Source organism: Agelaius phoeniceus, chromosome 1, assembly GCF_051311805.1.
Source record: "Agelaius phoeniceus isolate bAgePho1 chromosome 1, bAgePho1.hap1, whole genome shotgun sequence".
Classification (NCBI taxonomy): domain Eukaryota; kingdom Metazoa; phylum Chordata; class Aves; order Passeriformes; family Icteridae; genus Agelaius; species Agelaius phoeniceus.
In genome coordinates, this window is record NC_135265.1 from 153210129 (window position 1) to 153280541 (window position 70413).

The 70413-nt window shown below is 46.3% G+C and overlaps 1 protein-coding gene, 2 long non-coding RNA genes and 6 other non-coding genes across 9 annotated transcripts; 5 read left to right on the forward strand and 4 right to left on the reverse strand.

The window, feature by feature from the left end:
• Positions 1 to 344: 344 nt before the first annotated feature.
• Positions 345 to 6479, reverse strand: LOC129128450 (activity-regulated cytoskeleton-associated protein). The gene is made up of 3 exons (XM_077189601.1): positions 3199 to 6479; positions 2490 to 2657; positions 345 to 2102 (listed from the first exon to the last, which is right to left on the reverse strand). Exon 1 carries the CDS (start codon positions 5958 to 5960, stop codon positions 4746 to 4748), a length of 1215 nt encoding a protein of 404 aa, XP_077045716.1. The 5' UTR covers positions 5961 to 6479; the 3' UTR covers positions 345 to 2102; positions 2490 to 2657; positions 3199 to 4745.
• An 8227-nt stretch (positions 6480 to 14706) lies between these two features.
• On the forward strand, positions 14707 to 22673 carry LOC143695603 (uncharacterized). Its single transcript, XR_013184997.1, has 2 exons — positions 14707 to 14792; positions 21479 to 22673. It is a non-coding gene; the product is annotated as an uncharacterized LOC143695603 (long non-coding RNA).
• A 563-nt stretch (positions 22674 to 23236) lies between these two features.
• On the forward strand, positions 23237 to 23309 carry TRNAF-GAA (transfer RNA phenylalanine (anticodon GAA)). The gene has a single exon. It is a non-coding gene; the product is annotated as a tRNA-Phe (tRNA).
• Positions 23310 to 24455: 1146 nt separating this feature from the next.
• Positions 24456 to 24528, forward strand: TRNAF-GAA (transfer RNA phenylalanine (anticodon GAA)). Its single transcript has one exon. It is a non-coding gene; the product is annotated as a tRNA-Phe (tRNA).
• Positions 24529 to 25459: 931 nt separating this feature from the next.
• Positions 25460 to 25532, forward strand: TRNAF-GAA (transfer RNA phenylalanine (anticodon GAA)). The gene has a single exon. It is a non-coding gene; the product is annotated as a tRNA-Phe (tRNA).
• Positions 25533 to 37847: 12315 nt separating this feature from the next.
• On the reverse strand, positions 37848 to 37920 carry TRNAF-GAA (transfer RNA phenylalanine (anticodon GAA)). The gene has a single exon. It is a non-coding gene; the product is annotated as a tRNA-Phe (tRNA).
• A 4943-nt stretch (positions 37921 to 42863) lies between these two features.
• On the reverse strand, positions 42864 to 42936 carry TRNAF-GAA (transfer RNA phenylalanine (anticodon GAA)). The gene has a single exon. It is a non-coding gene; the product is annotated as a tRNA-Phe (tRNA).
• A 1425-nt stretch (positions 42937 to 44361) lies between these two features.
• On the reverse strand, positions 44362 to 44434 carry TRNAF-GAA (transfer RNA phenylalanine (anticodon GAA)). The gene has a single exon. It is a non-coding gene; the product is annotated as a tRNA-Phe (tRNA).
• A 16173-nt stretch (positions 44435 to 60607) lies between these two features.
• LOC143695604 (uncharacterized) lies at positions 60608 to 69220 on the forward strand. Its single transcript, XR_013184999.1, has 3 exons — positions 60608 to 60642; positions 64682 to 64998; positions 68795 to 69220. It is a non-coding gene; the product is annotated as an uncharacterized LOC143695604 (long non-coding RNA).
• The last annotated feature ends 1193 nt before the right edge of the window (positions 69221 to 70413 follow it).

Genomic DNA, 70413 nt, shown 5'->3' on the forward strand with positions numbered 1-70413 from the left:
ATCCTGTCTTGCCTCAGTTCTTCTGTGAATTTCTCTAACATGGGTAGGAATGCGATTGTCCTCATTTCAAAGATTCTTGTCTCAGCTGTACCCAACCAGAGCCCTGCAGGATCCACAGTCCCACAAAGGGCAGCTTCTCCCAACCTCACGGGCTACACCTGACTCAGTTTTAAGGTCTGAACAACTCAGCGCATTTCATTTTTATGTCAACCACATGCTTTTGCTGAGAAAAAAGATTTCCATAAGCCAGGTAACCCCAATAAACCCGGATTTTCAGAGGGTAGTAGATACTTGAGTCAGCCATGAACCAAGGAAGAAAGGGCAGAAAATGAGGCAGGAAGCAATTGAAGCAGATATTTCAAAGTTTTATTGTATAAATCTACAAAAGGCTTTGCTACAATAGCAAATCGAGTGTAGCACTATTCTACTGGCAGGCTCTAGTGGCTTGGTGTGATCTTGTAACTCCAACATGACACATGAGGAATAAACTGCCTGATCCAGCCAGATCCAGGGCAGGTGATGTCGGCTTACAAAGACCTTTTGGCTTCAACCCCTACAACCTGCAGCGATTCAACGAGTTTGCCTTTTGCACAAGGTTGCTTGAATTAATAATATCTCTAGTAAAAATAAAACCTCTAAAGTAGTTTCATCAGTAAATGCAAAATCGCCTAAGGAGGAAAAAAAAAAATGCAGTGGTTGAAATCTGCTAAAATTCCAGAGGTACAACACATCCACACACTTCTCATTCACGTGACTCTGCCCCAGGAGAATAAACTACCAGTCCTTCCTGGAGAGACTGGTAATAAAAACCAGGGTGCTACAAGTAAAGCTCCAATTTGCTGGGAGCAACAATTTAAATCAAATCAGTCCAGGAAATTCAGTTCTGCACACTCCAAAAAGCCAGCTGAAAATGTAAAAAAACTCAGGACCAAATGACCAAGTAGCACAGACAGGCTTAATTCCCTAAAAAAGCAGAAAAAATAAAATGCCTATTGAGGCAGTCTAGTCCCTTGGAAGAGACTGTGAAAATAAGCACCTCAAAATTAAATATAATTTAGACCTTAAGATGATGCCCGGGAATCTGCCTTTACATGGTTTTATGGAATTTTCCAGTCCTGGACATTTTTGCTGAGCCTTGTTGGAATGTGCCTTAGGTCCCTCTGGCTTGATTCAAATGCAACAAAACACCACAGAATTTAAGTAATGTGGATTTTTTTGCTCAACACACACACCCACCCCCCACACCCACACGCACACCCACACCCACACCCACACCCACACACAGGACAGTTGGCTCTGGAAGAGAGAGGAACCAACTGGACCTCTTCGGCTGAGAGATGAACCAAAACTGTCTTGTCCAGCTGACTCGAGCTCTTTTTGGGCTCCCTGGGTCTGGATGGAAACAGTCACTCCAAAGCCAGCACAAGAACCCCGGTTCTTGCAGTAACTCTGGCCCATGCAGACCCAGAGAGCGCCTGCTGTCTCACAAGGCTCCTTGCTGGCAAGACAGCTGGCCCAGATGTGCAGGCTCCAACAGTTCAGACAAGCATCTGGACCGTGGGATGCTTCTCCAAACTCCGGGAGCCCTTTGAGGTTTGGAACTGATACCCGCATGAAAGGACTCAGGAGAGGTGAGTTACAGCACGGCCAGCAGGGAGGGTTCGTAGCCAAGGCAGGATCAGCCCCCTGGCAAAGTTAATCAGGAAAGTTTGTTTGTTTGTTTTTTTCAGTGAGGATCATTTTCTAGTGAAGATTTCTTTAGGTGAGTCCCAGCGGCCCCAGACTGCAGAGGTGTGCAGAATCCTCTCCACAGACAGTCAGCATCCCTGCTGTCCCCAAAGCCTGGACTTGGTTCTTCTGTTCTGGCCTCTCTTTCCATTCTCAGCACTTGGAGTACCTGGACCAGCTCAGGCTTTTCTTTGTCCTGCTGGAAGCAGCTTCCCAGTTTCATTCTGGCTCTCAGCACCTTGAATGTTTGCATTGCACTGCATGGGAGGCTCTTTGGTGCATGGTTTGCCCTCTGTCTTCCTGCAGCACTTTCTTCTCCCCTGGGAGAGCTCTTGGACACAGAGAAGGAATCTCAGCAACAGCAGCAGGGATTGCTGGAAAAGAAAAAAAAAAATGCACCAACTCCCATTAGATTTTTGAAGTGGGGAGAAAGGGGAAATTCTCAGGAGCTGGGATTAAATTTTGCTGTGCTTGCAGCCTGGAGGACCCACTGGGTGTTGGGGTTTAAGGATTTGCCTATGGTCCAGCTATGGGAAAGCCACAATGTGCAGACCCTGGAGCATCAATTACTGGGGCTGGTGCTTGGGTTCTGACACCAAGGAGCTGAAATCCCACCTCTCAGGTGGTGCCAGGATGCTGCAGCCCCTGGGACTGAGGTTTCAACACCAGCACAGCTATTTGCACTTGGGCTGTTCAATATCTCAGGTCAGAGCTCTGGGGGGATTAAGGCAGACCCACAAGGCAATATGGGATGTAATTACCTGTGCCAGTCTTTCCTTCAGGTGGTGGATCTGGCTGTTGGTGGCTGAGGGTCCTGAGAGCAGGTCTGATGTTGAGGCCTTCGTTTTGCAGCTTTTTTCTGTGGCTTTCCTCCCAAATGCTGCATGATGTGAAGTGATTCCTTCTCAGAGGAGGATCTGAGTGAGTCACTGGAAGCAAGAGGAGACAAAGCTTGTAATACACGGCCAGCTCATCCTCAGCACAGTGACTCCCACTCCCCCATCACTCAGCCCGGGTCATTAGTGAGAAATGCTCCCTTTCTCTGCACACAGAGCTGTTGACAAACTGGGAACGAGTGAGAGGAGAGCTCCCACCATTCCTGAGACCAGCTCCCAGCAAGGATGCAGAGCAGACCTGCAGCTCCTCTGGGCTGTGCATGGACCTGGGATGTGCTGCCTCAGGTGGGGACTCAAGCCCAGAGGCTCTCCATGAAGGACAAGGCAGGTTCTGGGCCTGGGCTAATTAAGAAGCTTCCCATTCTTTTGCCATATTAATCAGAAAGTGCAGGATACTGCCCTCTTTTGAAACTTTTCCCATTCCTGCATTTCCCTTTGGCTGGCTCTCCCTTCTCCTTTCTCCCAACCCCAATGCTTCATATCCCATTTCTGCTGAGTTTTTATCCCACTTTCTACTGGACATTCTATATGACCAGTTTAGCCCTGAGGAGAGAATGCCAGAGAGCTTCCTTACCTTCAGCCTCTTGGAAGGAGTCACAGCAAAGGCCTTCCGAGCCACCAGGGCCACATGTCACTGCTGCGGCGGTGCCAGGAGCATCCCAGGGTCACTCCTGCTGCTGCATCCCCGCTGTTTATTTGGTCTGGAGGTGGATGCAGATGATGCCCAAGATGTGTCCAGCCTCGGGAAGCTTTGGAGAGCCAAACTTCAGGAATGTCTTGCTTCTCTCAGTCCTGTCATCAAGCACTGGCCAAAGGTGAGTGCTGAGCGTTTCCTGTCTCAACATGGAAGAAGTCACAAAGTCCAAGTCCATCTCCATCTGTGGCGAGATGTTGCAGGAATTCCTCTGTGAGCAGACAACACTCTATCCTCAGGTGCTCCAGGACAGGGGTGCCAGGCTTTCCAGGAGCATTTGGAGTCTGTCTGTGTGAGCAGAAACTCCCTGCAGCGATGCACAGGCTAAAACTGTGCTGGGGCACACAGATCCTCTCTTCACTTCTTTTGGCTTTTACATGGCAAAAGCTCCTGTTGTCTCCACACATCAGCATGGACTCGATTTGCTGCTCTGGGGATATTTTGCTCTGAATTTAGGGTGTGTTTGTTTGTTTCATTCAAAGAATAAGGGTTTTTTCCCTTCCCTCCTCCCCCAGTCTGTCTCGAAAGAGCTCTGGTGTCTCTTCTCTCTACCTTAAACACCCTCTTTTCTCTGAAAGGAAGGAGACTGCTCCTTCAATAAATGAGCTCAGAATTTAATTAGAAAATCTGTTTCCTGCTGAATGCACAGGATAATGTGCAGAGAAAGGATGAAATCTGCCTCTGCACTGCAGTGGCCTTGAACTAGAGTGAGCAGAAACTAAGACAAGAAGTAAACCAGTAAGAGCCTCTTGAGAGGAAACACATTAAAGCAGGTATTAGGTGCAGTGAAATGAAAACCACAGAAAATAATCCAGATTCTTAAAGCTTTCAGTTCCTGAAATAATAGGATTTTTTTTTTTTCTTCTTAAACCAAAAAATAATCAAAAAAATTACTTTAATCCTTTGGAGCAAGTAAGAGCAGGAGATTGCCAAAACAGAAACCCAGAGGTTAATCAAAAACAGGCAAGGGTCAAAAAGAAAGCTGTCTCCCCAGGACAGGGCCACCCTCTCAGAGGAGGGAGGAGAGAAGGAAAAAGAGAGATCCAGATGGGTAGGAACCCTCCACCAACTGCTGCACTCGTGTGAAGTCCTTGAGAGCTGCCAGTGCCGAGCGGCCGCTTCACAAGTTGGGGATTGTCTCTAGTTTCTTGTCAGGGAATTCTCATAAAATTGGCTGTTCCCCGCAGTGGTGCCAGCGGGGTCCCCAGCACCACAGCATGGCACGGCCTGGGCAAGGGGGGCAGCCCCATCCTGGGGCGCCTGTCCCCCACCACCTCCCTCCCCCCAGGAGCAAAGCCAATCCCTCTGCTCTGGGCTGTTGGACTGAGCGCTCCTCAGGTCTCAGCCAGAACTTCCCTCCAAGGAGAAGCTTCCTAAATAAGCCCCCTTTCTCCCTTCCACTGAACCCAGACCCCCCTGAGGGGAGCTCATATGACAGTGGCTGGGGGGCTGGGGGGCTCTGGTTGAGTCCCATTGCTCGGCACGGGACTGGCGGTGGTTGAGGGGGGCACGGTCTCCACGGAGTCTCCTGGCTGAACCTCAGGGGTCCTCTGTGGGCTGGGCTCCTCAGAGTGCTCCATGTTGCCTTGGACTTCCTTCCCCCTCTGGATCAGCTGCTCTAAGGTCTTGGGCAGGGGGTAGCTCAGGAAACGCTTCAGTTTGGGCTGGAGGGTGCCTACCACGTACTGGATGATCTCCTCCTCATCTGCATCCACATAGAGGGTCTGGTACAGGTCTCTCTTGCGCCAGAGGAACTGATCCAGGGGCTCCCCCTCTTTCTGGGGCAAATCCAGCTCCCTTTTGATGGCATCCCTAGTCAGAGTTCCCTCGCTGTACTGCAGGAACTCCTTCTTGAACTCGACCCAGTTTTTGACGGAGTCCTGCTTGTACTCCCACCACTTTTTAGCTGGGCCGTTCATGTGGTTTTGGATCTGAGACAGCCAATACTCCTCCGTTCCACCCACCTGCTTTAAGTATTCCTCCAAGTGGCTCAAGAACTCCCGGGGATCCTCAAACACCTGGGTCTCCACCGGGGAGGCTGGAGCATCCTCTGACACGGAGACCCACTGGTAGGAATCGTGGCCCTGGGGGATGCTAGGCACCTCCCCAGGAGGAGGGGTCAGGGCATACATCTGGCTCATGTCCAGGGCATAATCATAAATCTCCCCCTCACTTGGCCTTATCTCCGGGCCTCCCACCCCGACGGACACCGTCTGCTTGCCCTGCTCCCCAGGGCAGTATTTGCCTCCCATGGACTCCAGGCGGTCAGCCCACTTTTCCAGGCGGAAAAAGACCTCCTTCCAAACATTCATCTCCCTCTTGACCCACCTCTCCAGGTGGGCAATTGTCTCCTGGCATCTGATCAGGCAGGCCTTGATGGACTTCTTCCACCTCTGGTTTTCGGTTGGGACATGGTCCTCTAAGTTGTTCTCCAACTTCCCCACGGATTTCTGCAACCCCTTCAGCTCCCGCTCCACCTGCTTGGAGACCTCTGTCAGGAGGTGCCGGTGGGTCCTCCGGACATGCTCCAGCATTTCTGCCCTGCACTTCCCTATCTGCAGGATCACATTGGGCTTGTTGGCAACTCCACGGTGCCCCTGGAAGGAGTGGACGCCCGCGCTGGTGACATTGTCCAGCTGCATGGCTCCGACCGTGCGAGTGGCAAACACAGAAAGAACTGGGTTATAAGCCCCTGGCACTAAAGCTGGATCCCGAAAAACCCCAACACAACACTTCCTGAGAGACACACAGAGACTTCTAAACCCCCCTCCAAGGACTTTTGGACACAAACACAACCCAATCAGATATCACCGCAGAGCGAGCTGGTCGGTCCACGTGGATCCCAGAGAGAGTTGTAGGCAAATTTCTCCCGGTGCCAAGCTGGAAACGCCGGTCTCACGTGTTCAGGGGAGTCCCAGAGAGAACCAGGATCCTCCAGGAACAGAGAGAGAGAGAGGAGTTGGATAGGATGTCCAATCCCGCTGGGAATCTGGAACGCCGCAAAGTCCCCGCCGGAGAAAAATCACAAGAGATGCACAAAGAAGCTGCAGCAAAAATCCGGGTGATTTCTCCTCGGGCAAACTAGGTGAGTCGAAAACCGCTTTCACTGGAGATGCAAAGAGCTGCTTCTCCTCCCTGTCTGAACTGCCACTAGTCCAGGCTCCTCCATCTACTTATACTCCACGCAGCTCAACATGTGGGTGGTGCCCAGCCTCCTCCCGCACTCTCAGCGCGGCGTTCATTGGAGGAAAAGCGAAGCCGGTGTCTGTGGCAACCCAGATTTTGGCAGCCTCCCCTCGCTTGCCACCCCCTCGCTCACGCCCCCAGACTCGACGCGAGAAGCGCTTGAAAGGTGCTGGAGAGACAGTTGGAGAGATGGATGAGTAATCGCACCTTCCGCCTCTCGGAGCGCAGGAAAAACACTTATTCCTTCCACAACTCTTTACTCAGCAAGGTCATCATTAACATGCGTCCCCTGGCAGGGCTCGGGGAGGGCGGGATGAGGAGGAATCCGGTGTGTCAGACGCCCCCGCACACCCCCTGAGCTCACACACACACACACAGGGTGAGCTCACTCCTCATGCAAATGCCTGGGAATGGTGGTAAATCAGCAGCAGGAAAAAAAAGAAAAAAAAAAAAAAAGAAAAAAAAAAAGGGAGAGAAGAGAAAGGAAAAGCAAAGGAGGGGGGGGGGGGGATGCAGAGGGGGAAACACTCAAAGGAGCCACTTCAGCACAAATTGGAGCGCTCTGGACTTTCTCAGGCTTTGGTAGGTGGGAGTCATCCCCGCGGCTTAATTGCACCAGACCATCCACTATCTTGGGAATTTTGGGTGAGGGAGGGGGACGACATCCTGGCTTTTTTACACCGAATTAAATCCGCCCATCAAAAGCCTGTTCTGTACTTAGCTTTGAATCAGATGCTTAATCAGTGAGCCGGCCCACCAGCGCAGATGAAGCTGCATTTGTTCTTCGCTCTTGACAAGGCAGGAAAAGCCAACCATAAAAGGAGTCTCCGGGTCTTACATAAACCAGAGATAAAGGATTCCCTAATCCGAGAGAGTTTCCCTGCCGGAACACCCTCGGGGAGGTGCTGAGGACATCTGGGGCCTTCTCGTCCCTTCCCAGTGCCAGTGGCCGGAGGCAGTGGGATGCTGATCCATCAGGATAATCCCAAAAGGGGGGTTTGAGCCTGTTGGCAGGTGGGGGGTGCCCTGCCTGTGCTCAGGATGGTGGGCAGGATGCCAGCAAGGCTTAAGGTGGGTCCTCGCTCCCAAATCTCCTGGCTCGGTTTTTCCTGGTGGGAATTCAGCCATCCCAGAGGAGCAAAAAGAGGAGGAGGAGGAGGCAGAGGGTGTTTCAGTGAAGTCCTGCAGGAAGGAGGTCCCGGTGAGCCCAGGTTAAAGCAGAATCACAAACTGGTGGTGGTTAAGTTGAAGGGTGTGAGGGGCAGGGGTCAGGATTTCCTGTTTTTCCCTCAAATCTGTGTGGGGTGCAGGAGGGTCCATGTCTGTGCCCTAGTGATGGCTCTCAGGGGACAAGAGGGTTGCTTAGGGCAGCAGCAACTGACCTAGAAGGGCTGCATGGTTTGGTTGAAGGGAGGGGAGGAAAAGAATAGCACAGTGAGAGGGGAAGGGGACAAAACCCTGAGGGTGTAAAACAGAATTCCTAATCCAGCAGCCCCTCCCAGTGCCACTTCTTCTGACTGCCCTCTGCCTTGCTTACTTCTCCAATTTCACCCAGTTTTCCTAAGCAGAAGATTTTGGGGCAGCTGTGTTTGTGTTCCGGAAAAGTCAAACATCAATCACTTGAGGGGTTGGGAGACATCTGGAGCCTTTTATGCTGTGGTCTAAGCGCCCCAGAATCTGCCTCAAACCTGCTCTGCCAGGAAGAGATAACATGGACTGGGAGAGACTCTGCAACCTTTGTACCTCTGGATTGGTGCAAAGATATCCCCCAGAGAGTTTTTTCACCCAGGAACGCCAGAAATGACAATATAAAGTGGCATTAACTCTCTGAAATTACCTGGGTTCAGCCTCTCCTTGTCCCATCAAATGCCAGAGTCTGGGATGAAATGGCTCCTAAACTTGCTCCAGTAAATGAGTCCCTTTCCAGGCCCTGCTCCCTCTCTTTGCTCCTCCCTTGCTTTTCAGCTGGGGAGGAATCCTGGAGCTGAACGGCCTCGTTTGACACTCAGCACAGGATCTCAGGATTATTAAGGATGAAGGGGACTCAGGAGGTTTCTACCTCAACCTCCTACTCTGAGCTGAGTCAGCTGCTGGGTCAGCTGAGATGGTTTCAGACACTGAAAACTCCAGGGATGGCAACTGCTCGGAGGGAAAACCTTCCTTGTACCCAAACTGCGTCCTGTTGGAATTTGGATCTGCTGCCCCTTGTCCTCTTACCAGCCACCAGAAGATCCTGGTTCTATCTCCTTGATAACCCCCCCCCCCAGAGACAGGACACTGCTGTTGGGTCCCCCAAATCCATCACTTCTCCAGTGTCTAATCCCACACCAGGCACCAGCTCTGGCCATCCCCATGGCCTGGACTCATTCCCTGTGATCAGTGTTGTGTATAAGAGGCCCAAACTTGATTGCAGCAGCTAAATATGATCTAAAATGCTCTGACTGGAGGGGGATAATCACCTCCATGATCTCCTGGCTGTATTTATGCTCCCACAATCCAGGATAATTATTTTGCTACCAGGACACACCGCTGTATCATCCTCACCCTGCTGAGCACTCCCAGGTCCATTTCTCCCAGTCCGTTGCTGCCCAGGGACTCTTTTTCCCCCAGAAATTCCAGAATTAGCCCTTGCTGAACATCACCACGTTTCTCTTGGCTCTTCCCTCCAGCTTTTCCAGGTCTCTGGGTTAATCTCATTCAGCCTCCTTTCACAGAGCTCTCCCCCTAATCACTCTCCTCCTAATTTTGTGGAGGTGGTGGGGGAGGTGGGAGAAGCGAGGACGAATGGGGGTTTTCCTTCTGGACCTGCTGGGGAACTGAGTTGCTGATTAAGACGTGTGTGATAAGCATTTTCTTTGTATTTCTAATTAAAGCGAGGTGCGTGGGAAGAGGAGGAGGAGAGAGGGGAGCCGGAAGCCAAGGGAGGAGGGAGATGTGGAACGAGGTGATGGAGAGAGGCAATTTGAGGCAGACAGGCAGATTCCAGGCACAGAGAGGCAGACAGGCATGGAAGGACAGGATCCACGGACTGGGACAGGATGGGGAGGAGGCAGAAGTCTTCTGGGTGGGCACAGGGTGTCCAAGATAAAGAGAGGGGCAAGAAGAGCAGGAAGGAAAGTGGGAAGTGAGCATGAGGGCGAGAAGTTTGCTCCAAAAGAGCTCAGCTGAAGCAAGGGAAGGAGAGAAAATAGCAAAAAAGCCACATCTCATAGCTCAGCAGAGATGGTGTCAACGTGGGTTGTCTCCCTAGAGCTTCCTGGAGAGTTTTAAAGCACCAAGGGTTAGGATCAGATCCAAAAAAAAAAAAAATGAGGAGAGAGAAAGGGGAAAGCCAACAGACCAATTAAAGGCAGTAAAAGGAGCATGTGGCAGTGAGCAGCTACTGAGTCTTCCCCTGAGGGGAGTGGGACCAGAATAAAGGGACACTGAGTCACTGGCACCTTCCCTGGAGCTGTCACTGTCTGCTGAGGACACCAGAGCCTGGTGGCACTCACCCCTTGGCATCACTTCAGGCTGTGGGCTCTCTCTGCCTTAGAGCAAATGTGTTTGGTTTGGGGTTTTTTGGGGGGGTTGACAGGCCTTTGCCACCTCATCTGGACGAGTGTTCTGCCCAGAGACTCCTTATGGCAAGAGATGTCACTCCTTGGAGAGCAGCCTGAGCTGCGAGCCAGATGAACCTGGTGGGTGGGTGAGTGAGAAGGGAGAGATCCCGAGGGAAACTTGGGGAAGTTTCTGGTGCAGCTGATTTTGTGCTGCACACGCTCTGAGGAGCTCTGGTGGGTGCTGAAGTGCCCTCCTGTGCTGCCAGGGTCCCTCCCCAGTTGTGCACTGAGATGTTCATTGCGTTCCTCCTTGGAATCGCTGTCTGGAGGAGCCTTTCTTTCACCCAGGACTCTTTGAAGCACCTGAAATTGGAAGCCTGAAGCCATGTGGGCAATTCATCCCATATTCTTGCAGGAACTAATATCTTCTAGTGGTGAACAAGGGATTTTCTGCATGATCCTATATTCCCTGTGCTAGAATTTTCTCTTTCCCTTCCATAATTGCTTCCTCTTTCTAGAAGAAAAAAGAAGAAAATAAGAAACCACATTTTCCCCCCATCTGCCTCCACATCCTTTCAATCCCTAATAATTCTCCTACAGCTCACCAGACAAAGCTGCCCAGTCATTTGTTTGGTAGCAAAACCCTCGGAAGGAAATAAAATTAAGAAGGAACCAAGGTGTTGGGCTTTTAAACTCGCGAGGAACGAAAGAGGGAAAAGAATAGCACACTTAATTTGCACCATACGTTTCTATTCATCCATCTCCAGCCCTGGAACACTTTATTGCACTGGAGCTGGCACTCACAATGCAGAGTTTTGCTTTTAAAACAAGGCTCACACGTCAGTAGGTCCTTTGTTCCCGGCCACCCATTGTCCCCCAGGCCCACGTCACTTACTAGGAGGGTGTGGAAGCAATTGGGAATCTGAGGGCATCCAGCTATCAATATTACCCCATAATGATGATTGTTATTAGTGCCACTCCTTCTGGTGCAGAATTCTCTCTGTAATTCCTTTTCATCTGGAAAGCCCTACTTTGAGAGGGACGATAAAGTGCTTTGTTTTCCAACTAAAAATATCTCCCCGTGTTTTGTAATTCTCCCCTCTTCTTATTTAATGAGATGTTTGTTATTTTGGTTTCCTTGCTGGGCAGAGGAAATGTTAATGAGTCTCTTCTTGTGCTGCTTTTTTGCCTCCTCAAGCCTGCCTGAGGCTAAAAGCAAGGAAGACAAAGGAGGTATCAGCATTTTTCACACTCTGGCATTGGCTGTTATGACCCTCCCGAGGTCAACACAAATAGAAAGACATCTCCAAATAAACTTCATTTTCCTCCCCAGCACAGCCCTGACAAGCTGGAAAAACACATTTGTCGCCCTGTCAAAGGGCCTGGTTCACAACTGGTTTGTGACATTTCTTCTGCCACGTTTTACAGCTGAGTCTGGCCCACTTTGGGCCTCACACTTGACTCCTCGCCCACCTGTCCCCCTTCAGGCTGTCCCTCTAAGTGCTCCAGTAGAAGTTACTGATTTTAATGCTTTTTTTTTTACTCCTCCTCAACAGCAAACACTGCAAATCACAGGTCTGCTAAAAAAAGGGAGAGCACTGGGGTGGCTGTGAGGGGCAGACCTGGTTCCTCTGCTGGTGTGGCTTGGCTGACAGAGTCCCACCAGGCCAGGAGAGCTCTGCTCCCTCTGCTCCTCATCCTCTGCCATTTATCCCAAGGAGATTTGCAGATAATTTGTGGCCCATGGAGCCAGTCCCCTCTTCCCCTGCATCCCATTTCAATCCGGGCTTCACACCAAGGCCCTGTGAGAGGAGGGGTGGTGGTGGTGATGGTGGAGCCCTGGGATGTCACAGCCACATGGAGAAAATGGGGCATGGTCCTTGCTGGGGGCACCAAATCCTACCCTTGATGATGATGATTCCCATGGTGGCCAAGGGAAGCTGTGCAGCCACAGGATTTTGGCTGTACCAGCTGCTCAGGTGATGAGGAGTGAGGGGCTCAGGCTGCTCCAGACCTTTCCTGCTCCTGCTCATCCTGCTGTTCTCATGTTAAGTATCTCTTTCACTTTTCTCAGCAGCTACCTGGATTTTTCTCCTGGACCAGAGCACATGGGGAGGACTCTAGGGGTGCTGGGAGCCTCATTTTCCATCAGTGAAGTCAGACTGGCTCATGGGAAGATTTCCATCTTCAGGCTCCCTGCTATGGGCTGTGGGGAGGGTGGGGAAATGGGATTGTCCTGTGGCCATAAGAGAAAATCCTGGTGAACAGCCAGACCTGATTCCATGGAGAATCCACCACAGCTCCTCTTCCACATCAAATTACGGAGTCCTGCCTCTCCTGTGAGTGGCAGCACCTCTGCTTCCAAGAGGGAATACACCTGGGGAAGCTAAGGAATGCTCAGCACCTCTGTTTCCATGAGGGAATACACCTGAGGAAGCTAAGGAATGCTCAGGGAAGGCTTTGCATGTGGTACTGCAGGTGTCCTCCAAGGCATCATCCAGACATTTTCCTCCCTGCCTGAACCACTGATCAGATACTGCCTTGCTGAATGGATGGATGGTTTTTCTCTCTCCAGGAACACCTAAGCCCTCACCCCGTAAATGTTTTATTTTCCCTCATTCAGGCTGAAATCCCAAAGCATTTCCAAATCTGTCCAGGATTTGGCCACAGAGGTGTCCTTGGGCAACACCTCAGACAGGTTTAAAGCCATGCTCTGCCTAATTTGGTACCAGGGTTTCAACCCAAGCATCCTCAGTGATGGGACATTCCTAAGAATGAAGGGAAAAACCTCAGTGCTTTATTATAACTCATTTTGTGGGCATGGTTTGTACCTCTCTCTGAACAGGTATGTGTGTCTGTCTGTCTGTCTGTCTGCATTGGGCTCCATTGGGGCATTCCAAGGGACACCAAGGGGACATGGAGCCTTTCCATGATCACAGCAGGACACAAGGCTGCTGTTCCCAGCCCAGCCTGTGTCCCCAGAGCTCTGTCAGCTCCCTGCCCTCACAGCCATCACCACCCTGAAGACACAAACTAGGCCGCTGCTCTCCTCTTTTTAGCATTTCTGTCACCAAGTCGTGACTCAATTTACCTTTTTTCCACCTTTCCATGTTGCTTCTCCTTCTTCTAAGCTGCTTCCCCTGTTTTTGTCCCCACCAAGCATCTCTGTTAACAAAAGATTTCCTCTAAGCATCCTCACTAATCTTGTTTATCCACAGGGAGCCACAGCTGGAATCAGTGCAGAAATTGTCCCCTTGTCCCAAGAAAACAACAGAGCACCTGCAAAGAGGATCCTGCATCGCTGGGAACAGCAGGGGTGATGCCAGGTCACTTCTGGAATAAAGGGAGCCTCATTCAGCACATCCTCATCCCAGCCCGATTCTACCAGCGTTCCCATTTCCTTTATTTAAGTACCTGTAAATGAGAGATGGGTAATTAGGGCCAGCAGGGAAGCTTGAGGGAAACAGAATAACGTGAGAAGCAAGCAGCAGACTGTGCTAATTTCTTCCTTCCAAATCTAGGAGGCCCCAGACGTCACTAAAAGCTTTATTAAAACAGGGGTGGGAGGAGCTGGGGAGTGAGTTGCTGTGGAAAGATTTTTCAGGAGTTCCTTGCCCCAAAAACCCCTCACAACTCCTCAGCACATCACTTCCCCAGCACTGAACACAACTCCTTGGTGGTCTCAGGCTGGAGGTCACAGAATCCTAGAAAGGTTTGGGTTGGAAGGGACCTTTGCCTTTTCCATGGGCACATTCCATTAGTCCAGGTTGCTCCAAGCCCCATCCAGCCTGGCCTTGAACACTTCCAGGAATGGGACATCCACAGGATTAGAAGCATAAACTTGGGACAGGAGTGATCCTGGCACCAATCTGTTCCTTGTCCCCACAAGATCACAGGAATTTATTCCATCTCCCTTCTCCTCAGGTTATCTTTCAAGAGGGTTGGTTCATATCTAGAGAGAAAAACCAAAAGCTGCTGATGGAAATTTTTGTCCCTGTATATCTATTGAATCTTAGCAAGACCAAAAGGGGAGGGAATAATAAAGAAAACAAGGAGAGGGGGAGGGAGGGAAAAAAGGGAAAGAGAGAGAGAGAGAAAAAAAGAGGGGAATAAAAAAAAAAGGGAAGAAAATAGGGGAAAAAAGGAAAAAAAATCTAACAGTATAGTGACAGCCAGAGTTACTTGAGCCTGATTTTAGTGACAGATCCCTAAGGATTGCAGATTTTTTTGTACGTGTCCCTCAGAAATGAACAAAAATGGGACGATCCCGCTGTAGGGCAGCACTCGGGATGGGATGGGCAGCACTCCCCTGGTGCTCTGCTCCTGCTCCCAGCCTGGCGGATGCCGGGGAGGCGCTGGCGGCTCGCTCCCAGCACGATGGGATCGAGCTCTCCATGGATCCCCGCAGGAATGCTGCGACAGAGAAAGGGAATTTGGGGGAGAGGGGAGGGGGGGATGCAGGGTGATTCTTCCAGCCCTGCCAACCCTTCCCTGCCCATCGCTGCCCTCTCTCCCCTCTCACACAGAGCGCTGACCTCCCCGGAGGAGCCTCAGCCCCCGCTGCGGGGGGAGGATGCGCTATCCTGGATTTCCCACCCTCTCTCCCCCTTTTTTTTTTTTTTCTTTTTTTTTTTTTTTTTTGTTTTCCAGCAGGGGCGGGAGGGAGGGGAGGGCGAGGCGAAGCGGCAGCTCGGCGTTAATGGGTTCCTTGAGGAGAAGCCGAGGGTAGCGCATCCATCCCTGCAGGTACCTGGAGAGCCATGAGCCATCCCGGGATGAGACACCGGCGGTGGGCGGGCGTGCGGGGGAGAAGGGGGGGAGTGGGAGAGGGGCAGACAAAAGGGATGAGTTCTGTGTGTGTGTGTGTGTTTGTGAGCAGGGGGATCTGCCGCACGCTCCTGCCTTTCTTCCACCTGCCTGCCAACACCCAGATGCCGGCTGAGCTCTCCAAGGGGGGGTGAAAATGAGCCACGGCAGCACCCCCAAGGCATTGCTAAAATAGGGAGGCTGTGGGCACGGCTCACCCCAAATGTGGTGCCTACTCTGGGGGGGTTAGAGCCAGGTTTTCTCCTCTTTTAGAGACGCATCAGGGAGGGGGAGAGAGTCCCTGCAGTGCTGCTTTGCTGGGAACCAGGAAGGCTCTCTGAAGGGATCATACCATCCTAGAATCCTAGGATTGGGGTTGGAATTGACACAAAAATAATCCCATTCCAACCCCCTGCCACGGGCAGGGACACCTTGCTCTAGACCAGGCTGCTCAGAGCAATGTTTGGTGAGATTGTTGATGGAGGGGGAAACCCTAAGATTTGGAGTTTTACGGCCTCCACAATGCACACAGGCAGATCCTTCCTTCCCATCCACTGCTGGTTCTCCAAAATCCTTCAACTCCCTCCCCAGGTTCTGTGAGGGTGACACAATCTCGCCAGGGTACCCCCAGGTTTCTGTCAGGGGTCGTGCAGGAATTGTACTGAACATGAAATCTCTGCTCAAAGCTCGAGTTTAAGTGGGGATGAGGAGGTGAAGCTTGTATTAAAATCATGATTGACACTTACATAGAATCATGGAATTGTTACTGTTGGAAAATCCATCTAAGATCACTGGCACAGGTTGTCCAGAGAAGCTGTGGCTGCCCCACCCCTGGAATTGTCCAAGGCCAGGTTGGATGGGGCTTGGAGCAACCTGGGATAGTGGAAGGTGTCCCTGTCCATGGGAGGGGATGGAACTGGATGATCTTTGAGGTCCCTTCCAACCCAAACCATTCCACGATCATCAGCAATCAAATTCAATGATCATGAAGTCCAGCTATGAACCCAGCACCACCACTGTGTTCACCACTAAACCATGTCCTCAAATCATTAAAAATTAGTCTGGTTTTGTCCAAAACAGACATGGGATAGGGTTTCCTTCCCAGGAATTTTGGGAAACCATGTTCAGAGCACGTCTGTTTTAACTGGGACACGAATTGTGATTTCTTCACAGCTGAAGAGTTCTGACCCCCACATCAGCAACTACCCAACCTCTGCAAGAGCTTTGCATTTTGGATAATAATAAACATCCATCAGGCCAGATCAAGGTTTGACTGTCTTAAATCTTGGAATACACGCCCCAGACAATGCATCCCAGATGTCACAGGAAAGCCAACACCAGAGAATTGTTTAGGTGGGGGAACACCTCTGTGCTCACGAAGCCCCACCATTAAACCAGCCCTGCCAGTGTCCCCAAGTGCCACATCTGCACATCTGTTAAATCTCTCCAGGGGTGGGGACTCCATGACTGCCACAGGCAGCCTGCTCCAACATCCATTTCCCTGACTGTGCACATTTGGTCACGCAGAACACACAGAGATGCCACCAGGAGTGACCAAGCCTTGCTCTGACCCATAAGTGCTCACCCAAGGCACAGAGGTCCAGACCAAGAAGGGACCTGAGCTCACCACACCCAGACAGAGCACCCCTAAGAGCACCTTATTTCCTTTCTCAGCCCAAAAAATAGAGGGTTTCCCCTCAGGCTGTTGGGTCTGGATGAATTTGTGGTTTGCACTGAAGTCTTGTGGGTTTAGGGGAGACCCCTGAGAGTCAAAAAGCAATTACCCAAAAGCTTCCAGGTAGGGTCCTGCCTGATTTCTGAAAGGACACCGCCTTCTCCTTAATTTGGGCACTGAATGACCAGCACGGAACTTTCTTCCTCCTCTCCTCTTCCCAAGTACTTGTACAAGATTGCCTGTGACATTTAGAGCAGCTAAAATTATCTCAATTAAATATCTCCACCGGTTTCCCTTTGTTCTCTTTTCCTTTCTAGCTCTTTCCTTCCAGACAGCTGGAACATGTTCTTTAGACACTCTTTAAGACAAAAGGAAAAAAAATAAAAACCCTCCCTACCCCAAACACCCAACAACTAAATCTCATGTAGCTTCAGCCCAGCTTTTTTTAGAAACACAGTTGAGGTAAATGTTGTGAAGAATATTTTATGTTGCTCCAGGATTCATCCATTGCAGACTGGAGAGTGCCCAATAAAGAAATTCCTTTGTGGATTGCAGGTCTGGCGGAGGTGTGGGAGAAAGGGATAAAGGGTTGTGCACTGATTTTTGGGGGATACTTGGTACCATGAGATAAAATTCAACATTGTTGGCCTCTGTGATGTCCCCCCCTCTTGCCCACATGTTCATCCTGACAACACCTGGCCCTGTTGACTGACCTTTCATCTTTACAAATTCCCTGCCAATCTGTTCTGGGAGTGAAAATTCCTTCCCAGCATGAAATTTGGCAGCTGCCTCATCCCTGTGCCTGAAGCATGAATCACCAGAGTTAAGTAACAAACCCGTTTATACATCAAGACACAATCACTGTCCAAGCCATCATTCTGTGCTTTTCAATGTGAAGCCCATTATTTGTACATTCTGTTTATATTCATCTTTCCCCCCCCCGCTTTTCTTCGATTATTTTTTCCCCCTGTACCTTCTGGATGTTTTGCAAAACAATGAAAAACTTCAGAGGGAGGCTGGGATGTTAAGCAGAGGCAGAAAATATCTCCCAGCCCCCAAGAATGGTTGTTTACTATTAATTTTAGGAGTTTCTGGGAAATCTCTCAGGGAACCTCACCAAAGAATCTTTGGCAAGAACAATTGGTTCCCTAATGAGGTTCAGGGCCACCTGGTTTGTGTGTTAATATCTTATAAATATATTTACACACCCCTACACACTTCAAAACACCTGTTATTTTTTACAAATATTTTCTTGGTGCTGCTCTTCTGTCTTTTTAGCACCTATTTCATTCCTCTGGTCTACTGACAGTTATTAAATAAGTGATTCCCGAGTGTGTTTGGTTTATTCAGCTGAAAATGAAGTTTTGCTGGGTTGACATGGCAGTGGGTGATCCATATTGGAAGGAAGATGTGGGGAAGGCACAGGCACTGAGAGCTTGTGGGGGCAGAGCAGGATCTGCCAGTGTTATTAAGGCTGGGGAAAGCAGCAGGGCTTGAGCTGAACTGCAGCATTGCAATATTCAGGAGCTGGCACAAAACGAATTTAGGGCAAGGCTTGTGTCTCCCAGTACTTGCTCTGCTACTTTCAGATGAGGTTTCTCCTGCTGCCTGGTCAGCTGTGTCCATGCAGGACACAACCATGGACATGGACATTGCCCTCTTTTTTCCACACAGAGCTCAGGTGCCCTCATCCAGCTCAGAAAGTTCTGCCTTAAATACATTCCTCTGTCTGAAACTACGATTTGGTGAACACAGACCTCTGCTTTTCCAAATTTTCTCTTCCACTCTGAGTGAAATGCATCCAAGAATGCTGTCCAGAGAAGCTGGGGCTGTCCACCCCTGGAAGTGTTCAAGGTTGGGCAGGGCTTGGAGCAACCTGGGATAATTGAAGACCCATGGCAGGGAGATGGGAATGAGATAATTTTAAGGTCCCTTCCAACCCAAACCATCCAAAAGTTCTAAGATCTCTCACGTCTCTCCCTTTGGGAACTACAAAACACTAAAACATTTTTTTTTTCTCAGAAAAAAAAAAAAAGGGGTTTAAACTTGGGGACAACTTAAATCCCAGGTCTGGGTTTTGTTCTCACTGGGCCTCCCTAGCAGCGAGTTTGTGGATACCTCACCACAGGGCAGATTGCAAATACTCACCCAGGCCCAGATTATTTCTGCATTTCTGCATCCAAGCTCTGTGTTTACAGCACAGGGATACTGCACCTCAGGACAGCACAGCTGTTATTCATAGCCTGAATTCCTAACTTGAAAAAAAAAACCAAAAATTTAAGAACCCCTAGTGCCATCCCCCCCCCAATGATGGACTGACAATCTCACAATCTCAGCATCTTTTAGACATCAGACTTCAGGAGGGAGAGGAAATGGCTGTGTGACTGGCAGAGTTTGGCAGCTGGGCTTCATTAACTCTGTTTTTCAAAGCTGCATTTGTGTCTCCAGCATGACAATGATGTTATCCCAGGCCTCATCTTCCATCCCCTCACAGCCATTGTGGTGGGAAGAACCCACAGTGCCCTTTGGGCCATTATCTCTTTCTTTCCCTAACATATTAAACTGCCATCAAAGAAGAGTTTTGCAAATATGGTTTGTTGCTTATTGGTGCCTTGCACTTCAGAGGTGCTGCTGCTGTTGCATGTTTTGTACAGTTTTATTTTCAAGCAGTCCATTTTCCCCTAATGGGCTCACTTGGGGGTCTGTTCAACCAGAGGGGAAAATGGAGCTGAGCAAACTTCCTGCTGAGAGACCTTTACAAGCCTCAAGAAACCTTTCTCATAAACAGGAGTTCCACATTCCTAATGAGATCATTTTCATAAAAGTCTGGGGAGAGAGCAGAAAGAGAAAATAGTGACAGCAAAATAGCTATAATCACCAAAAATGATTTTCAAGTAAACCAAGAGCCCTCTTGGTGTAATGAGACAGAAAAATTTCAAGAAGCCTAAAGGAAGAACATGTGTTTTTTTTGACACATCAGAGCCAAGTCAGGGGTGTAAAAAGCAATCATATCCCAACCCTGCACCTGGATGTCACTCCCCTGGTACAGAGTTGAGGAAAGAGCGAGGAAATGGGACAAAATCCCATCAGGGGCAGAGTTTGGTGCCAGGATGTCTGCAGGAAAAACTAACATGGGTGACAAATTTGGTGGGCTGGGTTGGGTGAAAAAGGTCACCTCTCTGTGCCTCCTTCTGGGTGGTGCCCTTGCCCAAACTAAAAAAGAGTGAATTCCACAAGAGATGGTGAATCCAGACTGGAACACAAAGGCCAGCACAGTTCTGGGTGGGGCAGGGAGGTTGGGATAATTTGCTGGTAACTCTCAGCAAATCATGGAATCACAGAATGGCTTGGAAATGGGTTGGAAAGGACCTTAAGGATCATCCAGTTCCAACCCTCCTGCCATGGGTAGGGACAACTTCCACTATCCCAGATCGCTCCAAGCCCTGTCCAACCTGGACTTGGGCACTTCCAGGGATGGAGCAGCCACAGCTTCTCTGGGCAACCTGTGCCAGGGCCTCACCTCCCTCACAGGAAGAATTTTTTCCTAATCTCTAATCTAAATTTACTCTTCTTCATCTTAGAGGCATTCCCCCTTTTCCTCTCGCTCCAGGCCCTTGTTTTTGTGGGCTCCTGTCAGGTACTGGAAGGCCACAATCAGGTTCCTCTTCTCCAGGCTGAACATTCCCAATTCTGTCATTTTTTTCCTCACAGCAGAGGTGGTCCATCCCTCTCATCACCTTGGTGCCTCTTCTGGACTCCTCCAACATCTCCATGTCCTTTTTGTGCTGGATGCAACATTCCAGGCGGGATCCCTCCAGGCTGGAACAGAGGGACAAAATCCCCTTCCTCACTTGCTGCCTGCAGTTCTTTAGATGCAGCCCAGGAAAATCAGCTTTCTGACTGGAAATGTAATTATGGATGTAATTCCACAACCTTTGAAAGCTTCTCCTGCCTGATGGCAGATGGATATATGAGAAAGCACAGGCAGATCAGGCCGGAGTGGTAGGAAAACTGGGAACAAAAGGGAGGAGGGGAAGCAGGGACAGAGGGATGGCCTGTCATCTGTTTGTCATGGCCAGAGCCTGAGCCACCCGCGTGGGAGTGGTGATTAAACACTTGGCTGGTGGCATGAAATGACACCTCCAGCACGGCTCTGCACAAGGTGCCAGCAGGGTTTCACAGGCTGACACCATCCTGCGGCTCCAGAAGCCGGAGCATGAGGACAAGGAGGTGCCAGAGGAGATGTACAGAAGAACATCCAGCTCCAAACCCAGCCTGCAACATTTTCCATGAGTTAGTGCCTAAAAAAGGAAAAACAGCAGGGTGTTATATCACCAGATGCTCTGCTGATCTCCAGAGATTTGTGGCTCAGGTCCTGCATGAACCAAAGCAGGAATTTCAATATTTTTATGTTCTTTGCAGAGGTTTTTTTTTTTTTTTTCCCTCCATAAATCTTCCTGGTCATCTTTTAAATATTTTTACAGTTTGGGGATCTATAATAGCAGAGATTTGCACAGATAACCAGACACTGTGTGAGGAAATGTCTTCTTTTTCTTTGTTCCAAGCTTGGAACTTGCTCTTTTCCAATGATAACCTTTAGCTCCTGCATCAGAAGAATCAATAAGCCACAAACCCATAATGATTTCTCTCTAGATTCTAAAATACCATTTCTTTCTTTAGGTCCTGTAATATCCTTCCCTTTACTCTTTTTTTTTCGTTGATTGGATAAACAAGGTTTACACAACAACTCCCCGTGCAGAAGGCACCTTATTAAGGGCTTTTTTTCACATCCTTCATGGGATGAAGGTACCAAAAAAACACCCCAAAGAGTAATCAAGATGTGAATGACACAATAGTTTTTTTTTTCCAGGGGGAATGGCACAGTGGAGAGAGGACAAGAGGAGATATCCCAATATTTCACTCCTCCTTCCACTTCATTCTCTCCCTACAGAGCTCCAACCCTGAGGTCTGAACTGAGCTGGAGCAACAGCTTTAACTTCTTCCTCTTAAATAATAAAAAGTCTGATCTTCCAACTTCTTCCACGTGACTCGTCAAACTGGCTCCACAAGTCTGACTTCTGATGACTTTGCCCACAGACTTCCAGCTCTGGTGTTCCACCAGCTGAAAAACCCAAGTTCCCAGTGAGTCAGCTCCTCAAACTTCTAATTTAACTGCAATGTAGCACTTCCATCAAGGCTTGTTCTTTATCAGATCCTTCACTTCTTCCTTTCCACCAACACTGCTGAGCATTTGCAAAGTGGCAGCGCAGCTCTGCTTTCCACAGGAATTCTGTGCCCAGCTGAAGCTTCAGTATTTCCAGTGAGGAAGAGTGGGCTGTCAAATACCACAGTTTCCATGTTGGGATCATTTCTTCCTGTCTGAGGAAAGCTGGTGGGAAGCCACTTTCCTCGACAAGGAAAAAGCCGCTGAAGCAAAAGTGGGACAGCTGGAAAGGCAGAACCAAGTCCAAGTGAGACAGGCATCCACATCTTCCCTTTCCTAGGGAGAACCTGCAGATGGATCCTTGTCACCCACTGGGAGCCATCAGGACAGGGATGATGGCATCTCTGTGGAGGGACAGATTGGTTCAACCTCTGAGAAAACTCTGGAGCCTCCAACTTCAAAAGGATGTGAAGTGAATCCAAAGGAGGCCATTGAGTCCCAAATGCTGGAGCTCCTCTGCTCTGGAGCCAGGCTGGGAGAGCTGGGAATGTCCAGCTTGGAGAAGAGAAGGCTCCAGGGAGACCTCAGAGCCCCCTCCAGGGCCTGAAGGGCTCCAGGAGAGCTGGAGAGGGACTTGGGACAAGGGATGGAGGGACAGGAAAAGGGGGAATTGTCACTGTGATATTTTATGAAAAATCCTTTCACTAGGATTTCTTTTCTTGGGAGGCTAGGAAGCTTCAGCTTTTTCCAGTTTTGTTGCTTTGGAATGTGATTTGGAGAATTGTTTATTCATCATGTGAATTGTTTTAATTAAATCATCAATCCCAATCCAGCTGTGTCAGGACTCTAGTCAGTCACAGGTTTTTATTATTCATTCTTGTTTTAGCCTTCTGATATATACTTTCTCTTTCTTTAGTATCGTTTTAGTATATAATTTTCTTTTAATATCATATCATAAAATAATAAACCAGCCTTCTGAGAACTTGGAGTCAAATTCTCATCTCTCACCTCATCCTGGGGTTCACAACACCACAAGAAATGGCTTTAAATTGACACAGGAGAGGGTTGGACTGAGTATTAGGAAGAAATTCTTCCCTGTGAGGGCGGTGAGGCCCTGGCATAGGTTTCCCAGAGAAGCTGTGGCTGCCCCATCCCTGGAAGTGTCCAAGGCCAGGCTGGATAAGGCTTGGAGCAGCCTGGTCTAGCAGAATGTGTCCAAGCCCATGGCAGGAGGTAGAACTGGTACTTTCAAATCCTTTCTTTCCCAAACCATTCCATGTTTCCATGAAGACCAGCTTGTTTGGGTGCTACCACTGCAGATGTGGCTGTAAAAACAATTCCAGTCTTGGGTATTTATCCACCACAGCCATTCTCATTTGAAGACCTTTGATAATTGTTGACCTTTCTGGGGGCTGAAAGTTGATGTTTGGGCCAGGTGTTTATATATCAAGAAGAGTCAAGTGTCCACTGAGCCAGCTTGAGTGACAGAAGTCTGACATCTCATCATGTTCGAGCAGGTTTTGGGAAAATCTCAGCCCCAGCAGAGCTGAAGTAGCTCAGCTGGGAGAGCGTTAGACTGAAGATCTAAAGGTCCCTGGTTCAACCCCGGGCTTCAGCACACTTTTCCTGCGCTTTTGCATGCCCAGCCCTGCCCTCTGCACTTCACCACAGACCTGGACACATCCAGGACAGAGCCCAGCCCAGCCCAGCAGCCCTGGCAGCCACTGCAGGGGACACCAGCAGCTCAGCTGTGCCCAAAGGAGGACAAACGGGGCCCAGTGGCCCTGACAGAGTCTGGAGCTCCCTTCTCTGACACATTCCCATCTGGAGGCGCTCCTGCCCAAGGGGCTGCAGGTCCTGCTCCAGCAGGGCTTTGGAGCAGGGACCTCATGGAGCAATTTTGGGAATATTTTGGATCAGGAATTCCAGAATTTGGCAATTCTGGGTTTTGGGAATTTGGGGAATATTTTGGATGGGAAATTCTGGGAGTTTGGAATTCCTGGGAATATTTGGGATCCTAATTTATGGGATTTGGGAATTCCGGGATTTGGGAATTTTGGGAATATTTGGGCTGGGGGATTCCGGGACTGGGGGAATTTTGGGATTCAGAAATTCTGGGATTTTGGAATTTTGGGAATATTTGGGATCTGGAATTCCTGAATTTGGGAATTCCGGGATTTGGGAATTTGGGGAATATTTTGGATGGGAAATTCTGGGATTTTGGAATTTTGGGAATATTTGGGAATTTTGGGATTGGGGAATTCTGGGATTTGGAAATTCTGGGAATATTTGGGAATTCCCAGGAATCTTTGGGATCCCAATTGCTGGGATTTGGGAATTTTTGGCATTCAGGAATTCCTGAATTTGGGAATTCCCAAATTTGGAAATTCCTGGATTTGGGAATATTTGGACGTCAACCAGTCAGAGCCTGTGAAAGAGGGACAGGGTTTTACAATTCAAGTAGTTTCCCAAAAATCGTGATATAAAAGGATTTTTGTTCCTTCCACTGGCTGTTCCCAGTCCTGTGGCATGGACTGCTCTGAGAAGCAGCAGAAAGGTTGACCCCCCTTTGGTATGTGGCCAAGCAGGAAACCAAAGGTGGGTTTGGGGAAATAGGAAAAACCCCTTATGCATGAAAGTGATTTTCAGCATCAATCACAACTGACCTTGAAGCAAGCCCTCTCCCTCAAATTTGTATTTTCTGGGCTGAAGGGTTCCAGTGTGTTTACCTGTTGTTTACAGGGAAAAAAATGTTGGTGCCATGGCTGAAGTAGCTCAGCTGGGAGAGCGTTAGACTGAAGATCTAAAGGTCCCTGGTTCAACCCCGGGCTTCAGCAGGCTTTTCCTGCGCTTTTGCATGCCCAGCCCTGCCCTCTGCACTTCACCACAGACCTGGACACATCCAGGACAGAGCCCAGCCCAGCCCAGCAGCCCTGGCAGCCACTGCAGGGCACATGAGCAGCTCAGCTGTGCCCAAAGGAGGACAAACTGGGCCCAGTGGCCCTGACAGAGTCTGGAGCTCCCTTCTCTGACACATTCCCATCTGGAGGCGCTCCTGCCCAAGGGGCTGCAGGTCCTGCTCCAGCAGGGCTTTGGAGCAGGGACCTCATGGAGGAATTTTGGGACTATTTTGGATCAGGAATACCAGAATTTGGCCATTCCGGGTTTTGGGAATTTGGGGAATATTTTGGATGGGAAATTGTGGGATTTTGGAATTTTGGGAATATTTGGGAATTTTGGGATTGGGGAATTTTGGGATTTGGGAATTCTGGGAATATTTGGGAATTCCCAGGAATCTTTGGGATCCTGATTGAGGGGATTTGGGAATTTTTGCATTCGGGAATTCCTGAATTTGGGAATTCTGGGATTTGGGAATTCCTGGATTTGGGAATTTTGGGATTTGGGAATATTTGGACGTCAACCAGTCAGAGCCTGTGAAAGAGGGACAGGGTTTTACAATTCAAGTAGTTTACCAGAAATCGTGATAGCAAAGGATTTTTGTTCCTTCCACTGCCTGTTCCCAGTCCTGTGGCATGGACTGCCCTGAGAAGCAGCAGAAAGGTTGAGCCGCCTTTGGTGTATGGCCAAGCAGGAAAGCAAAGGTGGGTTTGGGGAAATAGGAAAAACCCCTTATGCATGAAAGTGATTTTTCGCATCAATCACAACTGAGCTTGAAGCAAGCCCTCTCCCTGAAATTTGTATTTTCCGGGCTGAAGGGTTCCAGTGTGTTTACCTGTTGTTTACAGGGAAAAAAATGTAGGTGCCATGGCTGAAGTAGCTCAGCTGGGAGAGCGTTAGACTGAAGATCTAAAGGTCCCTGGTTCAACCCCGGGCTTCAGCAGACTTTTGGAATTTGGAATCAATGATGCATCCCTGGAAGTGTCCAAGAAATGACTGGACATGACATTTGGGCATCTTGCTTAGTTTATGGGTCAAAGCTTGGACTCTATCTTGGAAATCTTTTGCAATCTTAATGGTTCTATGGTTTCACCTTTGTGAGCCCTTCCAGCTCAGGGTACTCTATGATTCTCTGATGAAGTTTTCTACTCTTTCCTGACCGTTTCCTATTTTTACCCTGACCCTTACCAAATCATGGTGTTCAATGTGCAGACACCCCACCAAACTGAGTAGCTCTGCTTTGTGTTTGCTCCTTTGTCCCTTTCTTATTCCTGTTCCGTGGAGGAATGGATGAGAGACCAACACCAGAGACAGAACACAAAATGACAATTGTCCAAAAACACAAGTGAGAAGCAGCAAATCCTTGACCTTCTCAGGATCAACCCCAATGCTCATCCAACCTCTTCTTCATAGCAGGACAGGGACTCTTCTTTCCTCTTTTCCTTCTGGTGGTGCTCTTAAAGTCATGGACATCGGTCTGTCTGATATCCAGAAATTCCAGAAAATACTTCCCTCACCAGGATGTGTTTAAAATAACTTTGGTGTATGAACAAAAAACATCATCACCTGCTTAAGCCATGAAGAGATACCAGGGGTCCTGCTGGGCAAATATCTCTGCCAAGAGCCACCACCAAAATATAACGCCACAAATGCAACACCAAAAACACAGCACCACAAACACAACACCACAAATGCAACACCACAAACACAACACCACAAATGCAACACCACAAACACAACACCACAAATGCAGCAGCTGCTCGCCCAGGCTGGACCTCTGCAGACCTGATGCCCTCAGGCAGGATCATGTGTATCAGGATGCAGCAGCTGGAAATCAGCCTTTACTCCAGCTGTCTTTGCCTGGATCTAAATGAGGCAGGAGCCTCCTGGTCCCCAAATTGGATCAAAGTAGGTCAGAACTCCCTGCAAGGTCCATGTGTGGGATTAAATTATATCAAATTTTGTGCATGTCTTGGGCCTCGTTTTGTTATGAAAGCAGAGCTCAGATGTTATGAACATCCCAAATATTGCCCTCAGGTTTAAGAACAGTTCACACACTGTGGTTGTGCTGAGGGGCTCCAACCTCATTATCCCCTTGCAGAAAGGCAGCCCTGAGCCCCAAGGAGAGAGGCAAATCCCATACCAGAGACACCAACCTGATGGTGACCCAAATGGCTTAAATGTGACAATCTGTGTGCTCCCAGACAATGCCCAGACACTGCTCCCTGCATAGCAGGAGTCAGGAACCGTTCCCAGGAAGTGATTTGGATTTAATAGGTCTATTTTTGAAGAAATGCTGAGAGATGTGATTGCTCAGACTGGGGAAGAGAAGGTTTGGAGATCTTAGAGCCCCTTCCAGAGCCTAAAGGGGCTCCAGGAGAGCTGGAGAGGGACTGGGGACAAAGGATGGAGAGACAGAACACAGAGAATGGCTTCCCACTGCCAGCAGGCAGGGTTAGATGGGGTATTGGGAAGAAATTTTTCCATGTGGTGGTGGTGGTGGTAAAATTCTGGGACCTATTTCCTGGGGAATCTGTGGCTGCCCCATCCCCAGAAATGTTTGGCCAAGCTGGATGAGCAACTTGAACAACTTGATCTAGTGGAAGGTGTTGATGGAGGGTGTTGGAACCACAGGATTTTTCAGTCCCTCCCAACCCAAATCATTCCTTGAATCTGTGATTCTGTTACTTCTGCTGGGGCAGAGAGAGGGAGATGTTTTAGCCCTGCCAGATGGGTTTAGTCTCAACAAACAGGGCAGAGCAGTTCCATTTCCTTTGACCACTGTAACACCCAGTACAGGGGACCTGTTTCCCCTCCTGACCTGGTCTCTGCTCTCAGCCAGCACCAGGGGATGCCCAGCCAGAGCTGGCACTCCTGTGCCCGTGAGGAGGTGACAGTGGCATCTGGGCTTGTTGGCCTCAAACATGAGCTCAACACACGTGGGTAACTCCTATGAGATCAGTTTCAAGCCCGACCCACAGCTGTGGGAAGGCAAAGGAAAGATCCCCGCTGCTGTCAGCACTCAGGAAATCCAGAAATCCCAGAGACCACAACGCAGCTCTGAGAGGAGATGAGAGAAGTTTTTTTTCCCCCTTCCTCCGTCTCCTGACAACTCCGTCCCCTCCTGGCTGAAACAGCTTTGACTCAAACCTCAGCGCCAGGAGTTGCCAAGTTTCCCTGGATTTGGCTGAGAGAAGGGTTAAAACCTGCCCGTGCTCCCGGGGATGCTGCGAGGGCAGGAGCGGGATGAATAACCGCGGTGGGCGGCAGGAGCGCGGGGGCGGCCGCCCTGCCAGCACCTCCTGCAGCCCCCTCGCACTCAGCTCCCTCCTCTCACCCCCGCTCAGACCCCTCCAGAGCCCCCACACCGATCAATCAGAGCACGGCACATCCCAAAATCCACCTTTCCCCGGGTACCCGCTCCAACCCGCAGCTCTCTCCCACAAACAGCTCTGCCGGTGCCCTTCAGCTCTGATTCTCCGCCTTTTGTTCTGGTGATTTCTGCTTCTTTCTTTCTGCTTTCAGTCCTGGTTTGCTTTTTCCGAATCCTCATGAACTTCCCTCTCCACCTTTGCTGCCAAGAGCTCGGGCAGGGATCGATCCTCCCAAACCCACCCTGACCTCACAGCTCCAGAGCCGGTGAGGAGCGTGAATGGAAAGACGAGACGGATAAATACACGGGAAACCCTCAGCAGGAGGCTAAAATATTTTACTGCAGATAGGAAGGAAAAGAAAGAAAGAGAAAAAGAGAGAAAGAAAGAGAGAGAGAAAGAAGGAGAGAAAGAGAAAAAGAAAGAGAAAAAGAGAGAGAGAAAAAGAGAGAAAGAAAAGGAGAGAAAGAGAGAAAGAGAAAGAAAGAGAGAAAGAGAAAAAGAGAGAGATAAAGAGAGGAAAGAGAGAGAAAGAGAGAGAAAGAAAAAGAAAGAAAGAGAGAGAAAGAAAGAAAGAGAAAGAGAGGAAGGGAGGAAGGGAGGGAGGAAGGGAGGGAGAGAAGGAGAGAAAGAAAGAAAGAAAGAAAGAAGAAAGAAAGAAAGAAAGAAAGAAAGAAAGAAAGAAAGAAAGAAAGAAAGAAAGAAAGAAAGAAAGAAAGAAAGAAAGAAAGAAAGAAAGAAAGAAAGAAAGAAAGAAAGAAAGAAAGAAAGAAAGAAAGAAAGAAAAAGAAAGAAACCCAAATAAAACATAAAACCCAGGGAATTTGGATTTTGCTGATTGTTGTTGTGACAGTTCTCATTCCCACAGAGTGATTTTGCTTTTCCTTTGTTTTTCATTGAATCATAGAATGGTTTGAGTTGGAAGGGACTGTAAATATCACATAATTCCAGCCCCCCTGCCACAGTCAGGGGAACCTTCCACTCGACCAGGTGGCTCAGAGCTACTTTAATATATGGGTTAATTGCATGTCTGCTTTGTCCCCTGTTCTGCCAATGGCTGGCACGAGGAAAAGGCAATTTCCTAACCCACATCTCAGTTTCACCCCTCAGAAAACTGGGCAAAGTTCTCCAGAATCCTTGGGAAAGCACTCTGGGATGTGCCAGAGGGATCTCACCGTGACAGAGGCAGCACATGAAGACAAAAAAAGGCACTGCCAGCCCTGCAGATTAATTTCCTAAATTACATGGCAGCTACAAGGTGAGGGAGAAGAGAGGATTATTATTTGCATGCCTTGGGAGCAATAATCCTGAGATTACTGCTGCAGGCACAAAGACATTAAGGGAGCTCTTGGAGCTGTGCTGGGAGCATGGGAGAAAATTCCCACTTTTGTCGGATGCAGCCCACCCCTGCTCACATCAGGAGAAGGATCCAGCAGTGGGAGGCAGGAGCTGCCATCCAGACCCTCTGACAGCAGCTTAAGCTCAGCTTTGCCCTCTCTCATCCCCTCTGAGCAGCACAGGTTGGCCCCCAACATTTCAGTGGCTGAAGGTTGAGTCAAGGTCTGAGGCACCAAATATTCTGAATTACTTCAGAAGGATCCTGGGAATACCAAGGTTTTTACTGGTAAGGAGAAGTTTTGCCTCATGGAGCTTCAAGAAGAAGTCCATGACCTAGGAGCTGGCCCTGCACCCTCCAGAGGGGAGTCCAGCTGCTCCTAAGGGCTCAGCTTTTCCAAAATCTGAGCTTAGAGCTGGAAATCCATCCCTGCCTGCCTTTAGCAGTGGGAGTTCTCTGCATCTCTGGGAAAGCACAGGGTCTTAATTCAGCTGTGAAGATGATATTGCAAGGAACAAATATGATCTGGAGCCTCTCTGCTCTGGAGCCAGGCTGGGAGAGCTGGGAATGTCCAGCCTGGAGAAGAGAAGGCTCCAGGGAGACCTCAGAGCCCCTTCCAGTGCCTAAAGGGGCTCCAGGAGAGCTGCAAAGAGACTTGGGACAAGGGATGGAGGGACAGGACAAAGGGGAGTGGCTTTAAATTGACAGAGAACCAGGAGGGATTGGATATTGGGAAGAAATTATTCTCTGTGGTGGTGGTGAGGCCCTGGCACAGATTGCCCAGAGAAGCTGTGGCTCCTCCATCCCTGGAAATGTCCAAGGCCAGGTTGGACAAGGCTTGGAGCACCCTGGGATAGTGGAAGGTGTCCCTGCCCATGGCAGGGAGGTGCAACTGGATGATCTTTGAGGTCCCTTCCAACCCAAACCGTCCCAGGATTCTGTGATTTATTCCATGGGGGCATCAGAATGGTTCTTTCACTCAGGTCGTCCAACAAAACCCCAGAAAAATTTGAGTTAGGATTTCTGTCACTGTCTAAACTCTGTCTTAAATGGGGTGTGGACATGTGCCATGCAAAAAAAAAAAAAACCCACCCCCAAATTAAAAACAAAACAAAACCAAAAAAAAGCCCCAAAAAACTCCAGAAAAGATGAATACTCAAAGGCAGCAACTGTCCAGGACTTGTTCTGAATATCAAACACTAAAACTGGAGAATAAAAAAATACTTTTTGGACCCAGCTCAGTCCCTCACAGGTACTTAAGTAAATAGACAGTCAAAATACCTTTAAAGGGTCTTGGCTTTACTGTGTGTGGCTGATTAATTAAATACTATTTAGGTCATTAATGGGGCTGTTAACTTTTGGGGTTTTGCATTCTCCTTTCTCTTAGGTTTGAATAGCAAACCCTAATTTTATTTGTGACTGTGGGCTGCAAGTGGAGGAAAAGGAGAGAAAGTGAAGCACTGCTCATTCCAAGGGGAAGTAGCCTATTTAAATATGCAAATTGTGCTCAGAAAAGCAGAGAGAAACAGGATTGTGGAGCTTCCTGCTGTCACTTATTAGATATGGAGGGTTTTTTTTTATTCTCCTGCCCAGGGTGGGATTCAGGCTGGGACAGGAGTAAAAACCCTTCTGGCAGCTTCTGGGAGCATCCAGGAGGTGACAGCTTGGGGAGAGTTTGAAATTCCATGCAGAAAGGTGGGTGGATTTCAGTTTGGTTCCTAGCAAGTATCTACAGCACTGAAAACATCCTTGGCAAAACTCGACAAATTCAGGAAAGTATTTAATGTAAAAAAATATGACGATCCAGTAGAGAAGTGATTTTAATTACTCTACAGCATGTAAGGCTTTAAACTACACTTAGATCAGCTTTTTAACCTCCTTGACTTGTCCACATGGGTTGGAAACTTCTGCTTTGGAAGTTCAATTTTGCCTTCTAATCCCTCATTCCAAGCAATTGGGAATGTTCAGGAGAAAGCTTGACCTGCTGAATTGGTATTTTGTTTCCATGGGGGGAGAAAAAAATAGCAGATTTGGGTACACTTCAAGCCCCAGACAAGCAGCAAAAGGATAAAATTATGAATTAAAAGACAGCAGGAGGAAATTTAAAAGTGAGCTATATCCCTGTCCATGGTCAGAAGGTGCTGGGGCAGGTGTCCCATCCCCCAGGAATTTCGGTGGGGTTGATTCCACCGTTGTTCCCATTTCTTTCACCCTGGCACGGGGAAACTCCTCGAGTCGTTTCTCATCAGAGCCTCTGCCTCCGGTATTTTCATGCCAGCCTGGTTCCGTGGGTGATGCTCTGCTCCAGTTTTCAAGCAGAAGCTCTCACAAATTGATGGAGGAGGCTTTGGCACCTCAGAGAAGGAGAATTTTAAGGAGGAGGAGGAGGAGAAGTGAAATGGGCTTTGGATAAACCATAAAATCTGCATAGAAAACGGCAGCAGCTTTTTTGTTCCTTGGGCTGAGCTTCACCACCTGGCTGGTTTTGAAGTCATTAAAGATCCTGAAGGGTGGCCATGGATGTGCTGAGGGAAGCTGGGTTTGCAGCCACCTAAAAGCTCCCAAAAGTGGAGCTCAGATTTTCCCTCAGTTCCAGATTTGCCCTGCAAGCTCCCTACTCTTGCAGCCAATCCTTTAAATAAAAACCAAGAGCAGATGTACATAAAAACAGGAGTAGAAGGCTTGAAAATGCACTGAGGGCACTTTTTTTCAGCCCAAGGTCTCAGATCATCACCTCTAACTTGAAACTTGGAGCTGAAGTTTCTAAGTTGAGATGCTTTACTTTTTCTTTTTTTCTTTTTTTTTTTTTCCTTTCCAGCCTCTCAATATAGGCAGTAGATGGAAAAACTCAGTACCTTTGCAATTTTAGTTCTCTGGGGAAAAACCTTTTAGCTCAGGGTTTGAAGGGGAGGTCAGATTTCCCTAAAAAATAGAATAACACCTCTCAGCTGCCTGATAATTTTGGGGTAAAGGTGAGGGGCCTGCACAGAACCTCAGCCCAAGTTTATGGATGGCCTGTGGTCATCCAGCAAAATGTCCAAGCCTTGGATAGCTTTGGATATTTCACAAAATCACAGAATATTTTGAGTTGGAAGGGTCTCACAAGGATCAAGTCCGACCCTTCAGTGAATGGCCTGTACAGGGATTGTTGTCTCAAATCTTCTTAGTGTCTGACTTAGAAAGAAGCAATATAAAAAACAGAAATAATGTAGAAAATAGAAATAATATAGAAAAAAATTTTCCTGCCAGCCCTGTCAAGGTTCCTACTTTGGAAACACAGTGACACAAGGTGTTGGAGCTTGATGCAAGCACCTTCCTAAAGATGATTTTTCAGAGGAGCAGAACCTGACAGCAAGAGAAAATATGTCCAGAAATATGATTTATCAGCTTGTGCATGTGCTGATGGAGAACCCAAGTGACTTGATGGGGTTCTGAGCGACCTGGTCAAGTGAAAGTTGCCCCTGCCCATGGAGTGTTGGAACTGGATGATGCTTAAGGTGTTTTCTAACCCAAACTCTGATTCTGTGATTGTATGAATCAGGGGCCAGAGTGACCTTTGAGAGCCTCAGCTCAGCAGAAGGAAGTGAGCCATGACTTCCCACATGGGCCAAACATCTTCTGTTGAAGGAGATGGGAAAAAAAAACTATGAAAAAAAAAAAAAGAGAGAGAAATTAGATAGAAGATGTCAGGAGAAGGAGCTGAATCCCCACAAACACCTGCAAATGTGCCTACAGCCATCTGCAGCACAGATAAATCTGTATCAACCCTCCAGCAGCGCTGAGGAATTTGTCCCATTCCAGGGCTGGCAGCTGTCAAGATAAATTGTTAAAAGTCGGTCTCACACACTGCAGCAAATTAAACAGTGTTTGAAAATGTGAGAGAGAGGCTTCCAGAGGAATATGCAAGAGATTCCTTAATCCAAATGAGACAAACTTTCTGGACTACATTGATAAAGATGTTAGGACACCTCTTTGATCCCTTTGTCCCTCTCAGCTGCCCACCTTTCATGCCCCGAGATCAGGTTCAATCCAGAAAGCTCCTGAGAATGAAGCTGTGGCATTTCACAGGATCCTCCTCTCTCACCTCCTCCAGGGACTGCTTGTTTTCCCTTCCAGGTGAACTTTTCCCTCCCCACTCCCCCTGGCAGGTGGGCGGGAGGCACAGACAGAGCAGGGCAGGGCTCTGGAATGTGTTACGAGTTATTCCCACTCCTTGTTTGAAGGGTTCTGCTGGCCTTGAAGGGCTCTGCTGTCACTCCCAGGAGACACCAGATCCCTCCCATGCCCATCTTTCCTGGAATGCTGTAAGGAATAGGAGAACAGCTGGGATAGGCTGAAAAATGAGATTACTGATCTTTTTCCCTCTCTGCCGTGGCTTTTTATGAAACTGGGTGCTTCAAATCATGGAATTATTTAGGTTGGAAAAGACCTCTAGGATCACTGAGTCCAACCATCAATGCAGCACTGCCAAGGTCACCACTAAACGATGTCCCCAAGTGCCACATCCTCACAGCTTTTAAATACCTTCAAGGATGGGGACCCCACCACTGTCTTGGGCAGCCTGTGCCAGCACTTGACAACTCTTACAGAGAAATTTTTCCTAATATCCCACCTAATTCTTCCCCTGATGCAACTTGAGGCTGTTATCTCTTATCCCATTCCTCCTTTCTTAGGAGAAGAGACCAATCCCCACCTGCCTCCATCCTCCTATCACAGGGATTGTGGAGAGAAGGTTCCTCCTGAGCCTCCTTTTCTCCAGGCTGAGCCCCTTTCCCAGCTCCCTCAGCTTCTCCTGGTGCTCCAGACCCTTCCCCAGCTCCATTCCCTCCCCCGGACACTCTCCAGCCCCTCAATGTCTTTCTTATCATGAGGGACCCAGACCTGAACCCAGGATTGGAGGTGCTGGGTACAGGGGGATGATCACTGCCCTGGTCCTGCTGGCCACACTATTCCTGATATAATAATTTAATAATGATTAAAACTTTCTAATGATGAAAGTTTCCAGTGAGCCCATTTATAACTGGGATTTGAGGGAATGGGGGTCTCCATGTGAATACAGGAATTGAACAAAGAGGGCTTTAAATCAATTAAAATTGCTGGAGATTGATTTAGGAGTATCTTTTTCCTCTCCCTGCTTCTGTGTGATGGCCACTTCTCTTGCCAAAATGTGCAAGTGTCCACAATGAGAAGCGGAGCCCGTGAACAAAAAGTTATCAAAATGATCAAGAAAGTGTTTTAACACTTTTAGAAAAAATCTTCACAACCAGGATTATCGATTTAATAACCAGGGTTATTAAACATGGTAGCACCAAGGCAACAGATGTCTGAATACTTCTTGTTTTGGCAGCTGGGAGAACCAAAATAAAGACTGGACCACAGCTGCCTGTGTCAGAGTTTGGGGCTACAACCCTCAAAGTCAAAGGGTAATACAATTTCAAAAGTAGGTTAAACCCCTGAATTTTGTGGCTCAGCTTTTCACTAAAAAATAAGAAGAAAATAAACCAAAAAAACCTCACACTTAAAAACTAATAGTGGAAGGAGAATGGGGAAGAGAGGGATTTGATTCATCACACCTTCTTCATCCACTTTGTTGTGTCTAATGAGACCTGAGCATCCTCAGAGGGATCAGCCACAATGGCAACAGAGAGGGTTGTGCAGCAAAAGGAGCATTAGGGATGGGAAGGTGGCTCCCAGCAACCACATGGCAAAACCCTTTTCCTAAAAGTCCCTACGAGCCTCTTCTGGCATCTGTTGCACTTTCTGGAGGACAGGAAAGAGCTCATTGAGAGCTGCCCTGTCTTGACTGCTATGAGCCTTGGAGTTTTCACTTCCTTAACCAATTTAAACCCCTTCCTTACAATGCTGACCTCTGCCTCTGCCACAAATTCCTCATCCTTGCAGACTCCAGATCCACATCAACATTCAACCTGGTTAACCTTTGCCATGATAGGCAAAACATTCCAAGTTTTTCTCATCTCCAGCAGCCTCTCCCTTTCCAGACGAATCCCAAAGTCTTTCCTGGCTATTTGAAAAGTTCTGTATCAAAGGTGACCCAGGATTCTGAATCACCTGCTTTCCCACATGGTTTCCTAATTATTTACCTCATCCTGCAGTGTTCTGAGGCAATCTGTCCTCTCCTTTCTAATCACTCCCTCCTCCTCATTTCTGCCCCACCTGGAGGTGAATCCACCTGAAAGTCCCAGGAGTTTCTCAGGAACAGCCTGCCAAGCACAGCTCCGTGACGCCGGTGCTGGCATTGTGAGGGCTGTGTTTTCCTGGATAGCATGACTGTTCCTAATTCTTGCAAATAAAAGGAATTAGAGAAGCAGAGGACTCGAGAGGTGTATGAGTAATCCAGCATCATCCCTGGGGACACGTGCTGGCATAACACAAGAAAACAAGCTGGGAACACAGAGTACTTGTACCTGCAAGCTGGCTCTTCCCATTCTTCAGGAAGGGAAGTGTCAGTGCTGCAGAGAGGGAAACTGAGGCACAGGGATTGGCAGAGATTCAGATGGTTTGGTGGGGAGCCTAAGGCAAGGCTCTTCATTATCTGTTTGGATTGCAGCTGCCTGAATTATACATTAAAGTTCAATTTATTTGCATAAGAGAAAGACAAGATTGTGAACTCCATCCTGGGGAAGCCGTGTGAGAAGCAGCTGAGGGCACTTGGTTTGCTCAGCTGGAGAAGAGGAGAATAAGGGGAGACCCCATCACAGTCTAAAACTTCCTCCTGAGAGGAAGAGGAGGGGTGGACACTGATCTCTGCTCTGTGGTGGCAGTGACAGGACCCGAGGGAAAGGCCTGAAGTTGTGTCAGGGGAGGTTTAGGTTGGATTTCAGGAAAAAGTTCTTCCCCCAGAGGGTGGTTGGGTACTGGAACAGCTCCCCAGGGCAGTGGTCACAGAACCAGCCTGACAGAGCTCAAGGAGCGCTTGGACAACACTCTTGGGCACAAGGTGAGATGGGCCTTGGACTTGGACTGGACAATCCCTGGGGGTCTGTTCCAACTCAGGTTATTTTGTGGTTCTGTAGTTCTGTGATTCTGTGGTTCTGTGACTGTGACCCAGAACAGTTCCATGTTCCAGTGCACTTGGACCCCTCCATGATTATCCTCAACCTGGCTCTTCCTCACCTCACCACTCCCACCCTCATTAACACCCCAGTGAAGCCTCTCCCATTCCCTGCAGCCTGATGACCAAATGTTATCTTTACCTCTTCTTTGGGTTGCTCTGGAGCCTGGTTTGAGGCCATCTGACCAGGGACAAGCACCAAAATCATCCCAGCACCCAAGGACAGGCAGCACAGCGCGCGGAGCTGGGATCCGTTCCACCCGCCGACTTCCCCACCTCCGAAGTCTGCAGCTCAGGCAAGGGGAAAGGAACATTCCATAGAAGGGAAGCAATCTCTGCCAGGCACTGCAGAAATGGGACACAGATGGTGCCTGAAACGAGAGCGGAAGTTTATTTGGGGGCTCTGGGCGTGACGTCGCGCTGCAGATCCTGCAGCAGATGACAGGCACCGGGATTTCAGAGAGGGTGAGGAGTTCAATTTGAAGGAGTCTCTGCTTTTAGTGCTTTTAGAGTTATTATTTTGACTCAAAAAAAAAAAAAACAGGAAAAAAATAAAAAGAGGAGAACTTTACCTTGATAATATTTTAAGGATAGGAGTGTTTAAATTTGGTTTTATTCATGTGTAGGTCTAGTTCTTCTAATGCCCTAATCTTGGTCCCAGCTCTTTGTTGGCTGGTTGGTCAGCCAGGATGATGGTGCAGATTGGCCAGGTGGACACTGCTGATGGAAAAACCTGAGGATGACATTGCCCTGGCTTTTCCCTGCCCTATACATAAAAATTTGTCTTTGTCTTCTACTTGCTGAGGAGTTGGAGGAGATTTCTGGACATCTTCCAATGCAACTCTCTGCTCCAGCGGGGCCACACAGAGCCAGTCACCCAGGGAAATGCCTCAGCTAGGTGGCATTTTAAAATTTCTCAGAATGGAAACGCCACAACCTCTCAGGGCAACCAATCCCTCTCATCCTCTCACGATAAAAAAGAGGCTCCAGTCCTTTCATTATGTTCAGCTGGGGCTTTTCAGCCTCGAGAGGAGACACAGCTGAGAGGGGACCTCATCCCTGTCTGTCCCTGTCTGCAGGGAGGGCTCTGAGCAGGGCCCAGGCTCTGCTCTGGGGGGCCCAGCAATGGCACAAGAGGAACAGCAGGGACTGATCCCAGGAAATTCCACCTGGACATGAGGCAGAACTTCTTCCCTGTGCAGTGACCAAGCCCTGAGCAGAGATCAGAGAGGGTGTGGAGTCTCCCTCACTGGAGATATTCCGATATTCCAGAACCCTCCGGACACAATCCTGTGCCAGGTGCTCTGGGATGGCCCTGTTTGAGCAGGGAGGTGGCACCAGATGACCCCACTGTGGTCCCTTCCAGCCTGACCCATTCTGTGATGCTGTGATCGCCTTCCTGACCCTTGGCTGGATCTCTCCAGGTCTCTCTTGCACTGCAGAGCCCAGGCCTGGGCGCACAAAAGCGCAGGAAAAGCCTGCTGAAGCCCGGGATTGAACCAGGGACCTTTAGATCTTCAGTCTAACGCTCTCCCAGCTGAGCTACTTCAGCTCTGCTGGGGCTGAGATTTTACCAAAACCTGTTGGAACATGATGACTTTTCAGCCTTTTCAGGCAGCCTTTGGTTGACTTTTTCTTGGGAACCAAAGAATTGTTTCAGGGAACAGGATAGAGACAGACTGAGAGCAGAATTAATGGCTCAAGACACATGGAAGTGTCCAAGGCCACATTGGATGGGGCTTGGAGCAACCTGGGACAGTGGAAAGTGTCTCTGCCCATGCCAGGGGATTGGAAAGAGATGATTTTTAAGGCCCTTCCCAACATGAAACATTCTGGCATTCTGTGATAAAACATGGCTAAATCTGGAATTAAACAGCAGCCCTGATTTGGGAACCATCCAGGAGCAGTAGCATTGAACAGAATTTCCTGACACCTTTTCACAGATCCCACAGAAGGATCTGGAATTATCCATGGAGCCTGGCTAATCTTTTCACATCAATCTGTCTCTCTCCACCTAAGGAACGGGAGCCAGGCATCTTCATGCAGTGATATGGGAGATGTTTGCCCATCCCACCAGCTTATCCTGCAAATTATTCACTCCCAGGACAATCTCCCATCTTTCACCAGCTTCAGATTCACATATGTATTCCCAAAATACATATGTGGAAAGCGCAGCGAGTTTTCCATGTCTGTTAACAATCTGGTAGTGAAAGGTGTCAGAAATATATTTAATCTGGGTTTGAATGTTCAGCTTGACAGCAGCTGATATTTCCTCACTGACATTTATTAGATAACAGTTCCTGATATCTCGGGCTCCCAAACTAGGCTACGGAATCTTTTGAAATATCCAGGTGGCAGGATCATTCCCAAAGTGGGTTTTCTTTCTCCAAAAACAGTTCCAGCACTGGATCCCAGTGGTGATTCCCACCCATGGTCACTGAGGAACTGGTCATGGCTGGCTGAGGGTCTCAGCATCTTTGTGCTTGACAGGTGGACAATTTTTGGACAGATGAGCTACAGAATTTCTGCTTCTTGACTTACAAATGGTCTCCTCTATGTGACCTAAAACATTCCAGATCCAGCTTTTGAAAGTTACAAAAAAAAAGTGTAAAAATAATGTAACCAGTCCAGGGCAAACAAAGACCACGGCCAACAGACAACATAACCCCCAAAAAATTCCCAAAACCAATTCCATTTTGTGTCTGGTAGAGCTGCTGATATGATAGGGATTTACAGTGCTGTCCAGGAATTAATTGGAGCCACGTGAGGGTAATGAGGCCTCAGTCCTGAACTGGGAATGAGCCATTCTTGTTGTGTCTCTCTCATCTCCACCAGGACCTCAGCATCCATAAGAAGAAGGAAGCTGGGCATTGACCCCAATAAGTTTTTCCTATTGCCCATGAAAGAGGGTGAGGAAAAACTCTTGCACTGCGATCTCTGCAAGGTCATCCCCAAACCCAGGCTGTGTGCTCAGAGCAGGTTATTTTTATCTGCAGAAGGTTTTTAAAGGAGCAATTTCTTGAGCTCAGTGACTGTGGATCTTACAAGTACATCTTGGATCAGATTTTAGGAACAGAACACTCTTCTTGGTATTTTTTCCACACTTGGATGATGAAGGAAAGTGAGAATTGCACAGCCAGATGATTTCTTAGCTGATTATTTTGGAGTCTATCCTAAGTGTTTACTCACATGTAAAGCTTTGCTTTGAAGAGTTTTTAACGTCTGGAGTGTGGACTTGCTCCAGGCTTAATTTTTCTTCAAAGATTCTCTCTTTGAAAGCAAATCAAAACAGACCAATGCCTATTTTGAAACATCAGAGCCTCTAATTCTGCAAAATAGTTCTGTTTTGTTCTTCCCTGAGCAGCTGTGAGCTGTTTGGCATTACCAGCAGTGATGATTTCCAAATTCCTGGAAGGCCAGGTGGGCACATCCATGTGACAGGGAGCGAAGACCACAAGAGAAGATCTGGCATGACATTTTCTTCTGTAAAACACAGCAATTTTGAAAAGGTTCCTGGGGTGGGATTCATCTCACCTACTTCTCTGAGGCCAAAAAGGCAAATCTCTACAATTGACCCAATCATAAAACTTTTGGGGGGTTGGAAAGGACCTTCAGGATCATTTAATTCAAGCCAAGAGCAGCCAGGTTTTGTCTCTCTATGGGGTTTTCCAGAATCTCTATTAAAGATAGGCTGGGTCCTATCAAAATATTTTCTACAAATTAATTACAGCAAACAACCCACATCGCTTTTAAGTCTTCACAAATCTGATCCATCCTCAGCTGTTTCTGAATTTTTGGGAGGGAGAGATGAACACATTTGGATCTGCAGCACTTTTAGGTCTTCACAAATCTGATCCATTTTCAGCTGTTTCTGAATTTTTGGGAGGGAGATCAACACATTTGGATCCAGGTGTATCTGGCTGGATGGAGCCAGAGTAGATGAAAGCCTTCCCAAGGCCAGTGGTGCCACCTAATGGGAAAATTCCCAGGGAATCCACGTCTCGGAAGTTCAGTCCTTAACTGGAGTGTTGCTAGGTGACGTAGAAATGGAAATGAGGAGCTCTGACGTCAGTCCCTCTTTTCTGCTGCCTTACGACCATTCCTCCGTCAATCCATTCCCTCTTCCCAGGCATCCGGGCCACAAGCAGGAGATTGCCCTGGGAAATTTGTTCTATTTCCTGCTTAAATCCAATCTCAGCAATCCCTGGAGCTCCTGAAGCGTTTTTGTCCTTCTTGGCGCTCAGTCTCTCTGGAGAGGAAATGATCCCAGATTTTGGGATCATGGAGAGCCAAGCAGGAAATGAAATGGAATAAGGGGCTGCCACAGGAGGGAGCAGGACTCGGGTTTTTTTCTAGTTGCAGATTTTGCAAATGAAGGGCGAGACAAGTTCTCTGCATTGCAGCACCCACACTCAGATCCATCTGGATCCACACTGTGGCTCTGCAAAAGAAGGGATAATATCTCAAATATCTCAAAAGTTCCCACCTGGCAGCCCCCTGCGGCCACTCCAAATCATGCATAACCATGAGAGTGGGCAGGAATGAGCTGCCAAGCCTCTCCTGGTCTCCAGGGATTGTTGTATTCCCTGGCTGTGTTGCCTGCCCAGCACTCACACCTGTTTTTCTGTGGCTGTATCACTCACCACCGCATCCCTGCCACCTTTATTTTTCAGAGATGTGTTACAGGGGGTAGAGCAGGTCTTTCTCAGGTCTCATCTCAGCTCTTCCCTTGATGAATCATGAGTTTTAATCCGTCTCAGCCAGGTTTTCTCTTTTTCCTTTTCTCTGAAGTTCAAAAGTTATTTCTTTAATTCTTTTTTTTCTGTGATAAAGGTGTTTGCAAGGGCTCATAAGAAGAAAATTATGTAATGTGATATCAAAGCGTTCTTTCTGCTTTTCTGGGGAGAGGGCAACACTGAAGGGAGGAGGATCCAGTCCCTCTTTCAGTGCCTCACTGACACAAAATACCAAGAAGTGAGCTCACAGAGGCCCTGTGCAGTTCCATGGCTGGAGAAGGGATTGACATTTAGGGCAAAAGGGAGAAACCTTTAATTAAGCAGACTCAGATCATTAATTCCAGCAAGGATCTGGGCTCTGCTGGCAATGATGACTCTGCAGCTGTGGCTGGTGCTGCTCAAAGCCTGGAAAGGTGCCTGGCAGAGGTGGTTGGGCACCAGTGATTGTCCTCAAAGGATCATAAAATCATGGAATGGTTTGGGTTGGAAGGGACCTTCAAGATCACTGAGTTCCAACGCCCCCACCATGGGGCAGGGACACCTTCCACTATCCCAGGTTGCTCCCAGCTCTGTCCAACCTGGCCTTGGATACTTCCAGGGATCCAGGGGCAACCACAGCTTCTCTGGAAAACCTGGGCCAGGGCCTCACCACCCTCACAGCCAAGAATTTCTTCCTAATATCCCATCTAATGCTGCCCTCTGTCAGTTTGGAGCCATTCCCCCTTGTCTTGACAATCCAAGTCCTTTTCCAAAGTCCCTCTCCAGCTCTGTTGGAGCCCCTTTAGGCACTGGAAGGGGCTCTGGGGTCTCCCTGAAGCCTTCTCTTCTCCAGGCTGGACAAACCCAGCCTTTCCTCATAAGAGAGGAGCTCTCTCTCTCTCTAATGATCTTTGTGGTTTCCTCTGGACTTACTCCAGACTAAGCAGCCCCCCCACACCAGTGGCTCAAAATTACCCCAAATTTACAGGGCAGTCCATGCCACAGGACTGGGAGCAGGCAGTGGAAGGAACAAAAATCCCTTTATATCACGATTTTTGCTAAAATACTGGAATTCTAAAACCCTATCCCTCTTCCACAGGCTCAGACTGGTTGAGGTCCAAATATTCCCAAATCCCAGAATTCTGAAATACCAGAATTCCCCAATCCCAAAATTCCCAAATATTCCTGGAATTCCTATATCCCAGAATTTCCCATCCCAAATATTCCCAAAAATCCCAAATCCTGGAAATCCCAAATTCTGGAATTCCAGAGCCCAAATAGTCCCAAAATTCCCAAATCCCAGAATTCCCGAATCCCAAAATTCCCCAATCCCAGAATTCCCTATCCCAAAAATTCCCAGAATTCCCAAATCCCAGAATTAGGATCCCAAATATTCCCAGGAATTCCAAAATCCCAGAATTTCCCATCCAAAATATTCCCCAAATTCCCAAAACCCGGAATTGCCAAATTCTGGAATTCCTGATCCAAAATATTCCCAAAATTGCTCCATGAGGTCCCTGCTCCAAAGCCCTGCTGGAGCAGGACCTGCAGCCCCTTGGGCAGGAGCGCCTCCAGATGGGAATGTGTGAGAGAAGGGAGCTCCAGACTCTGTCAGGGCCACTGGGCCCCGTTTGTCCTCCTTTGGGCACAGCTGAGCTGCTGGTGTCCCCTGCAGTGGCTGCCAGGGCTGCTGGGCTGGGCTGGGCTCTGTCCTGGATGTGTCCAGGTCTGTGGTGAAGTGCAGAGGGCAGGGCTGGGCAGAGAAAAGCGCAGGAAAATCTGCTGAAGCCTGGGGTTGAACCAGGGACCTTTAGATCTTCAGTCTAACGCTCTCCCAGCTGAGCTACTTCAGCCATGGCACCTACATTTTTTTCCCTGTAAACAACAGGTAAACACATGGGAGCCCTTCAGCCTGGAAAATACAAATTTCAGGGAGAGGGCTTGCTTCAAGCTCAGTTCTGATTGATGCTAAAAATCACTTTCATGCATAAGGGGTTTTTCCTATTTCCCCAAACCCACCTTGGTTTCCTGCTTGGCCATACACCAAAGGTGGCTCAACCTTTCTGCTGCTTCTCAGGGCAGTCCATGACACATGGCTGGGAACAGGCAGTGGAAGGAACAAAAATCCTTTGCTATCACGATTTCTGGTAAACTACTTGAATTGTAAAACCCTGTCCCTCTTTCACAGGCTCTGACTGGTTGACATCCAAATATTCCCAAATCCCAGAATTCCCAAATCCAGGAATTTCCAAATCCCAGAATTCCTGAATGCCAAAATTCCCAAATCCCAGCAATCGGGATCCCAAAGATTCCTGGGAATTCCCAAATACTCCCAGAATTTCCAAATCCCAAAATTCCCCAATCCCAAAATTCCCAAATATTCCCAGGAATTCCAAAATCCCAGAATTTCCCATCCAAAATATTCCCAAATATTCCCAAATCCTGGAATTCCCAAATTCTGGAATTCCAGATCCCAAATATTCCCAAAATTCCAAAATCCCAGAATTTCTGAATCCCAAAATATCCCCAGTCCTGGAATTCCCCATCCCAAAAATTCCCAAAATTCCCAAATCCCAGGAATTAGGATCCCAAATATTCCCAGGAATCCCCAAATCCCAGAATTCCCCATCCCAAAAATACCAAAAATTCCCAAATCCCAGAATTCCTGATCCCAAATATTCCCAAAATTCCAAAATCCAGAATTTCCCATCCCAAATATTCCCAAAATTACCAAAACTCAGAATTCCCAAATTCTGGAATTCCTGATCCCAAATATTCCCAAAATTCCCAAATCCCAGAATTCCCAAATCCCAAAATTCCCCCAATCCCAGAATTCCCTATTCCAAAAATTCCCAAAATTCCCCAATCCCAGAATTCCCGATCCCAAATATTCCCAGGAATTCCAAAATCCCAGAATTTCCCATCCAAAATATTCCCCAAATTCCCAAAACCCGGAATGGCCAAATTCTGGAATTCCTGATCCAAAATAGTCCCAAAATTGCTCCATGAGGTCCCTGCTCCAAAGCCCTGCTGGAGCAGGACCTGCAGCCCCTTGGGCAGGAGCGCCTCCAGATGGGAATGTGTGAGAGAAGGGAGCTCCAGACTCTGTCAGGGCCACTGGGCCCCGTTTGTCCTCCTTTGGGCACAGCTGAGCTGCTGGTGTCCCCTGCAGTGGCTGCCAGGGCTGCTGGGCTGGGCTGGGCTCTGTCCTGGATGTGTCCAGGTCTGTGGTGAAGTGCAGAGGGCAGGGCTGGGCATGCAAAAGCGCAGGAAAAGTCTGCTGAAGCCCGGGGTTGAACCAGGGACCTTTAGATCTTCAGTCTAACGCTCTCCCAGCTGAGCTACTTCAGCTCTGCTGGGGCCAAGGTTTTCCCAAAATCTGTTGGAACATGATGAGATGTCAGACTTTCACTATTCAAAGCAGTTTGCCTAACACTTTTCCAAGAAGAATCATTGAATTGTTTGGCTTGGAAGGGGACCTAAACATCCCCTCATTTCACTCCCTACCATGGGCAGGGACATCTCCCACTGTCCCAGGTTGATCCAAGCCCCATCCAACCTGGCCTTGGACATTTCCAGCGATGGGGCGGCCACAGCTTCTCTGGGCAGCCAATTCCAGTGTTGGAATGGTGTGACTGAGCACACAACAAAGCAAGAGAGAACAAATCTCAGGAAAACCCAGGCCAGGAGCAGCCTCTCCCCACAAATAAGAATTTTCCCTATGGAGCATCAGCTGGGAAGCTGACATGGAAAACAGACTTCAAAACCTTTCAGTTCTCTTGGACTATTATGTCATACATTGCACCAAAATGTGCAATTGTTTAACTACACTTAAATCACTCTAAACTACATAAATTGCCTCAAATCATCCCTCTTTTTTCCAAATGCTGGTACTTTTTTGTTTCAGAACACCGCAATTCTGCTATCTTCTATATAATTATGTAACATATGCAGTTCATTGCTGACTCTCCAATAAATAAGACTTGTGCTCCCCAGTATGCATCCAATAACACCTAATTTTCCCTGTCTTAAATTGTCTTAAAAAGAAATCCATTTAGAAATGATTGGGGGGTAAATTTGTGCTTAAATGTAAATTATTTGAGATCAAAAAATAAGAGAAATTTTCCCATCTAAATGTTCTAAATGTTGTTGTTTAACAACTTGACTTATAATCAAAGTCCCCAAAACTGCAAAGAACAAGGAGTATGTTTTTTGGTAGTGCTGCTGCTTGGGAATACAGCTCCATTTCTTGAGCATTCCAAGCATTCCTTGTGCCAGGGATTTCAGAGGGAACCTGGAGAGGGTCCTCATCCAAAATCTGTGTGCAGAGTCAGGATAAATCTGAGAATGTAGGCAATGGACACCTCCAAGAGGTGACACCTCCTGGTTTCCCTCAGCTCAGAAGAAAAGCAGAGAAACCACAAAGTTTCCCTAAGTTTACACCAGGATCCAGCAAGGCTCCAGAACATGTGGAGATGGAAGAAAAATCTGGAGCATCTTTAGCTCCCTCCAGAGCAACCTCCTGCAGCTGAAGGTCATCAGTTCACCCACGTGCTTCATTCCAATGCAAGAAGCATCAAACATTAGAAGCAAACATGGAACGGTTTGGGTTGGAAAGGACCTCAAAGATCATCTCATTCCCACCCTCCTGCCATGGGTAGGGACACCTTCCACTATCCCAAGTTGTTCTGAGCTCTGTCCAACCTGGCCTTGGATGCTTCCAGGGATGGAGCAGCCACAGCTTCTCTGGGAAACCTGTGCCAGGGCCTCCCCAGCCTCACAGGGAAGAATTTCTTCCTAATATCCAATCCAAACCAACTTTCATTTTGAAGCATTGTCACCTTCTTCAGGTACTGGAAGGCCACAATTAAGTCACCCCAAGCCTTTTTTTCCAGGCCAAACAATCCCAATTCCCCCAGCCTTCCCTCACAGCAGAGCTGCTCCATCCCTCTGATCATCCTGGTGCCTCCTCTGGACTCGCTCCAGCAGCTGCATGCCCTTCCTGTGCTGGAGCTCAGAGCTGGATGCAGCACTCAAGAATCTCTTCTCCCATTAGATGTGGCTGCTTCAATAGTGAGATCCAAATCTTTACATAGTCTTAAGTTTGGGTGAATGATTCAGCTTCATTATTTGTCTGTAAAAAAACAGGTAATCTCTAACAAGGAGAAAAACCTGGGTGTGAGAGATGGAAAAGGATTGTGGCACATGGCAGTGAAATGTGTGGAGGACGGGAGGTTCTGTGTTTTCATGGAAATCACAGCTCTGATCCAATCCTGGTGTGCAGCTCTGTCTCAGCACTGGGAATTTCTTTTCCAGCCTCGGGAAACTCCTCCAGGTACTCACCCCTTTCAGATATAGGGTTTGTGTTGTAGCTTCCCTTGGTTTCTCCTCCAAAATTCCACTGCTGCACTATGGCTAAGCATGAACTGTGAATTTGGCTGCTCCAGCTGTGAATTTGGCAGCTCCAGCCATGCACAATGAGCTTTCCTGGGTAGACAGACATTCCCTGCCAAGATCTGAGACTGCAAGTTCCAGCTGGAGGTGCTCCATAGGGTTTGTTGGGAAAGGGGAAGTATGAGCTTCCTAATCTGTTTGGAAGTCAGGCAGGCCACACCAGGCTGTTGGGAGGTCTCCATTTAGGATCCAGGTCTGAAAATCTCTCCTGGCTAAGCCAACCTACTCCTATAAATATTTGCTGCTGGAGACACGTGAGGATATAAATTGGATCTTGCTCTTGGAATTAGATAAGAGATGAGGTTCAAGTCCTCAACCTGTCTGAGAAGAACTTTCAGAGTTTGCTGACCAGGTATCCTGGAGACTGTGCTGTGGCCTTCAAGTACCTAAAAGAGGATACAGGAAAGCTGGAAAGGGGCTTTTTGCAATGCAAACAGTGACAGGACAAGGAGGGACGGCTTTAGGAGTCGAAGGTAGATTTAGATGGGATATTACAAAGAAATTCTTCCCTGTGAGGGTGGTGATGCCCTGGCACAGGCTGCTGCTGTGGCTGCCCCATCACTGGAACTGTTCAAGGCCAAGTTGGACAGGGCTTGGAGCAACCTGGGATAGTGGAAGGTGTCCCTGCCCATGGCAGGAGAGTTAAAACAGGTTGATCATTAAAGTCCCTTCCAAGCAAAACCATTTTATGCCATTCCCAGAGAGCACAGAACGGGATCAAGCCCTGCAAACAACACAAGCCTGGTGGGGCAAAAACCCTGAGTGGATCCATCTCCATTCTGACATCTGAAATATGGGAATAATTGGACTTTTCTTTGACTCGGGTATTAGAAGGGCACTGCTTTAAATCCAGAAACATCCACAAGCCGTAAACAAGATAATGGCATCAATAACCCAGCCCCAAGCCGTGCAATTGATTCTCCACGGATAATGCATCCAGCGGGAAATGGACCCGAGTGACACCAAGTTTGATGGGAAGATTGACAGCTCTGAGGCATAGAAATATTGACCTAAAGGGACTTTTGGTAGCTGATCTGGGTCCTGTGTGGCAGGAATGACATTGGATCAAACATCTAGCCAGGATTTGGGGGCAGGGAAAACTCATTTTTCCCCTTCCCCACATATTTCTCAAGTTAACAGGAGCAAAATAACAGTGATATCCCCTCCCTGCCCAAAATAAGATTTTCCTTCCCCCTCTCCCCTTCTCCATTTTCCAGCTTCTCCCTCCAGCACCAAACTTTCACCCTCCATCATGAGAGGAGAAAAAAAAAAAAAAAAATAATGTTTCAGCCACAAAATGCTGCACTCCGGGCTTTCAAACCCATTGTCCCCCCAGGTGGGAAATGACAGCCAGCAGAGCCGGTAAACAGAAAATAGCAGAGCAACTCCCACTCTGCGGAGCTGCTGCCTCTTCCTCCCTCCAAAGGCAGCCCAGGGATGAGTCAGAGCTAAAAGCATCTCTCTCCCTGTGGGGCTGGGGCTCTGCCTGGCCCACCTGCCTTCCCCCGCCGAGGAGGGGGCTGGTGCAGCCCCCCGGGCGCTGCCTGTGAGTCAGGAGACCCTGCCGAGTCAGAAATGTCCCCAGGGAGGGAGGTAAAGCCACCTGCCAGCTCCTGCTCATCTGACATTTATTAAAGGGTATTTTAATCCCAGCATGGTTTCGGAGGGGCGAAGCCTCCATCGGTCTCCTTGCAGCTCTGGGAGTTCTGTGGTGCCGAATCTTTTTTTGGGGGATGGGTGGAAATCGGAGCTGAGTTTTTTTGGGAGGGTGGTCAGACCTCCTCCTGCCACATCAACAGCTTTTCCCTGTGGAAAAAAAAATCCTTCAGGATCAATGAGCAGCACAAGAGCTGCGTGAGGGGGAGATTCCGGGGGTTTAGCCACAGATCCGTGTCCCTGAGGGTGATTATGCAAATGGGAATAATTAAATCTGTGAATAATGTTTGTCCATCACAATTGCTGCCTGGATTGTTTTATGCCTTCTTTAATCCCTCTGTCTCTGGATGAGAGCTGCCCCTATGGAAATGTCCCAGAGCTGGTGAAAAAGGGTGGGGTTTGTATTTCTTAGGATTTCAAAGCCTCAGCCCTTCCCTAAAAAAATGGAAAATGATTGAACTCAGGGTTCCCACTTAAAGGAAGACAAATCTAAATTCAAGGTTATGAGGCAAAGGGCTTCTTTTTTAGTTAATATATAGGAAATTGAAGGGGAAAAATGTTTGGCCCTCAGTGAATTTTAAAATTATTTCAGCACCAAACCCTATATTTCTCTTAGTAAAGGACTTTAATTTAATTGGATAATCATAGAATGGTTTAGTTTGGAAGGGACCTGGAAGATCATCCAGTTCCAACTCCTTTGCCATGGGCAGGGACATCTTCCACTATCCCAGGTTGCTCCAAGCTCCATCCAGCCTGGCCTGGAACACTTCTAGGGATGGGGCAGCCACAGCTTCTCTGGGAATTCCATACCAGGGCCTCCCCACCCTTACAGGGAGGCATTTCTTCCTAATACCTAATCTAATTTAATCCACCCTCCTTTAGCTTTTTTTTTTTTTTGCCCCAAATTAAGGGTGAAGATCAGTGATAATCCAAATAAAGTTTCTCCTGATGGTTAACAAGGTAGAGTGGAGATAAACCATATCTAAAAACTCCCAACAGCTGATAAACTGTGCATTTATCAGGCTTTTGATTTATTTCAAACATATAACTATGGTCATCAAGCAACAGCCAGAGGGAAAAGGGGAAAAAATGGAAAAAAAAGATGTTGTTGGAAAGTTTTGAAGACAACAAACTGTGTTTGCTGAGTCTTCCCCCATCTGCTGCATTTCACTCTGTTCTCACAGCCTTGAGTAACAGACCCCAACTAATTGCAGAGTTCTGCCTGTAAATCCACAGCCTGGTTATTTTTAACCAACCTTTCTTCTTTTTTTTTTCCCCAGAATCTCTCCAGGATGCAGAAAGGCCATAATTTTCCCACCTTCCTAATGGAAGCAGAAGTGGGTGGCAGGGGGTTGTTGTGTCCATTAGGACAGGACAGGGAATGTGAACAGCAGCTGTTGGCATCTCCCATGGGTGGTGAAGCCTAAGAGTGAAACCTGAACCATTTTTTGGGGGGGGTTCCAGGCCCCACCCTGACCAAGGTGGTGTTTTTGGAGCTCTGGGTACGACCCACCACACCTAGGGAGGATCTTGTGGATTCTGGGATATTGTCCTTTCCTTCTGGGTCATGTGGGCAGTGAGAATCCACTCTCCCCTTTCACTTGGCTCCAGCAACACAAAAGTAACAGCAAAGGGCTCAGAATTGTTTGGATGGGAAAAGACCTGAAAGATCCTCTCATTCCAACCCCCTATCCAAGGGCAGGGACACCTTCCACTAAACCAGCTTGCTCCAAACCCTATCCAACCTGGCCTTGAGCACTTCCAGGCATGTGGAATCCAATCTCCTGATGATTAAACCTCTGAGAAGGGGCCTGGAGTTTCATCTTTAGTCCCTAAGATGGAAGGGTACAGGCTGGTAACTCATAATACATAGGGATTAAAAAAAGCCCAAACTTCTGTTAATTAAATGGCTGACTTTGAGAAATGCCAGCCAAGTATTGTATGCAGAGAGGGCTATAGATACCCAGGCTTAGAGGCAGATATAAATTCTTAAAATAAAATTATTCTTTCCACGAAACAGCACAAATATCTGTAAAACTGTGGCCAGCCTTGCCAATAAATTATCTTTTCCCCAGCAGCAGTGGGAGTCTCTGTTGCTGGCAGGATTCTGTCACGCAGGACACACCAGGATGTCTCCTTCTCTCACTGACAACGTGAAAACAAATTGGGATAAAACCCCCACGCAGCTGCTGGGCTTCCCCCAGGAGGAGACACAGCCCACACGTGGGGTGGGTTGGGTGTTGGCAATTGTAGGTCATGGCAAAAAGCTTTGTTTTGTGAGGGCCACCTTCCTGCTGGGCGAGTGACAAGTGTGTCCCTCTGCAGCCCCAGCAAGTCTGGCAGACGCCACCGCTGCCACCGCCTGATGACACCCAGGATTTCAGGACAAGAAAGAAGAGTTGAGCCTGTAAAACTCAGAGTTGGGTGAGAATTTAGAGCAAGGTGAGCAGTTCACAGTTCCCACCTAAATAGTTTTTTGTTGTTTGGTTTTTGGTTTTTTTTTCCCAGCTCGTTCTGGGGCAAGAACATTGCAGGGTCAGGATGTGGAGGAGTCACAATCTCAGGAGGTGTTCAAGAAAATCCTGGATGTGGCACCATGTGCTGGGTCACAGGGTGGGGATCAGTCAAAGGTTGGGCTCCAGGATCTTCAAGGTCTTTTCCAACCTGAAAGATCCTGTGATTCTCAGCATGAAAACAGCCTGAACCTTTCCCATATGTGCATCAGAAAAGGCTCTAATGCTGGAGGAATCCTGAAAGTTTCACTCATCTGATTCCTTCAGAGGGATGGAGCACTGCTCCTGTGAGGAAAAGCTGAGGGAGTTGGGGTTATTCAGCATGGAAAATAGAAGGATCCAGGAAAAACTTGTTGAAGTCTTTCAATGCTTAAAGGGAGTTTATAAGAAAGAGGGAAACAGAGTTTTTTGTAGGATGTGGAGGGACAGGACAAGTGGTGATGGTTTTAAACTGAAAGAGGGGAGATTTGGACTGGCTCTGAGGAAGAAATATTTTGTGGTGAGAGTGGTCAAACACCAGATGGGGTTATCCAGAGAAATTTCCATCCCAGGAAACATTCAAGGTCAGATTGGATGGGGCTCTGAGCAACATGATCTGGTTGAAGATGTCCCTGATCATTGCAGGAGGTTGGACTAGAAGACCAGAAGTTCATTCAAAGTTCATTTCCAACCCAAAGTGCTCCATGATTCTGTTGTAAGGGGGTCTGAATATGACCACCTAGGATGGAGTTCTGTGAAATGAGATGAGATGGATCCCAAACCAAATTCCTCCACACAGTCCATCCTGAATTGCATTAGATTGCCAAGAAAGCAGCTAAGTCAAGGTGCTCCCTAAAGATAGAAAAGTGCCCCCACTCCCCATTTCTTTCACAGGACCAGACATTTTTGCTGTTAACATTTTTTGGTTGCTGCAAACTGAGGTGGGTTAAACCCTGCCTGGCCTAAAAACTTCCAGCTGGATGTGACAAACCCCCACAGGTCCAAACTGCTTGAAACTCCTGTGCAGAGGGTAAAGTCTGCAATGTCCCATCATTCTGATGGGTTTGATAGTAAAATTAAGGGTGTGAAATTCCTGATGTGATCCTTTGCCCATGAACATGTTCATTTCTCTTATTCACCACAGTCCAGCCCAGACACTGTATTGGAAACACATCTCTAAAACAAAATAATAGATAATAAAATCCCTGAAAATGAGTTCATTATTGAATAAGAAACTTTCTGAATTTAAAGATTATAATTTAACTGATAAAAACAACAACAATAATAAAAACAATTAAAAATTGTAATAAAAATTAAAATAATTAAAATTAAAATAATTAAAAATGTAATAATAATTAAAATAAATGAAAAGTAAAAATAATAATAAATAATAGTATCATTAATAAAAATCAATAACATATATAAACATAAAAATAATAAATATTAAAAGAATGAAAAAAATAATAAAATATCTTTGTTGATGGCACCTTGAATCACACTTCTGCTTTTGTTCCTAGGTCTTTCCCATCTATCTACCCAACCCAGGTCATGACTTATAGTTTTTTTTCCTTTCCTTATGGAACTCCCTGTCCCATCCCAAGGACCATTCAAGTATGGAGTTGGTGGGAATCCTCAGGCACAAGGAGACGTGGTGTGCCTTAGCCCACCCACAATGGATAAGTTCTTGTCAATGATTTGGGTGTCCAAGTTCTTCTGGAAATACCTGAAAGACACCTTCAGCCCACTCCCTCAGGGTGCCCAGCTCCATCCAGGCAGGTGCCAGCAAACTGTAAGAGGAGACATTTAAATCAGATTTTAGGTGGAAGTTCTGTACTCAGAGGGTGATGAGGCCCTGGCACAGGTTGCCCAGTGAAGCTGTGACTTCCCTTTTCCCTGGAAGCATCCAAGGCCAAGTTGGAGGAGGGCACGGGGCAACCTGGTTGGAATGAGATGGTCTTGAGGGCGCCTTCCAACCCAAACCATTCCATGATTCTATTCTGTGACTCCATGATAAATAACTGCCTTCCTTCCCAATAAACTTGCCTGGAAAATCCAGACACATTTCACGACACCAAAATCATGGAGAAATGTTCCTGTCTCTGGAGAAGACCTCTCTGTCCAGAGGGCGCAGTACAAACCTACCAGAAAATAGCAATAGCCATTATTTCTCTAATGGACACATTCCAGGGGTTTAAAAAAGAAGAATTCCAAGGATTTCAAAGGCAACTTGAAGGCTGTTTTTTGTAGGGACAGTTTGGGAAAGGGGTGGTGGATTTGAGTCCATTCTGTTTAATTCAATCAACCACGAATTTGGATGATAGGATTGTTATTAAAGCTGGAATTGGGGATAATTTGCATTAAGAAGTAACTCCAAATGCCCCTTTTTGTGGCTTCAGCTCATTTGACACAGAGAGAGAAGGCCACGTTCAATCAGAGTTCTTGTGCAGAAATCAGAGACCTTCTGGAATTTACTTAAACCGGAGCTTTGATTGAAGATTTTCATCTCTCATTACAATTTAACATGGTAAGAGATTTAACTAAGTCATATTTAAATGGTAATTAAGGGTGTTGTGGGTTTTTAAATTGATGCTATAGTAGCTCTGAAATTCCCAACATCATGTGCCATACACATTAATGTGAGGTCACGGCTCTGAGGAACATTTGGTTAGCCCTGAGTCACTCTTGCCACTAGAAGTTTCCATTAAACCTAAATTCTCATGTTGAAAACAGATGAAAAATGCCTGTTTTGTAAATTCAAAATTATTCCAGAGTTTGTCTTAGTTTCACAAATTAGTCGGTCTCAGACAGACAAACAAAAAACAGCAGGAAGCAGAAAATGTGTAGGAGATGCAGCCTCTCATTTAAAAAATATTTTGATTTTCTGATTGGAAATGACATTTATTCCATCAGAAGTACTTTTGAACATAAATCAAAATCTGGGCACTGAAGTGAAACATTCCCTTCTAGTGAAAGCATTATCAACTTTCCAGTCTACCAGAGGAAAACAATGTTTGATCAGACTTTATGCAGAATAGGCTACTGGGCTTTCTTTCTGCTGCAGACCACAAGGAAAATAATACATCCATTTTCCACAAGGTCTCCTATTAAGGGGGGTCATTTCTGGGTTGGAAAATGTGTTTATGAGAAATAAAGATGCAGGGTCTGAAGGGACTTCATGATACTTTTATAAATGCCCTGATAAAGTTTCCCACTTCCAGAAGGTATTTGGAAGCCTATTTCTCCATGGAACATCAATATTCAGAGAGGTTAGAAATTCATTTCAGTATTCCACACACAATCCTTTATAAATTGGTCAGCCAGTGTTAAAGCTGCAGAAAAATATCATAGCAAGTCAGCAAGTTATGAAGACATAATTTTAAAATAATACTGGGTTGCCCCACTTTTCCAGCAAAGTTCCTCAATATGTGCATAATTTCCAAAGTTGTGCCCTGCCGAGACAAAATTCCCACTTGAGATTCATGGAGTGGACTTGGAGGTGCTGGAGGAACTGGGATTTTCTGCCTTCTAAAAGGGGATTTACAGGCGTGTGCACACCTCTATTTCTGCCTCCCTGCTATGTAGAGCGCGAGCCATCCCTGCACCACACGAGGGGGAAAACACATCCACGGCTCACGGGGAAAGTGGGGAATGTCAGAGTCTTGGCTGAGGAGATGAGAAAGGTGCTGTTTTCATATAAAAACTCATGTGAAAGTAGCTAAGAATAGGTATCCACTGCAGAAATGGAAAGCAGATTCCTGAGGGCTGCCCAGATTGGCCTTCATGAGCCTGAGAGCAGAGTTTGGGGGGAAGAATCTTTTTTTTCTTTCCTTTCTCTAACTTGTGTAAGAGGATTTTATAGCCAAAAAGGGAAACTTCTGCTCTGTGCTGCAGAACAAGAAATCAAATTTGTGAACTACGAAACAATGGAAAAATAATCTTTTTGTACTCAGTGGTGCCTGGAACATTTAACTTCACCTTGAGGGTTTTATTTGATACTGATCTGGTCTCTTAGTTCAGCCTTAATAAATAACAAGTGAGATGTGACTCTATTTGCTGAAGCAGTTCACGTCTGAATGGAGCCCAAATCCAAGGGCCTAAATTTATGAAGGTACTTGTCCCTTCTGTCTTGTTTACATGGCTTTCCTCATTCCTGGAAAAATCAGTCTGAGATGATTTAAAGAATTCTATTCAAAGAGGCCTGAAATTCCTGGGAAATCTATATCACTATTTGACTCATCTCAGCATTAGGAAGTTTCTTCACAACTTTCTTCTGGAGGGCAAACTTGTGGCTTCTAGTGGTACCTTCCACAGTCACAGAATCATGGAATAGTTTGGACTGGAAGGGACCGGAAAGATTATGGAATTCCAACCCCCTGCCATGGGCAGGGACACCTTCCACTATCCCAGCTTGCTCCAAGCCCCATCCAACCTGGCCTTGGACACTTCCAGGGATGGGGCAGCCACAGCTTCTCTGGAAAACGAGGGACAGGGCCTCACCACCCTCCCAGGGAATAATTTTTTCCCAATATCCCATCTAATCCCACCTTCTGCCAATTTAACGTAATTTCCCTTGTCCTGTCCCTCCATCCCTTGTCCCAAGTCCCTCTCCAGCTCTCCTGGAGCCCCTTCAGGCCCTGGAAGGGGCTCTGAGGTCTCCCTGGAGCTTTCTCTTTTCCAGGCTGGACATTCCCAGCTCTCCCAGCCTGGCTCCAGAGCAGAGGGCTCCAGCCCTTGGAGCATCTCCATGGCTTCCTCTGGACTCACTCCAGGAGCTCCACATCCCTCTTATGTCAGGGTCCTCAAAGATGGAGACTGTTCCAGGTGGGGTCCATCAACCTTCTGGTCACACATTATAGGTCTGGAAGTAAACCCATCTCTGCCATTTTTTTTCCATTCCAGGGTTCAGTAATTCTAATTCAGTGAAGAGAACCTTGGAACCATGAATGCCACAGTCCCTCTACATCCAAATTCAGGTTGCAAAACTTGTTCTGAACGTGAGCAAGGGTTGTTTTACACAACAAACTCTGTTGTTAAGGATTAGAGCATAAGGGATTGGAGAACACTGAACTGTGTGTTCCTGAGAGAGCCAAGAGAAAAGTTCACCCCTTGGCCAAATCCTGAAGGGAGCTGAGAGAGGACAGCACTTAAAAGCTTTAGATTAAATCTGATTTATGCCTCTGTCCATATTTGCCAGCAAACTTAGGAGGAACTTTTGGTGAAGATTGGAAATTTGGAAAAATGGCCGTGTAGGGAAAGGTATTAAAACAAGGTTCAAAGTAGAATCAAAGAATCAGAGAATGGTTTGGTTTGCAAAGGTCCTGAAAGATCATCCAGTTCCAATCCCTGTCATGGGCAGGGACATCTTCCACTATCCCAGGTTGCTCCAAGCAACATCCAATCCCTTGAACATTTCCAGGGATGGAGCCACAAATACTCCTGCAACCTGTAGTTCCACGAATTAGGAAAGCCACATAAACAAGAGAGAAGAAACAATCATCTTCATAAATTTAGGCTCTCAGACTTAGGCTTCATTCAATCTTTTCAAAGCTTGGAATAAATCCACATTTTCTTGTGTGCAAATAGTGGGATGGTCCCCACAAGTTAAGCTGACCTTCCTAGGCCACAAACCTACCAGCAACAACATTCTGGACATTTATTCTTCAGTATAATCAGTATCTTCAGTATAGTCAGAACAGAGACCATCCAGAGCTAAAAAAAAAACCCAAAGAAAAGCAAAATATGAGCTGTCTAGTAGCAAAGTCACTGCCAATGCACCATGGCCAATGCACAATTCAATTTTGAAGACTGCACTAAAACACCAAAAGCTGTTGCCTGCAATACTCAAAGAGCTGCTGTTTTAACTTTCCTCTTGCGTCAGTGTCTGGCACCTTTTAAGATGACAGCTTATTTGTAACTTATTCAACCTGATGCCTCCTGAGCAATGAAATGTGCCCCTGGGACGTTCTTTTTTCCCTTTTCCTCTCCGTCTCACATTTTACATCCCTCATACATTTCAACAAGTTCATAATAACTTCGCTTTGCCTCACCACTCTGATTGCTCCCATCTCCGGGTTATTTACCAAGCGGAGGTGCTGCTGCAGAAAGGACAAACAGATTAAGGAATTCAGCACTTTGCTGTACCAGTAAGAAAATTGCATCTCTCTCTGCACATGGAGATGAAACAGGGGCTGGAAGTGGCACAGCAGTCAACCTTCACTCTTGCCTTGTGGATGGTGGGGACAAGGAAGCAGAAAACAACCCTTTTCTCCTGAATTTTCAAGGAACATTGCGGTGTTCTGGCTGCAGAGAACATATCACAGAAATAACGGCGTATTTTTATCTTTTAAGTTTTATTGGGCATGATGGGGGAGCCACTGTTTAAGCACGCTGCCTAAACACACATTTGGGCTGACAAAATGGAGTTGTAAATTCTTTTATGTAGAAGCAGAAGGGCTGTAACACATGGAGGCACCAAAATTCTCCCATCGTTTGGGAACCCCAAGCTTGTAGTGAAAATCCATTGGCTGAGTGATGCAATATTCCCAGTGCACCTGGATTAGTGAATGCAATTATGGCAGTAAATATCCAATAGATTTAACCTATAAACATTTATAGAACCATGGAAGGGTTTGGGTTCTTCAAGATCATCTCATTCCAACCTTCTGCCATGGGCAGGGACCCTTTCCTAGGCAAGGACCCTTTCCTTAGACGAGGATAATCCACCTAAATTTTTACCAGCTGAGGCCACAAGTGTTGCAATGAAATATTGGAGAATTTCAGCAACATGGAAGTTGATATTCCAGCTCCTTAGAAAAATTTAAAGAGTTTTAGAAGCTGTTTTGGGATTGAATACCTCTCAACACATTTTCAAAAACTGGAGACCTTCCAAAGGAATGAGGGCCTGTGGACATTTCATCAAGTCCTTGAGGGCTCCTTCCAACTCAGTATATTCTGTGATTCCATGTGGTAAATGCTGGGCTGTAAAGTCTGATCCTCAACAAGCAAAATCCCTGTTAGCTCAGAAGTTCTCCAAAATAGAAAATTCAAAGTTAAAAATATCTCTCCAGCACCAGATGACTTTGTTCCCTGGAAAGTAGGGCTCGTCAAAGAAATCTGTTCTCTGTTCAAGGAGATTTCATGTCTGGGTGATAACGAAAGTCATGATGATAAAACCTACTTTGGTTCCACTGGATTATAACCAGGTGCCTTCAGGATTGAGGATGCTGCCAAATAAAGGAACAAAAAGACCTATCTTACATCAATTAAAACCCGTCTCAGTCCAGCAAATTCTAATTTTAACGGGGAGGGAAGGATTTGCAGTGATTTTTATCTTCGCTGCAATCACCTTAAAGAGAAGATTCTGAGCAAATATCGTTCAATATTTTTATCACAAGGGAAAATGGTTTGAAAAAGATGGGCTTTGGGGAAGAAATTCCTTACTCTGAAGGTGGTGAGGCCCTGGCAAAGGTTTCCCAGAGAAGCTGTGGCTGCCCCATCCCTGGAAGTGTCCAAGGCCAGGTTGGATGGGGCTTGGAGCAACCTGGGATAGTGGAAGGTGTTCCTGCCCATGGCAGGGGGGTGGAACTGGATGATATAAGGATATTTATATATATATATATATATGACTATATAATGCTTCCATCCCAAAGCATTCCATGATTCCATGATCCTGTACCAATTTTAAGGTGCATAATCACATCAGTTCATTCAAGGGAATAAGGAGCAGTTTTCTTGTGAAGTTTTCAGTGTTTAACACAATATCTGAGATAGCAAGGAGGGAAAACTTTATAATTTTGAGCTATGCAAGAGGAAGTTGAATGAATCAAAGTGTTGGAAATTGAATTTTATGTGAATTTAGCCTTGAAATAAGACAGTATTTCCAAGAAGTGGAATTAATTATATTCACTTGGAGTTTAAAAGTGGACAGAGTAGAGTGAGTATTCCCTGAAATCTCTGAGACAGAAATAGACAGCAGAATTTGCTGAAAATCAGAATTTACCTTTTGTTGGTCCTTTTGAAAGACATATTTTAAATGAGGAAAAAAGCAAAAATCATCCACATTTCCATGAAACTGTAATCTCCAAGCTCCCAGAAGTTGCTCAGTAAATCTGACACTCCCGTACACTTCATTACTAGCTGGCAATTAGGGAGCCCATTAAATGCTGGTTAATGAGAATACTAATTGCGCTGAGCAGCTGCAGGTGGCTCCCAGCACTTCCAGTTCTGGGGCAGATCCTCCATCTCACTGCCCAAGGCTGGGAAATATCCATCTCCCCAAATTCCCAGCTCTGGAACAGCCCTATCAGAACCATCTGCTCCAGAGCTGGAGAGGGCACAGCAGATAAAACACCCAGCTCTGGATAAATCCAGCAAAGGACCAACACAATGTGAGGACAGTTGTTCTTGGCTTTGAGAAACGCAGCTCTGGGCTTGATTAAAGGTCATGGAATGAACTGGGCAGTGGTGAGGCAGCTCCAGTCCTGGGGTCAGTTTGGGGCTCTCATGATAAGAAGGATATTGAGGGGCTGGAGAGTGTCCAGAGAAGGGAATGGAGCTGGGAAATGAGCTGGGACACCAGGAGCAGCTGGGAAAAAGGCTCAGCCTGGAGAAAAGGAGGCTCAGGGGGGACCTTCTGCATCTTTACAAATCCCTGAAAAGAGATTGTGGTGTGGTGAGGGTCAACCTCTTCTCCTGGGCAACGAGAGATGGGAAAAGGGGGAACAGCCTCAAGTTGCACCGGGTGAGGCCCGGGTTGGATATTTGGGAAAATATCTCCACTAAAAGAGGGGCTAAACACTGGAACAGGCTGCCCAGGGAAAGGCTGGAGTCACCATCCTGGGAAGTGTTCAAAAAACCAGGCTGACCTGGCACTCTGTGGTGTGGTTTAGTGGATGTGGTGGAGATCCAGCTGGAGGTTGGACTTGATGGTCTTGGAGGTCTCTTCCAAAATCAGTGATTCTGTGAACCTGAAGAAAATTTTAAATAAATTATTTCATTCTAAGGTCCTGTCATTTTCATGAGTTTTTGTGGCAAAAGGAGCACAATGGGAGCAGCAAGGTTGATTCTGGGAGGAGGGAAATTATAATCCTGTGGCAGAGCAGGCCCTGGAGTTCCTTTGAGAGGGGAACTCAGCCATGGAGGGGCTGGATTGCAAAGCCAGTCAGACTTTCAGGGGTTTTCTTCCCAAAACTTTCACACCTGTGGCTTGCAGCAAAGAAAGATCATCCTGATTCTCCCTGTGTGACAAATTCTTGTCACTGTGGCAGCATTGGGAGCCCAAAGTAGAGATATAGAGATAAACCAGATTTTGATGTCAATTCCAACAGAACCTTCCAGCACTGAAAGTTCAGCATCATTAATAATACAAAAACCTTTGAGTGCAGCACTCCACCCCCAGCCCTGCACTCCACACAATTCAACTTACTTTACTTTGATTTCATCTAATTACAAAGCATTACTCACAAGAATGACGGATTTTATTACTCACTATTATACAATTTCTGTGTTCTCCAGTCCTAACAAAAAGAAAGTACAGAAAAAGAAGTTATTTGAGAAAAAAATAAGACTCCCCCTAATAACAAAATACTTAATTTTTAGAAAGAATTTTGATGCCAAGACACAACTTTTGCTGAATTTGCCAGTTTGATTCAAACTTTTTCTGTGTTTGACATCTAATAAATGCCACGTGAAGTAATTCTGTAGTGAGCTTCAAATTTGTCACTCTCATGACTAATTCCTTTTAATTAGACTTAACAACATATAAGAAAAAAATGTCATCATTTAAAGTGAAGTCAGTGATGTATTGATTGGATAAGGACTTAACAGCATAAGTAGTTTGTTAGAAAATTATTCAAGTGAGCATATTTTTAATTTCAGGCCATTTCTTTTCTCTCTCCTGGGTCCCATTGTACATAACAGCAATATCCTTCCTGATTTTCCCTATATCCCACGCTCAAGGTACACAATGCTTTATGGAATTCTGCTCATAAACACAGTCATTTCAAGCATATGAATTAAAATGATTAAATATTCTGATAAAATAAGGCATTTTGAAGAATTCCAGAAGAGAAACACCTTCCTTATCCCAATTATTTTGACCACACTTGATACGTGGCTGTAACAGCAAAGGTAAAAATGATGGAAATTCATCCCCAGATATTTGAGGAAATAAAATGTGAGCAGGCAGATTGTTGGCATTGCCTTTCAGCCATAAATCCATGACATCACTCGGGATCATCCTGTGCCCCTTCACAAACTTTGAACAAGTTTGCAAGATTTCTTTTTGCTTGGGTGGAAATGTCTGAAAAACTCCTATTTGGGAGTTGAGATGAATCTTTGTGCAGCTCTCTCCCATTCAGAATTCCACTCTTTTTTTGTGAGAGTTGCCCTCAGCATAAATGAATTGCCCAAAATTGTGTCATCGTAACCCAGATCTTTTAAAATCATCACTGGAGTTTATTCCTTAGCATCACCATGGTCATGGAGTTATCTACAGTGATGAAGGGTTAATATTGTACTTTTATCTATGTTTGCTTTCTCTGGAATTTCCTCCTCTTGTTCTACTTTTTATACAGAATGAAATTAAATTTTTACTGAATTATCATGTAAGATTGCCTGAGGAAAACACCAGATCCTGAAAAATCTGTCCAGATTTAAGCCATCCTTCAACTCCTACAGTGCACAGGTCCCTCCCAGGCTGAGCAGCCTTGAGGGATGGCTGCTGGCTGTCTCAGATTGTTTAAATAATTCACAATATTTGTTTACAAGAAGTTACTCCACCCTCAGCAGTTTGGATTTTCAGAGAACTCTTTTAGGAAATTAAACTAGGTTGGGAATTCAGTCTTAGATTTCTTCTTTATTCCAAAAGTGCTGCAAAACAATTAACTTAGTCCTACTCATTAGTCTTATGTTAATGAACATCATTGTTAACATCTGAGTGACCTCTTGAATTCCTTAGGAAAGCAGTGCTCTTACCCTTATGTCCATTGACAAGGATTGATTTATTGTAATTAAATAGTTGATTTATAGTAATTAAACAGTTGATTGGTAGAAATAAATGGTTGATCTACAGTAATTCATGAAGAATCCAGGAGAGCAGGGGATAGACCTGGGGCAGGACGGAAGTTGGAGACTGGAGTTCCTTTTGGGCTGAAACCTGGAATTTCTCAGAGGCAGCTCCACAACGTGACAGCTCAAAATGCACAAATAATGAGGAATTATTAAACCTGTAGGATTTATTATGGAACAAACATCAGGAAAGCTTAGGAATATCAGAAATACTGAGACCACCAAAGCAGAGGGATGTGCTGAGTACCGGTTCCTGACCAGGGGAAGGAAGACCAGCTCACTTTAGCTGATTATCTTCTTGTGTTTTCCTTTTATTTTTTCAGGAACTGAGGGAAAGTATTATTAAGCCTGTAAGATTTTCCACTATCAACCACCCATTTTATTGCATGCAGCCCATTCCTTTTTTCCTTTTATTTTGTCATACAGTGGCAGTATGGAAACCCCACTATGGAAACACTTGGTAAGGATGCTGTAGGAAGATAAAAACATTGACTATTTAGGCTTTGGAATCATCTTAAGGATTTGTGTATTTAATTCTGAAGTATCTTGTTCCCATCTTGTCCCCCATGATACAAAATCTGACCTTGACACTCAGGACTTTTAAAAGACCTCAATGCCTTCTGTAGAAACTCCTTTGGGGCAATTTTGGCAGAGAGCTGCCAATGTATTTTGGGCCTCCCATAGAGGGTTCTCCAAGAGAAATATAAGGTTAGGTGAATTGGTTAATCCATAAAGGTGATCAGAGGATTTCTTGCCATTCCACACAGAATTTCTAGTGATAATTACCATCTTCATGGTTCTTTCACTGACTGGAAAAAAAAACCCCTAAACCCCAAAACTTGTTTGTTTATTTCTAGCTTGACTTGCAGAGTTAACTCATCTGTTGCCTCCAAAAAAATGCAGAATTTTACTCATGTGGTTGAGTAAAGACAACATAATATTCCAAAGCAAACTGGGAGGTTGGCTCAAGTCAAGCCCTGCTCAGGCCCAGGGCCAGCAGACCACTCCAACTCATTGGAGCTGTAAAAATGTGCCTGATCAATGGATTGGGATTGTATGGTGAACCCTGAAATAATAAATATTGATTCTGACCACATAAACTTCTTCTGGCAAGAAATTGAGTTTGGCTAGTGTAAGGCTCCAGCTGCTGTCTGAGACATTGGACAAATCTTTTACACATTAATCCATCCTTTTCTCTCTCTTCTTTTTGCTTCCCAAGGATATGAACACTGATTAGATCTGGGAGTTTCTTGCACTGAGGGGCAAAAGGTGATGGCTCTGCTGATGTTGTTTTCAAGAAGCCTTGCTTGCACATATTAATATGCACAAAAGGTCTGCATATTAATGCACACTTTTGAGTTGCAAAACATCTTTGGATTCCCTAAAAGGGGCTGAATTGGCTGGTTTTTATCCCAGGCCCAGGCAGGATCAGGAACCTCTTGTCGGTCAGACAAAGGATGGTCAAAGTGTGTTCTGGAGATATCCTAAAGCTAGTACAAGTAAACAGTGTAGCACTCTGCTGAGGTAAAAAATCTTCTGGATTTAGGTCCCAACAACCAACAAGTCTTCTTTTAAATTTTGCACAACCATTTGTTCCCTCAGTACAGAAGAATTTCCAGGAATAATCTTACACTCAGCCTCTACAGCCCCAGGAAAAGTACAATGGGTCCCACTCCTCAACAACAGGCCTTGATCCCTCCTTTGTTCCCTCCAAGAGTCCTTTTGTGAACAAATCCACTCCTGGGAATTCTCAAATACGAACAGAGGCACCATGGGAAAAGTAGGGAGAAGTTGTTTCTTAGCACAAATGTCAACGTAACCATCTGAGAGTTCCTCCTCCTGGAGAATCCATGTGAGGCAAGCGTCCTTTGGTGAGCTCCAGGAGGATCTAAAGCTCATTGTAAACACATCAGGGATGAGAGAAGGTGAGGTGAGCCAGAGAAAGGAAAGTATTGTCCTCTAAAGCAGCTGGAATTTGTGCTGAGGGATGACAAAGCCCCATCAGGAAGAAGACTCTGTCCCCACAGTGGTCTGTGACAGATTTGAGCGGAGACTCTGGCATTAAATCCATCCTATGTCTCAACCTCCTCTTTTTCTTTGGAGGAAAGCAGCTGAGAGATATCCAACACCATCAAATGATGGTTCTGATTACCAGCATCCCATATTTGTTTCAAGTAGCAGCAAAGAAAGTTTTCCTGAACATCAATTTACGACTCATCTGTTCTGGCAGTAAAACAAAACCTTGGCAAAAAAAAAAAAAAAAAAAAAAACAAAAAACCACAAAAAAAACCCCAAAAAACAACAAAACACCTCAGGAATTAATGAAATTAATGAATTTATTGCATCCAGCCATCTGGGCCCTCTTTTTCTCTGTGGTGAATGGATACAGATTTCTGATCTGAAGGTTAAAAGACTGGAAATAGTTTCTTAAATAATGAACTGCCTCATAAAGACAGTGTTCTGTCAGGCCAGTGGTCAGAGCATGAATATCCAGTCTGAGCAACCTGGTCTAGTGGGGAGAATCCCTACCCATGGTGGGGATGTTGGAATTGGATCATCTTTAAAGTCCCTTTCAGCCAAGCCTTTCCATGATTCCATGATCTGTGCTCCCTCTGATTAATTGTGTCCTCTTTGTTTCCATAGAATCACAGGATGGCTTGGGTTGGATGGGACTTTAGAGCTCACCCTTTTTCACCCCTCTGCCATGGGCAGGACCACCTTCCACTCTCCCAGGTTACTCCAAGCCCCACCCAGCCTGGCCCTGGACACTTCCAGGGATGGGGCAGCCACAGCTTCTCTGGGCGTCCTGTGCCAGGGCCTCACCACCTTCACCCTAAAGAAATTGTCTAATATCCGACCTAACCCTACTCTCTTTCATTTCAAGTCACTCCAGGCCTTTGTAAAACATTTCTCTCCTTCCTTCTTGCAGGATCCCTTCAGGCACTGGAATGCCACAGTTAGGTCATCCCAGAACCTTTTCCAGGCAGAACAATCCCAATTCTCTCAGCCTTTCCTCATGGCAGAGCTGCTCCATCCTCTGATCATCCTGGTGGCTCCTCTGGACTCACTCCAGTAGCTCCAGGTCCTTTCTGTTGTCCTTTTCAGCATCCCCTGAAGGTCAGTGTTCCCTCACACCCCAAAGGAGGATTGACAGGAAGAGATTTTCCTCACTGAAGCCTTCTGAGAGTTCAGATTCATCCCCAAGTTGTTGCTGAATTCCAATGACAAAAGCCAAGAGGAATTAAGGTGCGATGTCTGTGTGTGAGTGGAGGTTTGGAATATTTAATGTGTTTACATTAAACTCACACCTTTACTTTAGGATGAGGAAAAAAGAGGAATTTTCTTCACCACCAGTTCCAGCTCAGCTGCATCCTGAACCAGGTCCTGATTTGTGAGCAAATGAAACTCACAAATATGAATATTAAACCCAGCTCAGGTCATTCTCTACCACTTACCCTTATCCTGAGAACAGTGTGGCAAAACTTTCCTGAGGACAACATCAGCTCCTTTTACAAACGGGGAGCAATCTCATCTCCTGGAGAACAGGCTCAATGTTTTTGACTCATTTGTGTTTTACTAGAAGGTTTTTATGTTGTTTTGTTACTGTGGGCAACAAGCTGCTTCCCGGGGTGCTCTGAGGAAAAATGCCATGACAGGAACTTTCATTCCTTGTTGTTTACCACCGTTCTGAGGTGTTCTGAAGATGCCTGGCAAAGCTCTGGCACTGGATTGGGATGAAGAAAAACAGCACTGAAGGGAAAAACAACCCTTCAGCAATGGCAGCCTTGAGATAGGGTCCCTCTGCCTGCAGATTTGCATGGATCGCATCAGGCTGGGGGTTATGTCAGTGATAGGGCAACAAATGCACAAATCCTTTTGAAAGCAAGTAAGTTTGACTAAAAATGCCTGGCTGGGATCATTGGGGACTGAGTTTCTCCTCACTTGAGATGTGGAGGAACAGCAAAACTTCCCATCCAGAATTAATTCCCCATCTATTCCCTGCTCCCTTTTTTTGCTGGCTCAGTCATTCCTCAGTGGAAGATCACGCTGAGATTTTCGTGGCCCATTGATGCTCTGATTTCTGTGAGGCACAAGGGAAAGACATGGTTGTAAATAACAATAGTGGTGATTTGTCCCCCTAAATTCACAGGCCAGTGACCATTCCACAGTAAAAGTGGGATTTTGTCCACAACTGTGACATCTCCATATCGAAAATCTCCTCTTTTCACTCTCACGCAATGGGATTTTTCACACTTGCAGGATTTATTTCATAAAATGCCAGAATGGTTTGGGTTGGAAGGAAACTGGAAGATCATCGAGTTCTACCTCCTGATGTGGGCAGAGACAATTTTCACAATCCCAGGTTGCTCCAAGCCCTGTCCAACCCTGTCCTTGGACACTTCCAGGGAGGGAGCACCCTCAGCTTCTCTGGGCAACCTGGGCCAGGGCCTCCCCATCCTCACAGGGAAAAATCTCTTCCCAATATCCCATCTAAATGTTTGAATTGTCTGGACATCCAAGGGTTTCTTTAGTCACAAGGTGACATTTCTGCTTTCTCCCAGCTGAGGTTGCAGTTGAATTATTTTTCTCAGCTGTAGCTATGTAGTTATATTTATTCATGTCAATTCTGATTTTTTTCTCTATTTTCCTACTTTCTATCTACCAATCCTTGGTTTTCTAAGCAATAAAACTGGAAAATATCTCATGAGAGAGTGAGTTTATTGATGGCAGACACTAAATCCATATGAGAAGGAAATGCCACAACCTGAATAACAGCCAAAAAAAAGAGAACCAAACACAGAATCACATCCAAAAATCTGGAAAATAATTATTTAAAAGAATAAATCCAACAAAATCTTCAAACAAACCACCCCTACCATCCAACAAACAAGAGCAATTATCCAAACTGCAATTCATTAACAGAGAGAAGAGAAAACATTTGGAAGTTTCATTCCTGGCATCGGGAGGCTGGGCAGGATGTAACCCCAGCCAAGAGAAATATGACTTTATGTGGAAAAAGACAGCAGGAGATGAGGAAGCAGCTCCTCTGATGGATTTTCTGATTGCCCAGAACCCCTCAGAACATAAAGATTGGTATTTTTATTGTTTTAATGGTTCTCATTTACAGAGCTGATGGGATATTTCACATCCAGCCCAGGTTTCTTTGGATTCATTCTGTTTTTTCTTTTAACTTTAGCTTATCTCTAATCCTCACCATCAATACCAATACATACAAGACCACTTTCTACAACCTGGTCAACGACAAAAAAAAAATGCCCAATAATGAACTTTAGTCAGCATTAAGAAAACTCAATGATTCTCAAGTGAAATTCTTGAAATCTCAAGGTCAGTGACTGAAGGCTAAATGACACCTCAAGAGATGCTTTTCCAACCTGATTTCCTCAGAAAATTAAGTTTTTTACACATGTAAGCAAAGATGGGAATTTCCATTTGCTCAGTTGTCACCTGTACATGTCATGGAGGCAAAATTTCCAAATTCTATTGATTTCCTCCACTGTAAAAGTTGTTCTCAAGTGAGCACCACCCTTATTAGAGATCAGTGACCATCACAATTCTTTGTGTCTCTTCAAAACTGAACTAGAAATCACTGCAGTGGTGCTGATTGTAATAAAATTAAAAAGCAGCTGGAACACTGCAAAGAAAATGAAAAATTATGATCATTGTCCATTTATTTATATATATTTAATCAAAGATAGTCAGTATGTCCAAGCATTTACAAATGAGGAAAAGAAGTCAGATAAAGCATATGGAAAAAGGAAGGTTTTTATCCCTATTTTAATGATAGGCAACAAGGATGCAGAACTGTTTTGGGATTTTTTCCCAGGTTATGCACTGACAGTCAATCGAGGAAGCAGCAACTCTCCTGAAATTTCCTAACAACCAATATAAAGCAGGAGAATTTTTTTTTTCACTTCTGGATCTCATTTTCCATTGCAAATGGATTTATGTGAATGAATACAGCTCCAGCCAACAAGTTCCCATAAAGCACCAAAATGTGGTTAGAAATTTGGAAGAAATAGGTACCTTTAGCAGCTTCTGAAACAGCAGAGAGAAGAAACTAAAACCCCAAACCCTTTTCCCTTCCCCTTGTTTCCATTTCTGTGGAGGTCTAAGCTGAAGAATCTAGGAACTTCATGCTAAGAGGACAAAATCTTGGAGGTCTATCCCAACTTAACTCCATGATTCTGTGATTCTCTACCCCAGCAGATCCCTTAGCTCAGCTGCCCAGTTTATCCCTGTTAATCCCAGTTTATCTTATTTCTTACAGTTGATAATTTGCAGCATGGATAGTCTATGTCTCTAGCAAATATTCCACCCAAAAGTCTCTGTCAGATAAACTCTTATAAAATTAAAAATGCCAGTTGTGTATTTTTCAGCATCAACATTGCAGTGGAAATGCTGGAGCAGGTCTGGAAGGTGGGAGTTTCCTCAGAGGGGAAGAAAGAAAAATCAAAACTATGCTGCTTTGCTTTTCAACCTTTAGAACTGGAGCAGAGAACTGAAGGTGGAGACCTCAAGAATCAGGAGAGGAAAGGCAGCACCTCCGTATTGTGCTTGGGATCTCCCCCAGACTCTTGTGAGGGCTTCCTGTGTGTCAGGTGACTCAAACCAGCTTTAAAGAGATGTAGAATCCTAAAATGGTTGGAAGAAACCTTAAAGATCACCCAGTTCCAAACCCCTGCCATGGGCACCTTCCACTCTCCCAGGTTGCTCCAAGCCCCATCCAACCTGGCCTTGAACATTCCCATGGATGGGGCAGCCACAGCTTCTCTGGGAAACCTGTGCCAGGGCCTCAGCACCGTTCCAGGGAGGAATTTATTTCCAACATCCAATCTAAATCTTCTCTCAGTGGGAAGCCATTCCCCCTTTTCCTGTCACTCCTGACCCTTGTAGTGATTTCAGAGTCTCACAGCTCTTTCTCAGGTACTCAATGATTTGCATCATGGGGATATGTTACAAAAAATGTAGAACACGAGATCAAATTATTAATGATGGATTTAATGTTAAACTCTCTCCTCAGCTTAATCAACTTCCCTACTAAATGCCTCTCTCCTTGGATAATGTTGAAATTCCCAGAATCACGGAGTCATTGAGGTTGGAGAAGACCTCCAAGATCATCGAGTCTAAGCCGTGCCTGATCCCCACCTTGTCACCAGCCCAGAGCACTGAATGTTCAGTCATTCCTTGGAAACCTCCAGGGATGGGGACTCCACCACCTCCCTGAGCATCCCATTCCAGTGCCTGACCACCCTTTCCATGCAGAAATTACTCCTAATGAAGAAATTCCTCCTGCTTTCCAGTGGCTGCAATGCTTTCAGTTACTGTCAGATGGAGCTTGGGCGAATTTTATTTCTGTCTTCACTCCATCTTCATTTCTATCTCAGCAACAAAATGAAAAGAATAAATAATTAAAAAATTGAAAGTAAAGTTTTTAGACTCTTCTTTACTTTGGCCTCTTTCATAACCTTTGCTTAAATCCAGGTTCAAGTATTCGGTATCACACAGCTTTGAGGTGACATAACCCTGCTGACAGACTTGTTTTTCCTCAGCGTCTTCTGAGTGAAATATCTATTTTTTTGTCTAACACATGTCTGGTTTTGGCTGTTTTTCTCCCTTCCAATTTCCTGTAGAAAAAAAAAATAGAAAAGGTAATTTTTTTAATGCCATTTTATCTTCTTCCAGATTTATAACAAGTCTTATTTTGTCAGCAAAGTATGAGAAGCAACCACATTCTGCAGATGGTGTAAATTGAGGAATGCCTCATAATTCCCCCTTCAATGTGTAAAATCTTCTTCAGAGCAGACTGTTCCACTCCCACTCCTGGATTTCAGGAGAGTTAGTCTTTAGTATTACACTTGCTAATGGAAAACCACAGAATGAATTTTTTCACCATAAAAAAAAAACAGGACAAATTCCATTAAAATGTAAACATTCAGATAAATCACACCCGTTTCAGTGGCATTTTCGATGTTGTTATGAAAAACATTCCAACCAGCAACTTAATGAAGAGTTTTGCAGCTTGTTTTGACTTTTAAAGAGATGAACATTTTCACTTCTCTTTGAGAGGTTGGATTTCTCACTTTTCAACTTCACACTTCCCATCTTCTTACTGTGGAAACACAAGGAAAAAGAAGTGGAATGAAAGTGATTTTCATGACGTTTTGCCAATGCTACTTCTTTCGATTCCATTCATTTTTCAAGAGAAATAACAAGGGCTAATTTAAAAATTAAGACAAAATTAATGGCCCAACTTTGAACTAAATCCCTCTGAAAAAGCTAAACTACCAGGCACTTCAAAGAAAACCTTTCTCTGTTTGCTTTTTCTCCATGAAATCCAAACAAAACTAAACTTAAACTATTCATTATCACCTGATGTGGTTTTACTGCCTCGTATTCCTTTTGTTCTTATTTCCTTTTCCTGTGTTCCTCCTGAATAAATTATACAGCCAGCAAATAATTTCAATATCATTTGTCAGGAGGAAGATTTATTAAAAAACTCCTAGTTTCAGTGAGGCCTGTGGCTTGAAAGGAGAATAGAAAGAGGTGTGAGGTGGGTCATTCCTTCACCCTGATTTGCCATCAGAGGATCCACGTTGATCCTGAGCTCTGGGGATCTTTTTTTTTTCAGGATACCAACAG

What these genes read in the sequence shown, in the direction of transcription:
- LOC129128450 (XM_077189601.1), bottom strand. Translation starts at nt 5,960, where the DNA reads ATGCAGCTGGACAATGTCACCAGCGCGGGCGTCCACTCCTTCCAGGGG.